Here is a 71,032-nt window from a genome sequence, read left to right on the forward strand (position 1 = left end):
GCTTGCTCAAAATTTAAGTTTAACTGGGCCAACCCTCACCTGCAGGATGTGTCCTCACTCTGGGCTCTCCTGATGTTTGTGGGGAGACTTGTGTGCCAGGGGTTCCTGAGATCATCCCTGGGTGTGATGATTCACTGGGAGGACCCACAGGACTCAGCAAATAGGCACACTCACGGCCACGATGCATGACGGTGAAAGGACACAAAGGCAAAACAGCAGAGGGAAAAGGGACATGGGGCGGAGTCCAGAGGAGACTAGGCACAAGCTTCCAAGAGGAGTCACACAGAACACCCTTAATTCCTCCAGCATCTAGTTGTGACAATATTTGTGAAGAGTTGCCCACCAGGAGAGCACACTAGGGACTCAGTGCCTTAAATTCTTACTGGGGGCCACAACGGTAATGACTGGATTTCTTTTTCTGTTTACTTGGATCTCTTTCTTTCTTTCTTCTTCTTGTCTGATTCCCCATTGTCCTTGGGATAAAATTAAAGCTTCTCAGCATCATTTAAGACCCTCAGCAACTTGTTACCGCCAGACTCTGTCACTACTTTGCCTAAATCCTGTGATGATTTCCAGCCACACTTAGGGTAAATGTTGTGCTCCCCAACACAGCCTAAAAGCTCCATGAGGCAGAGATTTTGTATCAGTGGTGCCTAGTACAGTGTCTGGCACGTAAGAAATGCTTAATTCAATATTTGTGAAGTGAATAATGAATGAAGCTTCTGCCCAGCTCCTGGAAAAATTGAGTCATAATATCGATCACATCCTAGCTGCCTGGCATGGGTCCAAGGGGCTGCCTTTTGGAATTCAGCGTGGCTGGTGTTTCCTTCCCTAGCTTTCAAGGCAAAGAAGCATGGCAAGAAGAGCAAGGGAGAGAGTTTCGAGAGCTACGAGGTGGCCCACCTCCGGCTGATGAAGCTGATTGACAGCGGGAACCTGAACCAGCTCATTGAGGAATTTCTGGCCAAGGAAGAGAAGAACTTTGCTCGGTTCACGTACGTCACGGAGCTCAACAATGACATGGAGATGATGCAAAAGAAGACCCAGAGTATCCAGGTGGGGGCGGCTCTTGTTTCCCTAGGCCTGGGACCCCCTGTGCCCACAGCAGCCTTCCCCAAAACAGGCTTCTCGGAAGGCTCCATGAGACACTCTGCAGAAAAAAGGGTCTCAAGGTCAAATCCACTTGGCAAACACTGCTATATTCCCCCAGCCTTCCCCTTGCATGTTTCCTTTTCAACTGATATGTGTATTTAATGTGTTCATGTCTCCCCCACCCCCAACAGTGACATTTATAATCCATAGCATGTTTTATAATCCAGGGTTCAGTAAACTACAGCCCCAGGCTGTTTTTGTACAGCCCATGAATTAAGAATGATTTTTACATTTTTAAAGTGATAGAGGAAAAAAAAAGAAAAATATGCAAGAGACCTACAAAGCAGAAAATATTTATATCTGGCCCTTTGCCTTAAAAGTTTGACCCCCTGGTAATTGATAGCTTCCTAGAATTGAGGAGAGATGGGGAATTCTCATCTTGGAGAGACTTGATGTATATGACGAGCACAGTGAAGGCTCTGACAAGTCCTGCAGTAAAGAAACCTGTTTATCTTTGTTGAACCCATAATTTCCCAAACCTAATTGGCTCCCTGGGCTACATACTGCCCAGAACATAAACAAACATCCTTTGGAACTGTCTGCACAGAAAAGAGTCTAAACCTCTTAGTGTGACACTCAAAACCCCTTCAAAATTTGGCTTCAACCTGCCTTTGAAGGCTCAGGTCCCATTATAACCCCCTGGGCACCCTCTGGCCAAGGCACCAGCTGCCAGTCCCAGCTGTCCCAGGCCTTTCCCTCCTCCAGTGCTCTCCTGCTGCTGTTACCTCTCCCTCCTCCACCCTTCCCTCCTGATGAAATCCTGCTCATTAGTCCTGACCCAGCACAAATGTCACCCCCTCTGGGGATTCATTATTCCTTCCTCTGAGGTCCCTGTCCTCTGTTTATATGACAAGGGGAGCTCTGCTTTGCAATATGTCACTGTTTTCCAAATGGGGGGGGGGATGCTGGCCATGTGCAAATAGATTGCAGCTAGAATATAGGTGAAAGCATTTTCATTTACTAATGATGAACTAATCTCAGTATTACGAAAAATACAGCTTGCAGAGCAAACTTGTGATTTGATGGGTGCTACTTAGGGTAACAAGTAGTAACAGTAAACACAGAATAATAAACATAATAAAATAAAACTGGTTGATTTCAAGAGAACTCGTAATAAATAATCCTGGATTTTTATAGATAATCATAGTCCAGGTGGGAGGTGACCATGGCAGCAGTTAAGTTGGTTCTATCAGTTAGGGTTGTCACAGGAAACAGATGGCACAGTCGAAATGAGGAAATGAAGGAGAGTTTTTTTAAAAAAGGACTGTTTATCAAGGTCCAAGGAAATTAAGACGGAAGCGTCTAGGACTAGCAAGAGCGGGCTCCACAAAGGGTGAGGGGGTGGGAGAAGTTTCTGGAAACAGGAGAGAGGTGTGTGGAGAAGGCTGCAGGCTCCTTGCTGCAGTGCCCTTCTGGAAGGTTCGCGGCTACACTAAGGACCTGCGGGGGTGGGGGGGAGGGCAAAGACCCCCAGCCGCCCTCTCCGTCCGCCCTTTAATCTGGTCCCCCCCATTGGCTGTGCCCAACGGAACCGGAGCTCCAGGGGCCCTGCAGGTCCCGCGGTGATGAGGGGGGAGGTGGACCCGGAAGCAAAGGGAGGAGCCGCACTCGGTGTGTAGCGGGTGGGGTAGAGAGCTGCTGTCTGTCCCCGTCATGGAGGGGCATGTTCCAGGGGACAGGCCCCACGGTGGCTCCCTGTGCCCACGGTGCGCCCTGCACCCTGTGGGAGGCACCGGAAGTGGTTCCTCCGGAGGGCTGACCTTGACCTCCCCTTCACCGTGCGAGTGCTCTTTCCTCCCTCAGCCTCGCAGCCGTCCCCCTGCGGTAGGGCCGGTGTGTCCGCCCCGGGCCTCAGTCTCCCCATCTGTAGAATGACACACGTGTTTGGCCTAGAGGATTAGCTTCCAAATTTTTCTATAAAAGCTACAAAACATTTTTGTTTGAACGACGTTAGTAGGAAACTCTAATATAGAGCAGATTAAATGGAGCAGCCTTGGACGAAAGGGTGACGGGAAGGGCGCCTGGGACCGTATCTTTCTGCCCTCTTGTGGAACCTCTGCTCATACTGCGTTCAGGTCCTAAAAAAGCCTTTTTTTTTTTTTTTTTTAAATTAAAAACGATTAGGATTCTAACATCTGACTTCACCCCACCTGATGGCTGGGGTCAGAGGTCATAGCTGAATCCAGCCTTCTTTCTTCTTTTGTTTGGTCTCCTGCATCCCCGTCCCCACCCCTCATTTATTAATTTATTTGTTGCCAACATTTAAATATCAGGAAATTCTATATGAAAATGTGAATTTCTGGTTTCTCTTGGAAAATCAGATCCGCCAACCCCGGCCCATATTCCCGCGGGCATCTGAGTCCCTGCGAACGGGCCAGGCCGTCGCCCCCGTTTACCGCCACCCGCGGGGGCTGATGTGCCGGAGGCGGCGGAGCCGGGTGGGGCCTTGGGTTTGCGACGGCGGGTTTGGGCGGCCCACCACTGCCCTCTGATGGCCATTTGCGGCATTGCAGGGGAGGCCTTGGCGCAAAAGCGCTGAGCCCTGAATGCTCATTTTCCAGGAGGCGGCGCGTTACTAGTCCCGGTGGGATGACGAGGACGAGCCTCGGCACAGGGCTGTGAGGACGCCAGTTGAACACTCCGACCTGATCAGGAAATGTTCCTGAACCAGAATCGGCCTTGATTTTTCCCATTCCCCGTAAGGGGACCCTCTCCCTCAGCTACACGACCTGTCCCCTTCATTAGGACAAATGTCTGATGAAGGACGGCCAGGTCCGTGCCCTTTTTGGGGATTCAGTTTCCCAATCTGTGGAATTATGTTTGGGCCAGAACAGCAGCTTCCAAGCTCTGTTCAAATTACAGAACTGCACCGTTTTGGGTCTTAAATAGAACCACAAGTGCCTATTGAGTAAGTCTGGAAAGCACTGATTTCCAATGGGAAGATCTAATTAAAAAAAAAAAGTTATAAGAGAAATTCATTATAGAAAAATTGGAAACTATGTAAGGATAGAAGGAATTTTATCCCATTGCCTAGAGACAATCACGGGTGACATTTTGAAATATTTCCTTCTAACCTCTTCTTTGGTTGTGCTTTTAAATTAACATATAGTGCTCATCATATATAGTATATATAAAGTTGTACATTCTGACTGAAAGAACATTCTTTTGGTTATTTGTTCATCCAGCAAGTACTTATTGGGAACCTACCATATATATGCCAGGCACTGTTCTAGACACTGGTGATGTGCAGTGAACAAAATGACAAAAAGCTCAGCCCCCGTGGGGTTTCTATTAATACCCTGGCAGGGAGAAACAGTAAACAACAAGCCTAATAATTACATAAATTATAAAGTAGATTATAAAGTGAGAAGTGGTGCAGATACAAAGATGAAGTAGAACAGTATATGATGGGTTTGGAGCTGTTTGAGGACACGATTTAAGCAAACTTGCAGGTGGAGGAGTGAGCTGCCCGGATCTCTGGAGGAATAATGTTCCAGGCAGAGGAAACAGCATGTGCAAAGGTCCCGAGACAGGAGAATGCACGCAGGTCAAGGAGTGGAGAGAGAGACGTGGGAGGGGGCAGGAGATGAAGTCCGAGAGGCGAGGGATGCCGTGCACATTTCCAGAGGGGTTTTTGGCAGTTACCCTGAGAGACAGGGGCCATGGGACAGTTCTGGGAAGAGAAGCAGCACCATCTGAATCCGTTATTTACACAATTTGGGAAATACTAAAGAGTATAAGTATGAACCTCAAATCAGGAAGAATCCCATCACCTGGAGATAGCATTGCTTAATCTTTTTGATAGGGTTCTTTCTTGCTTCCTGGCCCCCCCCCAAAAGATTGGAAGACTCACTTCCCTTAATGATTTTCCAAAATAAAATGATTTTATTCTAATTAGAAAGATAACATATACACACCTGTGGGAAAATGTAGGCAATTCAGAAAAATATAAAGAAAAACTAAAAGTCACCAAGACATCACCACTGGGAGATAATTAACATTTTGGTGACATTGCTTGTTGGAGGCAGCATGCACTTAGACATGTGCTCACTGATGCATGCACACACACACACAACACACACACACACACACACACACACACCCCTAGATGCTTATTCATAGTCCTAGGATCGTACTAGACAGTTCATGCTGTTTTGTAAATTGTTTTTCCTGGTTTACCATGGATACCTCCCAGCATTTTCCATGTTCCTTTTAATGGCTTCTGGGGACCCCAGATGCCCTGTAGTAGAATCACAAGATGCTTCTTAAAAACACAGATTCCCCGGGCCCTGTCTCATACCTGCAGGCCTAGATTCTCTGCGGATGGGCCAGGAATCTGCATTTTAGCCACATTTTTATCTGAGATCTTTCCCCCCTGTTGTATGAATGTACCATCATCGGTTTAACTGATCTATCAGTAGACATTCGGATTGTCCCTAACTGGGGCCCTTATGAACGTAACACAACGGGCAGCATGGAGACATCTGTCCCCACTTGTCCTCCTGTTTCCATGGGACAGATCCCTGGGGATGGACTTGCGCAAAGGGCGTGTGCCTTTTATATTAGGACACGTCGTTCAAGCCCAGTGACCCCAAAAGCCAGTCTCCAGAGCAGCAAAATCGGGGTCACCTGGGAACTAGTTAGAAACTCGCGTCCTCAGGCCCCACCCCAGACTTTCTGAATCACAACCCGGGGCGTGGGGCCCAGCGATCCGTGCTGTTACAGTTTTCCAGGTGATTCTGATGCCTGCTAGAGTTCGAGAGCTCTTCTCTAGAGCCGCATTGGCCAGTGCGGTAGCCACTCTCCACCTGTGGGTATTTAAGTTAAATTAATTGAAATTTAATACAATTTCAAGTGTTCAATACCCACGTGTGGCTAGTGACTACAGTATTAGCAGGTAGGACATTGTCACCACTGAAGTAAAACTATTGCCTGCACTGTTCAGGACAGTTGTCCAGGAAGGAAACCAGCCCCTGCCACACCCTCACCAGAAAGAACCTCCACGGGCACGACAGGGGCCCAGGGTCTGGGGCTCCTTGACACGGAGAATTGAAATCCTCGGCGCCTTGGGGCGCAGGCTTTTTTTAGGCATGGCAGAGAAGGGGCACCCCCACTTTTCCTCATGTTCTGACTCTCTCCCCGGCAGAACGAGATCATCGACTTGCGATCCCAGCAGAAATCGTCCCATGATGACAACCACTCTGTCCTGAGACAGCTGGAGGTAAGACCAGGATGCAGAGGGAGGGACACGGGAGCCTCCTTTGCCCGTCTGTCTGTCTGTCTGTCAGCCGATTCTCGGGGGCAGTAGGGTGTCTCCCCCATGACTTGAGTCTGGCCTGAGTCACATCCAGACGTGTCCCGACCCTTTGTCACAGGCAGCCTCTGCTACAGGTATTGCTGCAGTATTTTGTCCCTGGACCCATGGCCCCATTTCAAGGAGTCTAGCCCAGGCCGTTGGGCCCATAATTTCATCCCCGACAGGCTCCTTCCAGACAGATCTCTGCCTCAGCCTCTCTTTCTCTCGCCCCTGTGTCCCAGCTGTGTCCTGTTCTCAATCAGTAAGGGCAGGAGCAAACATTTCTTGAGCAATCACTACGTACTAGGCCCTGGGCTAAGTGCTTTGCTTGCAGCATCTCGTGGAATCCTCACAACCACCCTGCGAGGCAGGTGGATTGATCTATCCACTTTACAGCTGAGAAAACTAAGTTCGCAGAGGTGAAGTCATGGGACCAACATCAAGGAGCTGGGATTTTATATGAGCTTTGAATTGTATTCAGCTGCTAATAACAGGGACCCAAAATGACAGTAGCCTGAGCAAGACAGAATTTTATTTAAGAAATAAGCCTGAAAATAGACACTTCAGGGCTGGTGTGGTGCCTTCATGACGATGTCATCAGTGGCCCAGGTGTCGTCTATTTTTCTGTTTTGCCACCCTTAGTGCGTGGCTTATATTCCACGGGTGCCTGATTGTTGCACTGTAGCTGCCCCTGGGACCACGTGGGACCCCAAGCACGTGCCCAACTTCAGCAGGGTCTCCTTGGACCTGGACCCTGCAAGTCCCCACACCGGATTCCTGGGAGCTGGAGCCCTCAACGGGCAGCATTGCCATGGTGCTTTGCTGCCACCCAGTGGCCAAACAGAGAATGACACTGCCAGCCCTGTCTACCAGGTGCATGCCAAGGACAGAAATAAGCCACAAACAGGGGAAGAGAAATGACCCAGGAGCGCAGTTCTGGGTCATAAGGGAATTTGTCTTACTAGCAGTGGGCTCACAGATGGTCCAGACATCATATATACATGCCAGACAGGAACAAAGGGGGGTAGGGAAAAAAGATCTTGCTAGCTAAGTCAGCCAGCTTAAAAGGTGTTTCCCAGAAGTTTCAGCCAATGACTTCTGTATTTATATCTTATTGGCCATCCCTGCTGCAAGAGAAGTTTGGAAATGTAACTTTCAGCTGGACTGTCTCCTGGCTGGTCACATTGCCACCCTGAATAAAATCAGGGTTTATTAAGACATAAGGGGAATATGGATGGCAAATATCTGACAAAGATATGAACTCAGAGGGTTTGACGGCAAAGCCCTGTTCTAATCCGGTAGTTCCTGGCCCAGGAACTGCGCTCCCGGGTCATTTCTCTTCCCCTGTTTGTGGCTTATTTCTGTCCTTGGCAGGCACCTGGGTAGACAGGGATGGCTGTGTCATTCTCTGTTTGGCCACTGGATGGCAGCAAAGCACCATGGCAATGCTGCCCGTTGAGGGCTCCGGCTCGGACATCTCCCAGGAATCGGGTGTGGGGGCTTCCAGACTTTCAGGCAGGGGCCAGGTCCAAGGAGACCCTCCCGAAGTTGGGTACATGCTTGGGGTGCCACATGGTCCCAGGGGACCGCCCAGAGTCCAGACTCTTGTTGGGGTTGAGACTGGTGCTGCCCTCTCTACATCTTGGGGTGTGGGAGAGGCTGCCCAGGCAACCTCAAACATCCCCCAAACCTCTGCCTGAAGGCCCCCCATTAACTTTTTGTTTCTTTGGCTTCGCTTGACTTTTGGGAACTTCTTTCCAAATGCAAATACTCTAAGCAGGAGAATTTGTCTTACTAGCAGTGGGCTCATAGATGTTTCTTACCTGCTGTTAAAGATTGCTTCTACCTGTTCTATCCTGGAAGCCTCTCCTATACCTCCCATTTCATCACCCTCTGGGCCGAGTGGTGGGACCGCTCCCATGATGGGAGGGGTTTGCATAGGCGTTAAGCAGCCAGGCCCTGGGAGCCTGGGTATGACTCTCACAAAAGTCACTTCCTAGCTGTGTGACTTTGAGATACTAACTTAGCCTCTCTGAGCCTCGGTTTCCTCACATATAAAATAGGGATATAATTGTACCTACTTCCTAGGGCTGTGAAGGTTGAATAAAATCGTGCACGTACACGCTTGGCACGCTGTAGCACAGAGAGCAATAAATGGTAACAAAATTATCATTTATCTTGTAAGTCAGAAAAACTCAAATCACCGTCATTTTGTTATTAAATCATTGCTCAAGTAAAGAGCTGAGCTCTAGGTCAGGTCCTTAGATGAGCTCAGTACAGAGAAGCTAAACACAAATTCTTTTCTTCTCTGGCCTCAATATTCCTCATCTGAGGACTGGGCCAGTGGTGAGGCTGAGATGAGATGATTTGTGTAAAGTGCCTGGAATATTCTGGGAGCTGGACATGTATCACCACATCAGGTTGACACTGACTTTTTTTGTTTTTAAATTAATACCGTGACTGAAAAGAAAAACCTATGTGATCTTTTGATGCACCTTACAGAGGGCAGCTCTGGGAAGAGAATATTCCAGCAGCGGGGCAGAGGAAGGCTCCTGGTGTGGCTGAGAGACTGAGTTCAAACCCTAGTTTCTGTCTCCTGGCTGTGTGCCTCGGAGCCTGGGTTTCTTCATCTGCGAGATGGGGGTGTGGGCAGGGCTGGCCGCTTGGGATCGTTACTTGGGATGGCGGATGTCGTATCTGGCCTCGGGAGCCGGGCTGGGTCCTGAGAAGTCGGGGGGAGGAAGGAATGGGGTGAAGAGCACAGGCCAGCACAGCTTCCCAGCCCCGGCTGCGCGTCGGAACCGCCTGGGGGGCTTCAACACTCCCTGATGTCCCCGCGGCCTCTCGGGCTAAGTCTGAACCCCTGCGGGTGGGGTGTGGGCAGCAAACAGTTTTGAGGCTCCCAGGTGATCCGAGTGTGGAGCCAAGGTTGAGATCCAACAGCCTGGTGGAGGTTCTCGACTTCTCCGTGCCTCGGTGCCACCCGGGGCTTGTTAAAGCGTTTGATTCAGCGGGCCGGGGCGGGGGTGGGGGGGCAAGAATGTCTTTCCAACAAGTTCCCAGGTGAAGCTGGTGCTGCCTGTCCTGGGACTACACTTTGAGGACCGCTGGGCCAGGGCAGTGTGTTTTAAACTGGGAATGGTGAAATCCGTTAATGGGATGGCAGCCAGCATTCGAAAGTAGTGAGCTAACAGGCAGGCGCAGGGGCTCGTGCTCGTAATCCCAGCACTTTGGGAGGCCGAGGCAGGTGGAGCGCTTGAGGCGGGGTGTTCAAGATCAGCCTGGGCAAGATAGCGGGATACCGCCCCACCCCATCTCCATAAAAAATAAAAAAACTAGCTGGTGCGGTGGTGGCACCTGTAGTCCCAGCTACTTGGGGGGCTGAGGCAGGAGGCGCTCCCTGAACCCAGGAGTTCAAGGCCGCAGTGAGCTGTAACACCATTGCACGCCAGCCTGGGCAGCAGAGTGAGACTCTCTCTAAAAAAAATACACACACACATATGTATAAAGAATATTGATTTGTGAAACTTTCATTTCATTTGATGATATAAATATGCATACACATGTATATGTTTGTATGTAGTGGGTTGCAATGTATCTCTTCCTGTGGGCTTTTAAAAAATGAGTCAACAGCTTTTTAAAAATATTATGACCCAGGACACATGTAGACACACATACATCTATGTAAGTGAAACAAAACTCACATTCAACAGTATTCATCCTTATGACCCTAATGCACACTAGCATTTCTCTTCCTTTCTTCACTGTTCTATTTTATTTCATTGTTTAAAAAATGTGATGGAAGCTCACGAAGTTGGTCTCATGGCCCCTGAGAGGTTTGAAAACCTGCGGCTTGGAGACCCTGGCCCTGAGGGTTCCCCAAGCCTCTTTCCCCCGATGTCCTCCCGGGAGGCTGACCCGTGGTGGGAACTGGGTTCTGCCACCAGGAGAAACTGAGGAAGACCACGGAAGAGGCAGATATGTATGAGAGCAAATGCAGGGAGACCAACAACACCCTGGAGCGTCTCAAGAACTCAGTGGAGAATCTGTTCAAGAAGATAAACTGTGACGCCACCAAGATCCTGGTGCAGTTGGGGGAGACGGGGAAGATCACCGACCTCAACCTTCCTCAGTATTTTGGTGAGTCACGCTGGGGCCTGCTGGACTCCTAGGAACCATTTCTAGAGCTTTCTGTGATCAGGCATGAGGACTTGATCTTTTGGAGGTGGTGATTTGCCCTCCCACCACATTCAGTGATTTGCTAGGAGGACTCAGCACACAGCCATACCATGGCTGGGATTCACTACCGTGAAAGCAACATCAGAAAAGGGAAGGGGGAACGAGGTGTTTTGCATTAAACACATCGTTTGTGCAAGCGGTTTCGGCATGGTGAGCCACTTCTTATCAGTTGGTGGTGGGAACGCTCCTGAAATCCAGTCCCAGATGCCAGCCAAGGGCCAGCCTGGTCAGTGACCTTTCAGAGGAGACAGAGAGAGCCGCAGCCCCGCCGTGTTAACTCTTTCTGCACACAGCCCGGCAGGTTCTTCGTCGCCTGGACACTGCTAACATTTCTCATCTCCTCTCGCCCTGCTCTCCCCTCCCTGCTTACCACCTCTAGCCACACTGTTGTCCTGTCTGTCTTCCCTGCTGCTGCTGCGTCTCATTCCCGCCTCAGGGCCTTTGCACGGGCTGTTCTTGGAAGACTTGTCTCATGCCCATTTCCTCCTTGTTCTCAGATCTCAGTTTCATCGTCCTCTCTCCAACCAGGCCTCTTTCCTCTGCCCCAGCTGAAGCTGCCTCTCACGGCTGTCCTACTGTTTGTCTCTTTGCTGACAGCTTTCACTGTCTGAATCTATGAGGTTCCTGAGATCCAATAGCCAGTTTCAGTTGCAAATATTCGTGGTCTCTGATTTTTAGATAGAATGGCAACAGTTGGACAGCATGAGATTTATTTTTTTTTTTTTTAGAAAATCCAAATCCAGTAGTTGTAGAATTCAGAAATGAACATCAGGGTAGTGAAGGATGCCTGTATTTGTCTGCTCACTGGTTTAACTTGTCTTTCTCCCTCCGTACACACTGAAGCTTCATTAGGGCCAGGACTGCGTCTTTGTTGCTGTTATTGTTATAGTTTTGTTTTTCTTGCATTGCACCCCCGGTATCTAGCACAGTGCGTGGCTGATCATTTGTGCATGCAGAATGAATGAATGACTAAGTCTCGTGACTGCGTGGGGCCATGGAAACACAGTGCGAAGGGCAGCCCTCCCGAAGACGGCAGATCAGGGCAACATTCCTGCAGGCGTGAGGCCTGACTTAAGGCCTAAAATACCAATAGGGGTTACGGCAGCAAGGATGTAGGGAAGGGCGTTCTAGGACTAAGGAACAGCATGAACAAAGACCTGGAGGCCTGAGACAGAGAGCGCTAGGGAAAAGCCAGCACAGTAGTGTAGGGCTGGGCTGTCCCCAGCTCTCAATTTTCAGTGTCACCCAGTGTTTCTCAAGCTTCTTTTCATTATCACCCTCCTCCTGCAGGAAGCCTCTATTCTTTTCCTGATTGTCCCTTTTCATGACACTTTAATCCCATGGATATACCGTGTGTCTGTTTATGTCCTGTATGCATACCCGTGCTGGATACATTAAGGGCTCGATTTCTGCCTCCCAAGAACCACATTCCACCCTCTAAGGGGATGTCCCCATGAGAATGTCTGGCACAAGCCAGGAGAAAGCCCGTGTCCTTGCAGGAGACTGTGACCTTCGCCCTGTACTTCCTGTCCTTCCCTTCCTGTCCAGCGGGGGCAGCACCCCCAGGAACAGTCTCTGGGCGGCCATCCTGGTCCTGCTTCTTGTTTTCCAGCCATCATTGAGAAGAAGACCAACGACCTGCTGGTGTTAGAGTCCTACAGGCGGATCCTGGACATGGACGGGGCCGAGACCGATATCCTGACGCCCTTTGTCAACCCTTTCTGGGGGGGCTCTGCCCTCCTCAAGCCCCCAGAACCCATCAAGGTTGTCCCGCCGGTGCTTGGGGCAGATCCCTTCAGCGACAGGTTGGATGATGGTGAGTTCTCTCTGTCTGTCCCCATCGGTGCAGGTCGCTGGGTTGAGGTTCCTCGAACACTTGTGCCTTCAGGGCCGAGGATGCTGTGTCCAGGTGCCTGGAGGGCCGCAGGGCTGGGCCTCAGTTTCCCTGTCTTGATGAGCCCTCATGGGCCTGTCATTTCCCTTGGGTACCGTCTTGGCTGTGGCCACTTGACATCCTTCGCTTGTGGATCTCTGCTTCCTACGGTGCAAAGGTGACCTGGCCACAGATCCCAGAGTTTAGTTATCCTGTGTATTTTTTTAAAGATCAAGGCCGGGCGTGGTGGCTCACGCCTGTAATCCTGGCACTCTGGGAGGCCGAGGAGGGCGGATCGTTTGAGCTCAGTAGTTTGAGACCAGCCTGAGCAAGAGTGAGACCCCGTCTCTACTAAAAATAGAAAAATTAGCCAGGCGTGGTGGCGCATGCCTGTAGTCTCAGCTACTTGGGAGGCTGAGGCGGGAGGATCACTTGAGCCCAGGAGTTGGAGGTTGCTGTGAGCGGTGATGACGCCACTGTGGCATTTCAGGGGTGCTCGGATGGAGGGAGCGGACCCCCACCACACAGACACACGCACACAGCTCCCCTTTGTTTTAGCGGGTATGAGAGGTAAGTCAGATGTCCCACACCTTAGCACAACTCTCTTGGCCCTTTGGAGTTTCCTAAAATGGGAGGGCTGGGGCTAGGGCGGGACACAGCTGCTGGGAAAGCTGTCCTCACAAGATCAGGAACTTACGGATAATGTCTTCACTTCCGTTCAAGGGAAAGTTGGTAAACATTGTGTTCTCCTAGCCCCCCAGCCCCTGTGGCCTGTGGGTTGAATGAGAAGAGGTGCCACTTCTGGGTAGATTAATTAGGAAAAGGAGCCTCCTCTGGGTAGACGTGGCTTCACAGTCACGTGGGGGCCAGATTTCAGCCCATCCGTTCACCTCTAGGTGTCGGTGTCCTTGTGCAGTGCACACCCTAAATAACTGCACATGGTGGCCCTGTGTCCTTGATATTAAACCAAACATCCTTCACATCCTTGTCTGGGAGGAAAAAAGCAGTCATTTCCTGGACATCCCTGAGACGCTCGTGCCCATCCTCCCTCCCTGAGACCTGAGAATGTTCGCACTGCGCTCTGGAGCGCGGTAGAGGGCCATCAAACCAGGCTCGGGCGTCCTCGCCTTGGGCAGCCACGAACAGGACGAGGAGGCCCAGTCCCCGGGAGGGCGGCCCCGGGGCCAGGTCGAGCTCCAGACGCCTCACGCCCACCTTGCCTCGGTGCAGTGGAGCAGCCCCTGGACCACAGCAGCCTCCGGCAGCTCGTGCTGGACAGCTTCGTCCAGAGGGAGGCTCGGAGTAAGGACGCGCACTCGGACAGTCTGCCGGAGAAGGCGGACGAGCCCAGGCCCAGGAAGAAGCTGACGTCGTGAGGTGACGGGGCCGCGTTTGTACCATAACCGGAAAGAATAAATGTTTTGTTCCGCGAGCGCAGCGCCTTTCCACGCTCGCTGCCGAGAGCCGTGGGGTGCGGGAGCCGCTCGGGGGTGGCCGCGGGGGGCGGGCGGGGGCGGGCGGGGGCGGGCTGGAAAGCGGGCATGGGCGACAGGAATTGCGTGGGGTCCACGCGGGCCCTGAGAACCTCTGGGGCGGTGACGGGCACAGGCCACCCCTCCCCGGGGGCCACCCGGCGAAACAGGGGCCAGCAGGGTGCAGGGCCACGTGGGAGCCACAGTGTGGCCCCGAGACCCCAGGACCACGTGGGGCGCGGCAGGCTCCGCGTGTGTCTGGGTGTTGTGTGTCTCTGTGTCCCCTGTGGGCGAGCGTGTCATGAAGTGTCCCCTGAACCACAGGCGGCCCTCGGAGAGCGTCCTGACCCAGCCTCCCCAGGAGCCCCAGGGATCGGGTTCGCGGCCCGGCCGTCCCCGGAGCTAACGGAGGCTGCGGGGCCGCGGGTCACTGAGGGGTGGGGGTCACCCTGGGTCGTGGGGGTGGGGGCGCTGACTCCCCCGGGTCCCTGCCCACCCAGGGCCCCAGTCCGCGACAGCCAGGGGGCGACTTCATCAGTTGCACAGGTGGCCTGGCCCCGAGCGCCTCCGGGGGTGGCGCCACCGTCATTCCCGAGCCGTGAAGACCCTCCGGGTTCTGGCTCCTCCGCCCCCGCCCTTCCTCCCTCCCACGTGACCCCAGCTCCACTCCCACCCCCACTTCCGGCTCTTTCTTCCCAGCAAGGTGTTAACTGCGGCCGTGTCCTGAGTTCTTGGGATTCTCCTGAAAGCTCAGAGCGCCCGACGCCCCCTTTCGGCTTCCTCTCGGTTTTCCTTTGGGGGATCCCCGCTCCCACCTGCCGGCGTGTGGTCGGGAGGGGGCTGATCCTGTGACCCAGGCCTGCCCGGCAGAGCGCGGCACCTCCCAGTCCCCGGTGATTGGCGGGGGCGGCTCAGGTCCCGGAGAGACCCCAGGGGCTGCTGTTCTGATGCTTGTGTGGAGCTGGGGGGCAGGGGGTGCCCCCTTTGCCCTGGGACTGCCGAGGGGATAGGAGGCAGCCGGGGGCAGTTGTAGCTGTTCTGCCACCGCGGAGAGAGAGCAGCATGAACGGAAGCAGGGCAGTGGAGGGGCCTGCTCAGGTTCTGACCTCGGTGTTTGAGCTCCTGGATGCAGCTGTGCCTGAAGCCCTTGGACTTCTTAGTTGTGTGAACCCATTGGTTTCTTAAGTTGGGATTCTCGCAGCCATGTAGACCTGAATGCTTCAGCCATGACTTTGGTCACTCAAAATCAAAGGTCCACTCACACCCAGGCCTGGACCCCAGAGAGGGTCAGAAATCAGTACCCCTCCCACAGTTTGCCAGGAGAGGAGTACAGACAGCTTCTACTTTATCTGAAACTAGAAATCAACCTCTTATGATTAGCAGATGTCATTTTTGTCAAATAAGCCACATTCTTAGCATGTGTGTGAGGCCACCTCCTTTCATTGTCATGGGGCCCGTGTTAACATACCTATGGGAGAAGCGTCCTGGTGTCCCAAAGGAAAGGATGTCATGGAAGCTAGGCCTGTACATGGAAGGGACAGCTGTGGAAGGGAGGGCTGTGTTCATCCAGGTGACATTCCATTAAAATGTGGCCCTTGAGAGAAACAGTCCTGAGTGGCTGCAAAGGTCTAGATTAAATAAAGAGTCACTAAGATTCAATAATGATAGTAATGCCAGCAGGGTCATCACTGGCTTATATGCCGCCTTTGCTGTTCTTACCCAAGGTGCTTCTAGCTGGCAGAGAAGCACCATGACCATATGCACGACCTCCTGTTTATTTGAACTTGGGCTCTGGGGGATTTCCAGCTGCAGTACGTGTTGCCATGTGGTATCTATAAGCCACCCAGGCTGCAGAGACGATGGGGGTGGATAAATGGGGGCAGCTGCGGGGCTAACAGGCCAGGGCTGGGGCGTAGAGAGGAGGGCCGAGCCCACCCTGTAAAGGTGAGCCCTGGCGGGGCGGCGAGCCCCTTTTAGTCCTTCTCTTCTCCGTGGGTGATGATGTGCACCAGGTTCTTGTAGTCCAAGTTGCCGGTCACGTCGGGGGGGAAGGCGTTGAACATCTGGTCAACCTGCAATCAACCAGCAAGATGTGCTGGGGACGAGGGGAGGGGAACCAGGAGGTCGGGGCCGAGTGCAGAGGCAGCTGGGGCGTGGGGGTGGGGGGATGGCCACTCGGAGCCCCTCCAGGGAAGGACTTGTTGCCCGGCTGCTGCAGAGAGACCCTCTCCCGAGATCACGCCCTTCTAGGGGCAGCCCACAGCCAGGGGTGAACAGGCCCGGCCACCTCGCCCAACCTGGGACTTCTCAGAAGGGCTCTGCTAGCCCCCGGGCTCCAGGGCGCGTCAGCCGTGGCTGTCTTCAAGCCTGAACCTTGGCTCAACGTCTCCCTCCATGCACTCCTTCTTCCCTGCCCTTCTTTCCCCAGGCACTGACCCCAAGTCCCCTCCCAGGTAAACATCCTGCAGGGATGTTCTGGAAACCCAGCCTTCGACCAGGGTAAAGCGGGATCGAGAACTCGAGTGTTCCAAGGGCAGTTTATGTAAGCGACAAAGATGGGCCTGTGGGTGCTGCGGCTAAATGGAGACATGTGGCCCATCGTCAGAGGTGACAGCTGCTCACAGCCAGCTGCATGTGGTCACATGGGCAGGGAGGTCAGAAATCTAGATTTTTTGTTTTTATATGCAGTTTTCCCATTTAAAAAGTATTGGCTAGTTATTTTTTTAAAAAAACGCATTGGCTGTTGCTAGTTAACACTTATATTGCCCTTACAGATGTCAGCACTTTAACACAGGTTAGCTTGTTGAATCCTCGAAATATACTGTGAGGTAGTTCTATTATTATCCCCACTTCACAGATGAGGAAATTGAGGCACAGAGAGGTCAAGGAGCTTGTCCAAAGTCACACAGCTGGGGGAAAGTGAAGGGAGCTCTTTTAACTGCTTGAGTTTTGGGAAGGAGTAAATCTAAATACAATGTTTAGTAAAATGGGGAACTTGGAAACAGGCCTGAGAAGCTACACAGGGACTATTTTAAATAAACTCATTTAAGGTTCACTAACAAGGCTGGCAGGACCATCGCTTACAGATGTAGAACCTTGGCAAATTAGCAAAATGCCCCTTCTTCCAGACACGTTACTGCACGTGCCAGAAAAAGTTCATATATACTGATTTTTAAAAAAATTATAACAAGACACTTTACTGCCACCTGCTGGAAAAACTATTGCAAAACCAAATATATAGTCTATGATGAATTTTATGAGACTGGCATCCCAGAGGGTTGTGCAGTGCACAACTTACACAACTGTATGTGGCGGCCCTTCACACCATAGTAAACTGATTCTCTATCCAGGTCTCTATGCATTGTGAGGAAGGCAGAACCTGGAGTCAGACAGACCTGGGTTTGAATCCAGTCTCTGGCATTTAGCATTGGTGTTGATATTTTTGGCAAGTGACTTTACTTCCATGGGCCTCAGTTTCCCTATCTGAATAACATGACAATAATATTAGTCTCTACCTCATAGGGTGATTGAAAGAATGCAATGAGGCAAGTGTTCAGTAAATGATAGCTAGTTCTCTCCCACTGGGGGATCAGTGGTGATCTAAACAAGAGAGGGAGGCAGAGCCCCTGGAGGGTGAGCCCAGGAACTGGGGTGTAGGGAGTGGCCAAAGGACCCCATTACCTCATCCTTGGAAAATCTGTCCGCCTGCGTGGTCAGCATCTCCCGAACGCTGCAGAGGGAGAGCAGGTGTCGGTGTCAGGTGTATGTGTGGGGGGAGGCAGGACCCCCCCTCCCCACAGACCCCACTCCACTCACTAATCAGCCTTCAGCACCCCCTTGCCTTCGGGGTCAAACACCTTGAACGCGTTGAGAATGGTCTCCTCAGGGTCCGCCCCTGAAACAGAAAACAGAGCTTACGTGTGGCACGGGTGGCTGGGAACCCGGGGCCCCCCAAGTGGCAGGGCCCAAGTCCCCCCAGAGAGGAAGGGGCCAGCGCAAGGCTGCTTTGCTTGGAGGAAAGAGGTCGCCTTCCCCTGAGCACTGGGTCTCAGTGTGTTGAAAGAGAAGGCTGAGGACCCGGTTATTTCTGAGCAAACCCAAAGTCAAACATGATCTAGAGTCGGAAAGACTAAGATCTGAATCCTGACCCCGGCACTGCCTGGCTGTGTGGCCTCAGACCAGTGACTTTCTGTCTCTGAGCCTCAGTTCCCCATCTGTATACTGGGAATCAGAACAGAACCTGCCTCCCGCGTGCTGTTAAATGAGTCATGCGTATAAAGTGCTTAGCCTGAGGCCTGGCTTAGGGTCCACCTTGGGGTAATGTTAGTTGCTGCTTTTAGGGTTTGTTTGTTGTTTTTGAGACAGGGTCTTGCTCTGTTGCCTGGGCATCATCACAGCTCACTGCAACCTCAAACTCCTGGGCTCAAGCGATCCTCCTGCCTCAGCCTCCCAAGTAGCTGGGACTACAGGCAGGTGCCACCATGCCCAGCTAATTTTTCTATTATTATTTTTTTTTTTTTTGTAGAGACGGGAGTCTTGTTCTTACTCAGGCTGGTCTCAAACTCCTGGCCTCAAGCGATCCTCCCGTCTTGGCCTCCCAAAGTGCCAGGATTACAGGTGCGAGCCACCGTGCCGTACCCTGTTTATATTCTTTTTTTCCAATGGTACTTTGTCTCCTTGAAAGTGATCCATCTTTTGCCAACCCCAGTCTGTTCTCTTAGTGCCTTAATTCATGCCCAAAGGTGAAGACACACAGGTACACACACACTCACACACACGTGCGAGCTTACCCTTAAGTTTCTCCCCGAACATGGTCAGGAACACAGTGAAGTTAATTGGACCTGGAGCTTCCTTGAGCATATCCTCAATTTCTTCATTTTTCACATTCACACGCCCTAGGGCAGGAAACACACACCCAGGGACTCTGAGCTGGGGCAGAAACAGCCATTAGGACCCTGGCATTTGCCCCTGTACTTCCACTTCAAGGAATCTAGCGCAGGAGTCATCAGAGATAGGGTGGATACACTCAACGATCATGTGAGATGTTCTCAACAGTGTTATTTATAATAACCAGGCGACTGGAAGCAACCCAAACATCTGAAGTGCGGAGAGGTTAGTTATTTTTTAAAACAGTGTCTTCAGAACCTGGAACATTTTATACAGATACGTTAATTTTTTACTCCAATGGAAAACGCTCCTGTTGTAAACTAGCCCTTCTCAGATCAGCATCCCCTGAGGGAAATGCTTCAAGCAATACCTGCTGTAACCTACAGCCTCAGAGATCCTGATATACCCGTTCTAGTCCTACCACAAGCCCCCTTTTGGGCAAGTTAGAAAAAGCCACCCCTTCTTAAGACAATTTATGTTTTAAATATAAAAAGCTACAGTAGCTACAAATGTGAGTAGTGCTGTGCCCTGTAGAATTGTGCAGTGCACAACCTGCACAGCTGTGTATGGTGGCCCCTGAGTTCTAAGGATGGGAGTCGGTAGTGGTGGTGGGTGGCAGATTGGACATGTTTATCTTGAAAAAGCTCCATGCTCACCCTGTCAAGATGATAAATTTTAAAAGGTGAATTCAAAGTGGAATGATTCTAATTATTTAAAAAAAACAAAACCCAACGGATGTGCCTAGAAAATCGCAGAGGAAAGAGACCGAAATGTTAACAGAGGAATGTGACCATGCAGGTAATGTCGTTTTCCCCTTTATACTTTCCCAAATTTTCTACTGAGAGCTGGCGTTGCCCTCAAAATCACACGGAAAAAGTCACTTCAAGAGACAAAAGATACGTGAGGACACTCAAAGGCCAAACATTTCTTTCCCATCCTCTAAAGTTCATCTTACAGGCCAGTTAGGGTTGAGCTGCTCTTTTGTAAATTGACATTCTCTTGACCTTTTCGGATGGTCCCGCCTCGTGCTCCTCGTGGCTGTGGGATAAGGAAACCCTTGTGCGGGGGGACGGGGGCTCGAGGGGGCGACGTACCGAGAGCAGCAAAGGTGTCCCTCAGATCGTTCTTGTCGATGAAGCCGTCCCTGTTCTGGTCCATGATGGTGAAGGCCTGTGGGAGGCAGGCATTTGCGGGTCAACGCGGGAGAAACTGGGCACAGTTGCCCGAGAGGTGGGGCCAAGGACTAGGAGTGACATTCTGGGATCTTCAAGGGGCATCGTAGGACATCAGATGAAGGGTCAACACTTGAAAAGAGCCCGGGAGTTCCTCCGCACGACAGGCGGAGTGTTACTGGGAGCCCCAGCAATGCCCCTGCCAGGTGTGTACCGAGGCGCTTTGGAGACATATGTCCACGTCCGAGCTGTGTCATTCACAATAGCCCCCGGCCGGAAACCGCCCCAGGCCATCAGCTCCGGCATGGACGCACAGAATGCGGCCGGGCGCACGATGGACCGCCATCCGGCCATACAAAGGGAGGAAAGTCCCACACATGCCACAACCCGGACGGACCCCGAAACGGGACACTCAGCGGAAGAAGCCAGACACACGAGGCCACACATTGTACGATTCCATTTCTATGAAATGTCCAGAAAAGGCAAATCTATAGAGACAGAAAGTGGATCAGTGGTTGCCAGGGGCGGGCGAGGGGCAATGGGAAGTAACTGCTAATGCGTGTGGGGTCTTTTCCTTTTTTTTCTTCTGTCACCTTTAGAGGTGACAGAAATGTTCTCAAATTAGATAGTGGTGATGGTTATAAAACTTTGTGGCTATACTAGAAACCACTGAATTGTACACTTTAAAAAAAGTGAATTTTAGTGTATGTGAATTATATCTCTAAAAAGCTGGGGGTTTTCTTAAGTGAGGAACTGGAGTCTCATCTGGCCTCTCCACTCCCAAGCCTGGGCTGTCTGTAAAGTGGGGCCAGTAATCATTCCCGCTCCCGGGGACGCTCCCAGAGCTTTGTAAACGCCCGAGTATTTTACAAACGGGGTACCCTGGCTACATTCTTTTGCGGTCTTTGCTGCAGCTGGTTCCTGAAAGTCTTTGCACGCCCTGGGCCCACACCCCAGCAGCTGGTCTCATTCCAGAGGTTGGGGCAGAGTGAGGAGAAGAGGTGGGTGTCGCTTTCTCCCTGGAAAGTGACTATTTCAAGTTCAGATATGACACTTGTCCCAGGAATTTCTCTTTCCCTGGTGGCTTAGCGGATGTGGCATTCCGGCACTCTGAATGCTGAGGGGGACAAAAGGTGCAAGTGTTCCCGTCCTGTTTGGTGGCCCCGAATGGTTGCCCCTTTGATAGCAAACACACTGGCGTCTCTAGCGTAGCTGGGGCACACTTGCCTCCGGAGGCCAAGTGCGAGCGCGGGTGACCCAGTGTGAGCCCTCACGACTGCCGGATAATTAATTCAGAACCTGTCCTTCCAAGTTCATGGGCAGTGGCTTAATTTTCCCTGCTTGGTACTTAGGTTTGCTTAATAAGGCACATTCCCTTAGAATGTGGGGTCAGGGTTTCAACCCGGCTGTTGTTCAATAAAAGAAAACTGTAAACTTTGAAATCCAGGAGATACTGCCTTACACCGCTAGATTGCAAAAAAAAAAAAAAATTATTTTAACTATTAATACTCAATGTTGTTGAAAATGTAGGAAAAAGATACTCTCTTCTTGGGGCTGATGGGAGGAGGAATTAGTGCAGTAATACTAGAGAGCAATTTGGACCAGCAGTTTTGCATGGTTTTAGTTCTTTTTGTTTGTTTGTTTTTTAAGTTCCTTTGGCCCAGCGGTTCTGCTTTTAGGAAGTTACCACGAGGAAATACCCAGAGATATGAGCAAAGATGTGTTATTTACAATAGGAAGACTTTAGTTACAAATGTAACATCCAACCATAGGAAATGGTTTAAATAAATGACAGAAATTTTGATGCTGAATTTCTTAAAAAAATGCAGGTACTAATCAGTGGGCAGAGAAGATTGTAACTTTGGTTAGTAAGGGTATAAATAGATAACAAAAATAACTTGAAGGGTATATACTGAAATGTGAACTGATTCTCTCTTGGTGGTAGAATTGTAGGTAGTTTTTATTTTCTTCTTTGTGCTTTTCTGGAAAATTTTCCTACATTTTCAACAAGGAATATGTTTTACTTTGATAATCAGCAAAAGTAATTAAAAAATAATTTCCTTAAAAGGTTCACACATATACTCACACTGAATTAGGGATTGTTGGGAGGATAAAGACGTCTAATCAAAAGGCCCCTGCTGGGAATCTGAACAAAAGAAGGTCCCTCTAGCAGGTGGGCTTTCCATGCAGGCGGGTGAGGGGACAGCACCCACCTCCTTAAATTCCTGGATTTGGGTCTGTTCAAACATGGAGAACACATTGGAGTTGGCGGTGCCCTCGGCTCTCTTCTTAGCTTTCTTAGGTGCCTGGGGAGGAAAGAGCATTGATTAAAAGAGTCAGAGGCTGGGAATTAGAAAACTAGGTCAGGCCCCCTCTCTGGGTGGGTCAGTCCATCTTGCAGGGGCCCGGCGGCTCATCTGTGAAATGGGTTATGGTGCTCACATCATTATCTCAAAACAACGATGCCGGAGGGATAAAAGGACACAACGTAAAATTCCTCCAGATCACCCGGGTCCTGGTGAGTCATAGGAGATCGTGGCTCCTGCGGCGGCTCCGTTGCAAATGGGAAGGTACAGGTGCGTCTCCGGGGATGGAGGCCACACCTCCGGATCAGCTCCCGGCAGGGACCAGCCGCTTTTGTTCCAGGGCATTGCACAAAAAGCTTAGTAATGCACAGAAGGAGAATTGATTGGAGGGAAAGAAAAAGTCAGGCTCGCTACGCCGTGATGCACACCAGATGAGATGACGGTTTTTCAGGATGTTAAAATCCAACTGCTCCCCCCACCCCACAACTTTCCCTTGACCCAAATGGCAGTGAAATCTCCTCTGTAAATGTTGTGTCCTTGCACCGTGCCAACAGTGCAGAGAAGGGTGAGGTAACCTTTCTCCCCGGACCCACTTCTCTCCGAGCTTGAATAACAGCAAACGCTTGTGCACTCGACAGAGGTCATTATTATTTCATTTAATTTTTGTAACTGCTCTGTCCCATAAATGCTATTATGATCATCCCCATTTTATGGGGGGTGGCGGCAACCGAGGCTCAGAGAGGTTGGGTCCCTTGCCCAAGGTCTCACAGCCACAAAAAGGCAGAGCTGGAGTTGAACTTGGGCATTCTGACTCCAAAGTTCGTGCCCCTGACCTCCCTCCTGTGCTGACCCTGGTTTGGGGGCTGCCTGCTTTGGGGCGGGGTCGGCGGGGGACACCCTAACCACACATCACAGGAAGAAAGGTTTTGAAACTTGCAAGTTCAAAAGGTGAAAACAAAAAGATTCTTTTCCCCAGCTGCCTGAACAAGAGAAAAGAATTACAATTTGATCCTTAAAAGCGTTCAATCCCATTTTGCAAGCCCCGGGAGTTATTGATTCCCCGAGAGGTCAGTAGACAAGCCATAAAAAAGCCAACTCTCTTATTTTGTTTTTGTGAGTCCCCAGGAGCTGCTGCTATTTGTGGCCTATCGGGGCATTGATTGGGGTGCCTCTGAGCGCACTCAGCCAGCAGCACTTCTTCCACGAGGGGCTGGGGTCCTGGAAAGCCGCCTTCTAACCCCTCCACTTTGGTCCTTTGCTTGTGGGTGGCTTCCCCTTGTCACCCACCCGGCATCACCGCTTCTCGGAGCCCTTGCTACTCACCATGGTGGAAGGGACCCAGCGCTGCTTCCCGAGAAGAATTCAACACGCTGCCCAGCCGTCCTCGGCCCAGAACAATAAATACTTCCTCCTCGCGTTTAAAAATAACCCCATGACCACTTTTGGCAGTAATAGGTGAGGTGGACGCCACCTAAGGCCCCCCCATCCCATGCCGTTCTTCTGAAGTAAGGGCCGCTCACTCGCCACCGGGTGACACGTGAGCCCCGAAAAGGCATTCAAGGTCAAAGAGACAGCGGCTGGGTCACGGTCACGGGGACAGATACTGTGCGCTTTCTGCAGCGCTTGGGCTGGAGACATTTGTGCCTGTCAGTTTTGAGAAAGACAATGGCAGGGAGAGGAAACGGCGAAAATTCTCTACTTCTCCACCCGGGTCCCACCGCAGGGCCTTGGCATCTGCAGGGCCCCCTGCCTGGGACACCTTTCCTCCAGTCAGCGGAGCGGCTCTCTCCCTCCTCACCTGACACCCCTGTGCTCCAGTGTCACCTGCGTGAGGCCTGCCCAGCCACGGTATTGAAAATAGCCACTCACCCCTGCCTCCCGTCTCCCTTCTTTGTTCTGTTTTTCTCCACGGCATTTCTCACTTCCCGACACATCATGCAATGTGCTTGTTTATTTTGTTCGGTGTCAGGGGACAGTCAGCTCTGCAGGGCAGGGTCCTCTTCAGTTTTCCTCACTGCCATCTCCCCACTCCTACAGCAGCAGCTCACCTGTAAATATTCGCTGAATGAGTGAAGGAACGACAACTTTCATTGGCTGAGCACTTGCTACGTGCCAGGCACTGTGTCCTTGGGCTCATGTCCACGTTTAATTTTCCAACCACCCTATGGGGTAGGGACCACATTATCTTCTGTGCCCCCATTTTGCAGATGAGGGAATGAAGGCTCAGAGAGGTGACATGAGCTGCTCAGGGTCACACGGTGGTGGAGCTGGAGGTGGCCCCATCTTGAGGCCCATTTGTGTGCGGAGTCCAGATTCTTAAAGGGCCTTGGAAATAGCAGCTCACTTTCCGAGCACAAGGCCCTCTTATTTAATGCTCTTTCCCAGGACGGTTTTTGGAAAACCAAAGACAGCTTGGGATTCAGGGAGCAAAAACTTAGCGCTTGGAATCGTCGTGGAAGGAGAACATCCCCTCGCCCCTCCCTGCTGGTGGGGACACTAGGCTGATGCTGGAACAGTGTTCGGTCCCCTTTCTGGAGCCCTGCTGGGTGCAGGGTGCTGTGCTAGCTGGGGGAGACAGCCGCAAAGTGACAAACTCCCTGCCCTCCTGGAGCTCACGTGCAAGGGGCAGATGGAAAAAAAGAAAGTAAAAAGTGCATAACCCAGATAATTGCAGGCGGTAACAAACAGGACATGGGCATGAGATCCGGGGGCAGGTGTCAGCTGCCTCAGAGGGGCTCAGGGTGGGTCCATCTGAGCAGAAACTGCAGAGGGGGCTCCTGGCGGCGGGGACTGCAAAAGCCTCAAAGGAGGATGGATTTGGAGGCTTTGAGGAACAGAAGGACCCATGGGGCTGGAGTTTTCTGGAACATAAAAAAAGAAATAAGTTTTCTTATTAGGTTTTCTGGAGGGTGAAAGGAGGTGAGGCCCAGGTAAGCCCCGAGCCCTCAGTAAATGGTGGCTATCACTCACTTCCCTTCTCGGGTGGAGAGAAAAGTCTCAGTTTGCGGGCACACAAACCCAGGGGCTATTGATTGCTGTGACAAAAAAAGGCATGGGCTTTTTTTTTTCTTCTTTCTGGTCACACGTGGGTTAGAATTGCCCAGGAGCCTCTTCTAATGGAATCTTTAATGACAGAAGAAGTGTTTTCACGTGTGTGCCCACACCAGTGTGCACACACACACATGTGGGCGCACACACAGGCATGTGCGCACGTGCACACTCGTTCATGCACGCACAGACTGAGACACACCCATGCACGCACGCGCACACACGCATAGAGGCGCGCGTACACACACACACACACACACACACGCATGTGCACAAGTCAAGAGGAGCTTTTCTGTCCCAGATTCTCTGACAACACCAGAATAAATGTTTCCCCAGCTAATAGGCACACCATGGATTTTCGTTAAAACACCATGTGAGCAGTCAGGAGCTATAAATGGCCAAGCGCAAAGGCTGCTGCGGCCACAGCAGACGTGGAGAAGGTGTGGCGGGGTTGGGGAGCCCTGGTGAGGGGTCAGGATGGGTCAGGCCGCACAGAGGCCGGGGGGTGTGTGTTTCCCTGAGGGCCCCTGCACAGCTGGGCCTGTGGAAGGGGCGCCAGGAGGACAGTTCTGCCTGGAGAGCGAGAGGGGTGGGTGTCCAACAGGGCACTAACCCTCGAGGGCCTCAGTTTCCTCATCTGCAAATGGAGACCATAATGGCACACACTCCCGCAAGGCCGTCGGGAGGGTTGCGATCGTCTCGGGGGATTCTGGGAACGTGGCAGCCGGCCCAGGGCGCAGAGTCCCCGCGCTGCTGGGTCTTGGCGCCCGCAGGCCGTGGGTTAGGCCTTGGGCTCCGGTGGAAGAACTGGAGACCCAAAGTCTCCCTCCACCCCTCAATGGGTCGGGCTGCCCGTGGGGAGCTCCCAACACCGAGGACGAGGCCCTCGGAGTGGAGAATCCAGGGAAGACGTGGGGTTTGTTTTACGTGGACTTCAGGGGTCCGTTTCAGGGTCCACCTCAAGAGCGCGTGGGGAGGAGGTGAGTGGCGGCTGGAGCTCCTGTCCCCTGGATGCCGGGAGGCGAAGGCATCTTGCCTGAGAACCGCAGGCCTGTGGGCCCGAGACCCCTGCCTTTCTGCCGCCTGTAGGATTCCTGGAGCTAATGTTTCCAGCAACCAGACTCGAGTCCCACTGCACCAAAGAGAAAAATAGCTGCTCACCTGAGGCTCTCAGAGGCCAGAGAGAAGCACACTGGGACGATCATTCAGAATAGCAGCTTCTAGAACCGTCAGAAAGCAAACCAAGTGTATTTGTTTCCCATTGCTGCTATAAAAATATTACCATAAATTTGGTGGCTTAAAACCGCACATATTCCTTATCTTGCAGTTCTGAGGTCGGACAGAAAATGGGTTGGCAGGATGGCATTCCTCCTGGGGGTCTAGGAGAGAATCTATTCCCTGCCTTTGCGGCTTCTGGAGGTGCCCGCGTTCCTCGGTTCATGGTCCTCATCACTCCGACCTCTGGAGCCAGCCTCTCCGACTAGCTGCTTCCTCTCCATCTTTTGAGGACCTTTGGATAATCAGGATATTTCCCCTCTCAAGATCCTTAATTTAACGACATCTTCCAAGTTCCTTTTGTCGCGTAAGTCACGTATTCCTGGACTCCAGGGATTAGGAGGTGGGCATCTTTGGTGCCCAGGCCGGAGGCAGCAAAGCAACAGCTGAGTAATAGTCATTGCGACAATAAAACTTCTGTGTGTTAGAATTCATGGAACTATTCACCAAAAAAAAAAAAAAAAAAAAGAAGAAGAAGAAGAAAGAAAGAAAAAAGGTCAGTTTTATTGAACAGTAATTTAAAAAATTACTCATTGGCAATTTTGTGAGCAATCCTTCTGTATATAGACTGCTTTTAAGCAAGAATGATTTTGACCCCCAATTCAAAGGAAATTAACTCAAGTGTAGCTATCTGTTGGAGCCCTACTATGTGCAGGGCCTCGTGTACATCCGTAAAGCTTCATTCAGAGGAAGGGGAGATACATACGTGTTAAGCTTCAATTTGAGGAAAGTGGGAATTTATGTTCAACTGTAACATGTACAACAATCTTCAATTTTGAAAGCAGAGCAGTGTATTAATTTCGTTATATTTTAAAGCCCAAGTGTTGCTTTACTCCGTAAAACAAAACAAAACAAAAAGAATGCCTAAGGGAAATTCAAGTGAAACCCCACAATGACTTTCTGGACCTTTAAAACCTGGTTTCTTTTCTTTTCTTTTCTTTTTTTTTTTTTAAGTGCGGCCCCGGGAGGAACCGGGGCCGCAAGTGCGTTCAAAGTGTCCACGATCAATGTGTTCTGCAAAACCTGATTTCTGAACTAAAAATTAAGCAGGTGACCTGCAGAAAATGTTAGTTCCTGTTGAAAGTTGAATCGTGGCCTAGAAGATGATATCTCGGGAATATCTTGAAGCAAAATAAGGGAGAAATGCAAATAGCAAACGTTCCAGAAACCCAAACCTAAAGTAAGCAAGTAATTCAAGGAAATGTTCTTTGGCTGAGAAGAGAACAGAAGCTGTAGATTGAAAGGATTCCCAACCTCCAAGCTGGAAGGATGGGGAAAAAACACACACCAAGGTATATCCTGGCAAAATTCACAAACTCCAAGGATTAAGAAAAAAATCGTGACATTCTTCTGGCCAGAGAGAACATAACTCTAGTGGAAAAATTCGGACTGGGGCTTCTCAGAGCCACTGTCTCCATCTGAACTTGGATCTGACTCCTTTGCTGGGTGGACGCGGGGCTTGGAACGCAGGGATACAGGTAAGGAAACGTCGGGTTCCTATAAACCTTCCATCCCTGCTTTCGTGACCATGGCTGGTGACATTTTTTAAAGGAAACATTTTGTTTTTAATTTCAAAATGATATATGCACGAACAGGCAAAACGAATCTGTGCTGTGAGAGGCCAGGATGGAGCGGGGCAGTGACTGAGGGAGGGGGTTGCCAGGTTTAGCAAAACACAACAAATACCGCAAACATCGAGTTAAAGCAGAATTTGAGGTAAACAAATAATTAGGGGGTCTTTAAGGGGGCGGGGCGGTCTGTATTTCGAGCTGGGTGCTGGTTACACAGGTGTGTTATGCTTACGAAGATGTTTGCCCTTGCCTGTGTGTGCTACGCGTCCAGAAAACATCAAATTAACACTACGTGAATGAGCACATTCTTATCATAAAGCAGTTCAAAATGTTACAGCTAAAGGCTCCTTTTTTGTCATTATGGTCAAATCCTCCCCACAGGGAACCGTTCGCGGTTTGGCGTGAAGCCTTGCCGACTGTTTTTTATTCTTTGCTTTTGAAATTTGCCACACCTGTAGCAAAGCGCACGACTCTTAAGCATCCAGCCGCCTTGAGCTTTTACATATGCCCATGGACTGTGTGACCACCACCCAGCTCAGGACACAGAACATTCCAGACCCCTCGCAGGCAACCCTCCCCAAAGTAACCACCTGTTCACCTCCAGCCCCATAGATTCATTTTTGCCATTCTAGAACTTCTTCAGATTCCTTCCAGACTTTTTTAAAATAAAATTTTTATGTTAGAATTTACAGAAAAGCGGCCAAGTTCTCCTTCACCCGGGCCCAGCTTCCCCTGGTGTTAGCGTCTTGCATGACCATGACACATTGGTCACAACGAGGAAACTGACATTGGTAGATTACTATTGACTAAACTCCTGGCTTGACTTGGATTTCACTGGTTTGTCCAGTATTGTCCTTTTTGTGTTCCAGGATCTAATCTAGGAGATCACATTGCACTCAGCCTTCCAGACTTCCTCTCTCTCTCTCTCTCTCTCTCTCACACACACACACACACACACACACACACACACACGCCGGCTGCCTGGATTTTTCCACTGCACCATGGGCCTTGGAGACCTTCCTCGAAGTCCCCAGCCCCCACCTCCCTGACAGTGGCCCCGTGTGGTGTCCCCTCTGTGGCCGAGCTGGGCTGTGCGGCTGGCATGTTTAATGCACGCTCGGAGCACCAGCTGAGCAGGCGAGCCCAGAACAACAACAACAAAAAACCCAACAAACTTTTTTGGGAAAAAGTTGATATATTTTTTTAAAGGGTCCAAATAGTGACCGTGTAGAAAAATCAGAACGCTGTGGGATGCTGTAATGCTAGCTGGACCATTTGGCACTGTTTTTATCTTTCATTCAATACGAGGCAATGAGAACCAGCATCTCTTTAGTCTTTGGGGCTTTTAAAGGTTTTAATCCAGGCCTGGCTGGGGGCATGGTTTAATTCATTTCTTTTGCAGGGGCTTTTTCTGCGTTAGCTCCCGGAATTCAAGTCTAAGCTATCTTGTCCCACATTGTAAGGGGAAACAATGTGGGTCTTTTCTGTGTGGGTCTTTTATAAAACTCGTCAGCAGGTCACATGAGCACATACGTTAATATCAGTAGATGACGGAGTTCATCTAGGACTGATACTTACTACAGAGTCTGGCGCAGAAAAGTGCCGCATGAAGTGTTCGCTGTGATTTCTGGTGGAAGCAAAGCAGGACGAGGGGGCAACCTGCCGTGGGGCGTAAGGCCCCTTTAAGGAGGGGATGAAGTCAGCCACCTCCTGATAGAACAAAGGCATACTCGGCTCTGCCAGCCCAAAGCCAGGTGGCTGGTGGACGTTGTCACCAAGTGATAGGGCCTATCTCCTCGTGTCAGGGCCCCCAGGCGTCAGTGAGAGCCGCCAAGCAGGGAAGGCGGCTTCTCTGGCAAGTCAGACCTGGGTGGACCAGGCATTGTGCCTCGAGATGAGTCAGTCACATTGATGGGGCGCCCACTATGTACAGGGTACAAGTGACATCAGCGCTCTGTGCCTCAGTTTCCCTCTCTGTGAAATGGGAATATATAATAGTGGCCCTTACTGCAAAGAGCTATTGTGAGGTTTGAACGAGTTAACTGATACTTATAAAGTTCTAGAATGCTGCCGGACCTGGTGATGTTCAGTGAATGCCAGCTCTTGTTCCAGACCACTAGCTGGGTCCCCCTGTCAAGGGAGACAGAGGTCAAAGAAATAACATGTTCAAATATGAAGTTATTTTCTCTCTTCTCCCTCTCCCAAACCTTTTTTTTTTTTTTTTATCATTGACTTCACCCCTCTTTCAAGTTCCCAGATCAAAATCCTCAGCCATCTTTATTCTGCCCTGTTGGTGACAAAGTCTATCTATTCTGCCTCTAAAATGTCTTGCAAACATTTCCCCTCAGTCCTGCTCCAATTCAGGCTTTTGGTAGTCGGTCCCCATTGGTTTGGGGCCTCCTCTCTCTTGACTTTCCACTCCTGCCCTCCACCCACCCCAGCTCCAAATCCTTTCCCCAGGGCCCCACTCTCATGATGACCTGCATATGGTCTAGAACTCTCAGTGGCTGCCTACTACCTCAGGCGGAAGTCTCTCCTCCTTGGCCTGACAGTTAAGATCTTTTACCACTTGACCCTGACCTACCAGAATGGTGCAATGATTTGAAGGCTGGGTTCCAGGTCAGCTCCTCCACTTCCTTGACTGTGGGGCCCCGGACAAGTGACCGAGCCACCCTGAACCTCAGTTTTCATTTGGTACACGGGGGAAAAAATAATGCTTGCCTTAGAAGAGTGCTGGTAGCGTAAAACTAGATAACTGTGACCCTCATGATAGCAGCGAACACGGATCGTGTGCGTATTCCGTGCCAGGCACTGTCCAAGCGTGTCCACACGGTTACTCGCACGATGAGTATGAGTGGCCTTGCACGTGCCAGCCACAGAGCACACGCACCATGGGAGAGGGCGTGTGCGTGTGCGTGTGCGGTTATCACTGGTCACCTTCCCAGCCTCCTTTGCTATTCCAGCCCCCACCTCGCCCTCCAGGCCCGTCACAGAGCTCTTGGGGACAGATGCACTGAGCTGGCAGAGTACAAGTGCGCATGTACTGGGTCCTCGAGGGGATTTTTTTTTTAAGTTAGGGTATCCTTTATTTTTTATTTGTGTGTATTCATGGGGTACAAGGGCAGTTTTGCTACATTGATATTAATATATCGCAGGGTGGTGAAGGCGGGGCCTTCAGAGCATCCATCACTGGAGCCGTGCACATGGTACCCACCGAGCACCTCCCACCATCCGCCTGCCCCCTTCCTCGAGGGGACGTTAAGGCCCGATCCTTAGGAGTGGGTAAGGACTAGGGAAGGCCGGCCTGCCCGCCACGGCCACCGTCCAGCCACTGCGCTGCGCGCTCATCAGACTGAGGTCCCAAAAGAAATCACATCATCATTGTCTCACCTGCAGCTCCCTGTGTGCCAGGCACAGTGCTAAGTGCTGTAGCCATCATCTTACTTAGTCCTCACCACACTGTGAGGAAGACACTAACATGAGGCACATTTTCCAGATGAAGAAACTGATGGTCAGAGAGGAGTTGTCACTCCCCAAGGCCCCACTGGTAGCACCTGGTGGCTCTGGGCTTCGAACCCAGATTGTCACACTCTACCACCCACGCTCCCTCCCCTGCCCCCCGTGGCATTCTGATTTTGAAGCTTGGGGATCCCAGAACTCGGGGCAGCCTCAGGCAGCCAGGCAACCCTTCAGTGGCTTTCTCTTCCCTGGTATTTTTAGCCCTCGGTCATCTGCCTTGCCTGAGTGGGGGACAGAGACACCCAGACAAGCCCATTTTTACTGGTGCCCTTCAGATGCCCGCAGGCTCAGCTGTCTTGGTGGCATGCCTGGCGTTCCTGGGCCATTGTTTCTCTTGAGAGGCCCAGATTCCAGCAACAGCTGCTGCCCCGACCTCCCCCGCCGGCTTCTCCCGGCTCTCCCCTGCCCGCCTGCCGGAGCCCCTCTGCTGAAGAAATGGCACGGTGACAGCCGAACCTGGTCCTTCATGCCCAGGTCTGGAGCTATATAAAGGTCACACTCCCGGCTCATTAGTCATCGGACCTGAGATTGTCGGGTGAAGGATCTTTCAACATGTCTTCAGCTAACATGCAGCAGAGTTCCGCAGGGACAGGGCCCGCCCCTGCCTGGGAACAAACACGGGCATCTGTGGGGCTTTGACGCTGTAGTGGTGTTCTCAGCCGGGGTTCTATTGCCATTCGGGCTGTGGGGGTGTCCCATGCATTACAGGGCACTGAGCAGCTTCGTGGGCCTCCACCAGGGCTCCAGTAGCAACTCCCCCTTTTCCAAATTGTGACAATCAAAATGCCTCCAGGCATTGCCAGCTATCCCTGGTGGGGAACAGGAGCAGAGAGCAAAATTGGCCCCATTTGAGAAGCACTGGTCTAGTTATCTTTTGTCCGTTCTTCCCCAAGTCCCCAGACCAGGGCCCCCAGCACTGTGTTCCTCTCTCCCCTAATGTTCAGCCTTAGCTGCAGTCTACATTGGTTCCTCTAATTTTCTGATGAACATCGGACTCCCTGCTTGGACTCCCTGCTCTACGATGGGGCAGGGACCAAACCTATCTTGCTCACCGTGGCGTCCCCCGGCACCCCGCACATGCTTGTTGAATGACTGAATGATGCTCTCTTGTAGCATTCACTTGTTTTGTTAGTCAGTCTCTTCTGGTAGAATCTTCCAGGACAGGGGCCAGGATTCATTCATCTTTCCAGGGCCCTCAGTCCTGGCACATAGTAGGTGATCATGGTAGGCTTGTTCCATGGAACTGAATTCAACAGGGACTGAAGATGGTTCTGGAGTGGGTCCAGGACACCTGTGGGAAGGGCCTATGCCGAGTCTCGGGGCTGAAGTCACCGATTCTTTCACACCCACCCCTGCCTGTCTGAGGCTCTCCAGGCCAGCTGGGTCCCCCTCTGGCTAAGAGAGCACCAGGGTGACAGGCCCCAGGGGAATCTTCTTGAGTTGAGTGTAGACTTTACTCTTTATCCCCTGCCCCCAACCATGTTGAAGAGCTCAAGGATGTCAACTTTCTTCCCTGCCAACTCCAACTAAGCTCACTAAGAAAGAGTGCTGTGATTGATTAGCAATGTCTGCCATGGACCCTAGATGTAGGAGAGGTGGTGTGCATGCCATGTGCTGTGTATCTGCCGTCCCTCCCTTGTAAGTATCCTCTGAGACAGAAATTCATTCTAGGGCCATGCATGGTGAAGAGAATGGAGAGAATTTGGGGGTTGGGACACACAACGAAGCACTTCCATTTCCCCCAGGAAAAGCCAGGCAAAAAAAGCTAAGTTGGCTTTGTTCTCTTGGGTGACTTTGGACAAGGGAACAGGAGCCTGAAGGATTAGGGGGGAGGGTATACTAATACCTCCATATCCTAGTTGTGGCCAAAGGACAAAAATAGACAGGAGAGGAGAGAAAGACAAAGAGGGATGGATTATGGAATCCTCTCTGGAATGAAGGTGTGAGGCCAGCAAGGGCCTGTGAAGTGAGTCATGGTTTTACAAAGGAAACAGGCCCCAGGGAGGCCTGGTACCATGCCCGGAGGCTGTCCTCAAGGTGAACCAGAGAGTATTAAGACAAACGGAGAAAACCAAGATGATTTTAATTCTGAACAGAGAGCTGGAACCCTGGATCAGTGAGGGATGCTCTGGGCTGCAAGTAACAGTAAACCATTAGCATCAGCTTAAACCCCGTGGGGGGTGAGTTTTCTCGCATGGAGTTTGGGAATAGGTGGTTCCAGGCTTGTTCAGCAGCTGGACATGGCTGGGAATCCTGGTGTTGTTTCTGTGATTCCGTTGGCCTTTCCCAGGTCTTCCCAAGATGGTGACCCCAGATCCAAGTGTCCTGTTCCCACATCAGCACATCCAAAGCAGGAGCTGCGGTTGGTGGGGGTGGGGGGGATGTTTCTTTACTTGCCTGTCTACTTCTTATCAGGGAGGAAAACATCTTCCTGGGGAAGCCCGCAGGGAACTTTCCATACATTTCACTGGCCCGAACAGAGTAAGGTGCCCACATCTAGACCAAGCCTGGCCTGCCTTCTTTGACACCAAAGGCTCTTTGGCCTAATCCTGAACATAATCAGGGTTCTGTTAGTAAGAAAAAAAGATGGCAGATGGATTTAGGATAAGCAATAAATAATGTCTGCTCAACCCCTCCCAAAACTGAAGTAATATTTCCCAACTATATAGGGTGGAGCACAAAATACTCAGCAACAAAAAGTTTCTATAGCCAAACAGGGAACCTAGTTAAATAGGTTCCTCAGTTTCAGACCTTCTCAAGCCTTTAACATTAATGTTTATTGTTTATTGAATAGTTACTACTTGCCAGGCACTGTATCAATAGTTACATTTCTATTATCTCATTAAGTCCTTATAACAACTTGGGACAAAGGAGGTAAAAACTAAAGAAGGCGGCAGAGCTGAGATTTGAACCCAGGACTCTGATTCTAGACCCCTATGCTGTACTTTTTCTGCAGAGCAAGCATTTACTAAAATGGACAAATGACTCTTATTGGTAGGGATATCTTGCTAAGACTGAAAGCCTGAAACTTCCAGCTTCTCTCTTGCTCCTCCTTCCTCCCTCACCAGACTGCCCCTGGCTATTGGGAGAATTCAGATTAAATCTCATGTCTCCAGGGTAGATTCCTCAAACTGAAGTCTGCTCCTAGTTACTCTTTTTCATAACACCCTGTTCTTCTCTTTCCAAGCACTTACCTCGATTTTTAGTTAGATATTTACATCTGTGTGTGTGTCTCACACTAGAACATCAGCTCCACGCAGGCTGAGATTTTTGTCTTTGTCACTGTCACGTCCCCAGCACCTAGAATCATGCCCGGCACGTAGTAAACACACAGTGAAAACGCTGAGTCCATGAACAATCTTGGCCAACACATTTCCTCTTTCTGAAAGTGAACTTGCACATTCATATGAAGGTGTGGGTAAAAACTAAATTTGAAATTCTGGTTATGTGGGGTGGGTTGGATAAAAGAATACACGCTAAACATAAAACTGGAAAGAAACCTAGGGAAGCCAGAAGTTCCAAAAAGGATCCCTGGGGAGTTAGCCTTGAATTGCAACTGATTTCCTTCAAGGTTAGTCTGGGCCTCAACGGGAGAAATCCCCCCTTTTGCGGGAGTGGACTCCGCTGAAATCCGGATCCTGCAGCTGAGAGAATGGGCTCCATTTTCTTCCCGGCTCCTCTTCCCGCTTGAAAAGACTCCCACAGACCCATGTGGCTACTCAGAGAAAAACATGAGGGCCTCGCCTCCGATAACCTTTCCACTCCTTTCCCTTCCCAAATTTCCAGGTTTGATGGTTTGAAACGTGTCTGGTCCAGCAGCTGAGCGCCTGCGCTGCAGTTCCCCACACTTCCCAGCAGGGGGCGCTGCTACTTTAGGGCCCAGCGCGCTTCGTTTTGTCGCCGGCAAAGGAGGGGAGCGAAATCCGGAAGGCGAGAGGGACATCTTTTCTCCCACCTGTCCCCCGCCGGGCCTGCCAGACCCGTCTCATCCATGCCGCTTCTTCTGGAAATCAGAAGGGCGAGGATGAAATAGTCTTCGTAAAGGAAAACCGTTTGCTTGCTTATATTTCATTCATTCCTTCGTCCCTTAAATATTTATTGGGCTCCTGCGATGCGCCAAGCCCTGCTCGAGACCCTGGGTGTCAACGGGAGGCACAGCGGACAAAGGTTCCCGCCTTTCTGGAGCTGCCCTTCCGCTTGGGGGGACGGGGGTGTTGGGGGGGCGGTTGGGAGATCAGAGGTGATAAACAAAATGAATAAGCGAACCGCACGGTAGGGTAGAGGTTGGTGAGTTCTTCAGTGGAATAGAAGAGGAAAATAGGACAGGGTGACAGTCAAGAGAGACGCAGACAAAGGGAGGGGGGAGGGGGAGAGAGAGGGGTGGGCAATTTTAAATCCGGCAGAGTCAGAAAAGCCCCCTGGATAAAATGACACTTGAACAAAGGCTTGAAGCAAGTGCAGAATATGTGGGGAAAAGCATTCCTGGCAGAAGCAACTGCCAGGGCAAAGGTGACACTGTGCTGTGAGCGTGTTCGTTTTTAGCTTTAAAAAGTGCAGAGTAATATCCATATTGTGGGAAAATTAGATATCGAGGAAGATAAATATCATTTGTAATCCGTCTATCTGGAAACAATCACTGTTAACATAGTGGTGTATATTTTTGTGATCTACTTTTTTTTTTTTTTAAGACAGAGTCTCGCTCTGTCACCTAGGCTGGAGTGCAGTGGCGTCATCATAGCTCACTGTAAACTCCAACTCTCGGGCTCAAGCGATCCTCTTGCCTCAACCTCCTGAGTAGCTGGGAGTGTAGATGCACACCACCACCCCAGCTAATTTTTCTGTTTTTGGTAGAGACTGAGTCTCACTCTTGCTCAGGCCGGTCTCAAACTCCTGACCTCAAGCGATCCGCTCACATCAGCCTCCCAGAGTGCTAGGATTACAGCCACGAGCCACTTTGCCCAGGTTTTGTGGTCTATTTTTAAGCATACACACATACAAATACACACATACACATATACTTTTCTTCCTTTTACAAAAGTGGCCACACATACAGTTTCATAACCACTTATTTGCTTAATAATATAACCGGGTGATCATACCATGTCAATAAATATTGATCCACATCATTATTGGAACTGCTGTAACATGTCCCATTGTATGGATGTCCCATGTTTTATTCCACTGTTCCCCTACTAATGGGTATTTAGGCTGCTCTCCATTTTTACCAATTATAAATGGCCACGCAGCCCCCATTCTTGTAACATTTCTGCACTGAGTATCCAATTAGTTTCTTAGGCTGCGCTTCTAGAAGTGGAAATGCTGGGCTGAAGGCTGTGCACTCTCTAAAGGCCTGCGAGGCCTGGATGATTCTCAAGTGGGCCTTTGGGAGAGCGTCAGGGGTGCCTGCCGCAGCCTGAGAACATTCTCCTTGGCAGGAAATCACCTTTCCTGAAGAGAAACGAGTATCCTACCACATTTGCAGGCCTTGTCTCTGGGAGCTGGCCGTATGGGTAATTTTAATTCTCTTCTTTATTCATTTTTATGTTAAATTTTTTTCTACGTTGGACATGCATTGCTTTTTATATTAATTTTTCTCACCAAAGTGATATGAGCTTGTTATATAAACCCGACACAAGGCAAGTTTGGACCAGCATCCGGATCTGAGGCTCTCCCTGCCCCCTCCCGCCCCTTTGCACTTCACAGGTGTCCCCCTCCCCGCCTCACCCCATATATCTCTTGCATGGCCAATTCTATCTTGGCATCTGTTTCCTAGAGAGCTGAAATGGAACATCAGGAGAACTAGGAGCTGAATGCAGACCTTCCTGAGACCATGGTCTGCACTCTTCACAGCTGTGCTATTTGTTAAGCCTAAAGCACAGGCCTAGGTTTGAGGACATTCCATAGGCCCAAGAAATGACCTGGTGAACAAGAGCAAGAAACCGTTAGCACAGATGCTTGTCCTCTCCCTTGTCACATCCTCTGATGTCATAGGAAAAACACTTAATTAGGAACCAAGAGTCCTGCGATTAGAGTAAGCTTAGATAAGTCTTCTTGGAGCCTCGATTTCCCAGCTTTCAAATGGGGATGACAATTGTACCTCTCTTGAGGGTTGTTAGGAAGATTAAATGAGATGAGCATAGACAAGAATTGCAGCAGAGAGAACAATAGTGCTACTAGCAGTTGAAAAAGAGCCCCCCTATCTCCAGCCAAGTCATCTACACTCAGGGCCAAGTTCAGGTGTTGGGGCATGATAGAAATGCCAAGGGATCAGTTAGGATCATGTTTTCCTGTAAGCCTCGGAAAATCTGGCTTAAACATATGAGAGTTAATTTATGTCCCATAATAAAGAGTTTGGGGCAGGCAGCCCAAATCTATACAGAGCATCAGCGAAGCTACCAGAGACATGAATTCCTTCTGATTTCCTGCTCCATTCTCATAGCATATGGGGTTTCCTCATGCCCACAAAATAGCTGCTGAAGCTCCATACCACACATCCACATTCCAGGTAGTTAGAAGTCACTGGGAAGGGCAAAAATAAAAGTGTTCTCTCCTAATGAGAACCTCTCCAGAGACTTCTACCTCTAGCTTGATCAGTTGCAGCTTTCCTAGGGGGCAGCATTCAGTATCCAGAGAAGGTTGTTTCTGGGAGCATCGTTTGATCATCTCTACTCTCCCTTGAGGTGACTTCCAAGCAGACTTAGACAGGGACTTCCTTAGGGTCTGCCAAGCCCTCAGCAGATGTTTGTGATGTGCTTTGAGATCCCCAAATGAGAACAGCAGTGGGATTCTTCATTCTCCAGCCAGAACCACATCTGTGCTTTTCTGCAGTTGTGAAAAAAAAAAAGGTCTTCCTCAAATTTTCTGATAGAAGTAATATGTACTCATAGCCAAAAGAGAAAACAAGAAAAAGAAAAGAAAATGCAGGCAAATTCAAGGGAGAAAAAAATTATCTGGCGTTCCACCACCCAGAAATGAGCGTGGTTAACATTTCTTCTAGACTTCTAATGTATTCCGACACATGCACTTTCCACCCCCATACTGTACATATTGCCTCTTAATCTGCATTTTTTTCACTTAAAATATGGCATGCACACCTCGGCATGCCAATAAATATAGAAGAATGTCATCCCTTTTAAAGTTTGCACAGTAGTCTACGAATGTACCAGCATTTATTTACAGACTCCTTCTTAATGGACTTGTAAGTTGATTCAAATTTTTATCTGATTATAAACCATCCTCTCTTGCTACCCTTGCATCTTATTTGACTACTTTGGAATTAATTCCTAATGGTGCGATTGCGGGGTCATGGAACTTTAAAAAAAGATTTGATGCATAGAACTAAAGATGCTGCCTTCCAGAAAGATGCTAATTTACACACTCACCAGCTATATATGAGATTGTCCCCCACACACTAAAACTGCTCACTAGAGAGATTGGATATATTTCCAAATTGCTTTTTAGCCATTTTTATTTCGCCTTCTCATCCTAATTCTCATTTTGCATTGCATGTTTCTATCTTTGTCCATGTTTTTAAAAACTGGCAATCTATTGCAGTTATTTTTGCAAATACACAGCAAATATTTTTCCAGTTTTTCATTTGTCTTTAAATTATTTTATTTTTTATCATGGTAAAATGTACACAACATAAAATTTATGCTTTTAACCATTTCTAAGTGGATGGTTCAGTGGCATTAAGTACATCCCATCTTTGTGCAACCATGACCACCATCCATCTCCAGAACTTTCTCAACATCCAAACTGAAACTGTGTACCCATTAAACAACTTCCCATTCTCCTCCCCACCAGCACCTGATAACCTCTGTGCTACTTTCTGTCTCTATAAATATGACTATTCAAGAAACCTCAAATAAGTGGAATCATACAGTATTTGTCTTTTTTGTGTCTGGCTTAGCACAATGTCTTCAAGTTGCATCCATGTTGTAGCATGTGTCAGAATTTCCTTCCCTTTTAAGGCTTAATAATAATATGCCATTGTGTGTACATACTACATTTTGTTTATCCATTTATCCATTGATGGACATTTGCATTGTTTCTACCTTTTGACTATTGTGAATAACACTGCTATGAACATGGTTGTTCCTTTAATCCCTACTGTCAATCCTTATGTGTGTACATATATCCAGAAGTGGATGTCTTTAACTTTTAATGTTGTCTATGACTCTTTCTGGCATGCAGAAACTTCACATTTTAAAGCACTTTATCAATCTTTTTCTTATTGCTTTGGATTTGGGTTCATTTCTATATCACTTTTAAAGGCCTCTAGGTAAGGGTTCTATTTATTCATTGCTGTGTAATAATCCAACCCATCATTTAGTGGCTTGAAAAAATAATCGTAATTTATTTTGCTCACGAATCAACAATTTGGACAGGACTCAGCGGGATCAGCCTCTCTCTGCTCCTACAGGGTTTCAGGTGAGGCAGCTCAACTAGGGGTGGGAAGAACCACTTCTGAGATGGCTCACTCTCATGGCTGGTATCTTGGTGCTAATTGTTGGTCACGAGCTCAACCAAGGCACTTGACTGAGAACTTCGGTTCTTTTCTGTGACAGTCCCTTCAAGGGCTGCTTGGGCTTCCTCACAGCATGACAGCTGAGTTTCAAGAGTGAGCATCTCAAGTGATGAAGGCGGAAATATATGGTGTTTTTGTGACCTGCTTCAGAAGTCACACAGTGTCATTTTTGCTGTACTATTGGTCAAGCAAGTCATAAAATCCAACCCATGTTCAAGGGGATGAGACATAGATTTCACCTGCTGATGGAGGAATTACAAAGTTCTAGAAGAGCATATGGGGTGGGAAATATTGTTGCAGATATTTCTAGAAAATATAATCTGCCCAGTCTGCTCTTTGGCCACAACAATTCACATCCCTCCCACATGCAAAATACACCCCTCTGAGACCTCCCAAAAATTCCCTCCCATTATAAGATCAGGCTCAGTATCAAGGCCTAGGATCTTATTACTTAAACCAGGTCCAGGTGCACATGAGGTTCCTCAAATGTGATGCCCTGGGGACAGCTCCTTGAATATCATTCCTGGGTTTGTATACACATCACTCCAGTCACTGTCCCTGTCTTCACATGGCATTCTCCCTTCTGTGTGTCTCTGCATCTTCACGTGGCCTTCTTAAGGACACCAGTCACTGGATTTAGGGCCTACCCTAACCCAGAGTGAGCTTACTTTAGCTAATTACATCTGCAAAGACCCTACTTCCACATAAGGTCACATTTTGAAGTTCCAGTGACATGTATCTAACCTAGTACTGTCAGTCTTTTTAATTTAACCTGTCTAATATGTATGTAGTGGTGTCTAATTATGGTTTTAATTTGCATGTTCCTAATGCCCAGTGATGCTGAACATCTGTTCATGTGCTTATTTGCCATCTGTATACCTTCTTTTGTGAAATGTCTGTTCAAATCTTTTGCTCTCGATAAAAAACTGGGTTGTTTATTTTCTTATTATTGAATTTTGAAGAGTTCTTTATGGGTTGTGGATACAAGTTTGTTTTTTTTTTTAAATCAGATATATGACTTGCAAATATTTTCCCTTTACGTCTAATTTTAAAAATCTCTCATTTCCCATAATTATTTAATGCATTTCCTTAATTTGTTTTTCTTGAAGCTTCCTCTGGGATTTAGGTGTCAAAACCAGTGGTATGCTGGAGGTAGCTTACACTGGCTCAGGAAAGCCAACTGTTACATTTTGAGGAATTTTGCAAGCTAGTTGTTAAATACAGCAATTATTTTAGATTAAGTTATATAATCTCATATTGAGTAGATTAAAAATAGGTTATAAATAATAATACTCATTACTTCCTGATTATTTTATAAATCTTGCTATTTTCTGTGCTTTCAAGGTTAAAGTCTATTGTATCTGCATGGTGGAAATAGTAATATATATTAATACTATTAATATATAATGAATAGTGTGTCATTGTGTATCTCTTCCCAACTTCACACTGAGTGACTCTATTGGTAGCTTTAATTTGGCCATAGAGTGAATATTTACACCATGGAAATTGGCAGATGCTACCAATCATGGCTTTATTTGGTTGATTGTCTAGAAAGAGATAGAGAAAATGCTAATAATACAGACTAAATTTTAAAGTGTGTTGTTTATATATGCATCATATTGTGAATAGCACTCAAAATTGGAGGAAATAAATTCTTCCAGTATTCAAAAACCATTACCCAACTTAGTGAAGCAGCTGATGGCTGAGTGAAGTTCCAACATATGTCTTCATTGTTTCACTTTCATCTTATTCATTGATGCAAATGAAAAAATCAACGCACATTCATGTCAAAACTACACTCCTGGTTGGGGTGCAACTCCATTTGTCAAATCATGATTAAATTGCAATCACAGATAGATCATGGGCAAAAATCAATGAAATTTTATTATTATTTGTAAATTTTGTGCAATACATCCTTTATATCAGTAAAATTCATCATACAAAGTACATATGTACATACACATTTGTTTTATTATGACATGTACATGCATGCATACATTGTTTTATTATGACTTATGTACATACATACATGTGTGCATACATGCATTCATTGATCAGTTGTTACTAGCCCACTACAGAAACCCACTATGGAAACCCACTACAGAAAGAATGATAGTTTTCATTTACTGAGAAGTTAGTTAAGTGTTGGAAAATAGTAAGAGCTAACATTATGTGCTGTTCTAATCCCTCTACATGTCGTCTTATTTTATCCTCAAAACAACTTGTGAGGTGGGTACCATTATTATTACCATTTTCAAGATCAAGTAACCGAGGCACAGAGGGGTAGAGTAACTTGCCCAAGGTCACACAGCTGAGAAATGAGAGAGCCAGGATTTGAAGTCATGAAGACTGGATGCAGAGCCTGTGTTCTTAGCTTGTACTCTATGCTGCTTCTCCAAGGGCAGTGTGCTAAGTGTCTTGGGGAGTCATAAAATAGTTGTAATGATTCCAACAACAGTCATAAAAACAATGGCTAATTTCAAAAAATTATCTGGGCACAAAGTAGGTCATGCCTGTAATCCCAGCACTTTGGGAGGCTGAGGCAGGAGGATCGCTTGAGGCTAGGAGCTTGCGGCTGCAGTGAGCTATGATTGCACGACTGCTTCCAGCCTGGGCAACAGAGCAAGACCCTGTCTCAAAATGAATGAATGAATGAATAAATAAATAAATAAAAATTTAAAAAATCAAGTGGTTCCTCTGTGTCAGGCTCTGAGCTAAGCAAATTCTATGTCTTGTCATATAACTCCCAAACCATTTCTGCTATTGTCCCCATTTTACAGGACAGGAAACTGAGACCCACAGAGGCTAAAGTCACTTGGCTAGGAATTGGTGGGTTGGGACTTGAAGCTAGGTCTGTCTGAATTTAGGGCCTCGGGTCTTTCTCACTCATTTTTAGCCCAGAATCAGGCTGCTTATAAATGATATGCCCCCAAACAGGAAGGTACAGAGAATGGGCCCTTCCAGAGAGCTCTGAACCCCATCTTCCACCTTGATCCCGTCCTTGGACTGTACCTCTCTTTCCAAGGTCTGCCCATTTGGGTTAATCAGGAACAGAGGCCAGGCTCAGCATCAGGACTTTACAAAATTGAGATTCGATGAGGCAGAGCCCTCATTCTAAGGGCTGTACAGATCCAGCTGGAGCCTTCTGTTCCTTCTCTCTCTCCCTCTCTCTCTTTCTCTTCCTCTCCAACCGCCTCCATTTGAGGAGCAACTGCAGAGGCTGAGAGAACGGAGCGGGCTGGGCCAAAGGGAGGAAAGACAGGATCTCAGCGGAGATGGGGAGGGAGGGAAGCAGCCAGGCAGAGAGAGACGCGGGGCTTCATTAATTAATTGAAGGAGGGATGTAATGCGGGTAGAACCCACAGAGGGAAGCCGGCGCTCTGTCTCCAGTTTATGGGTCATTTTTCTGGTGACGGTTCAGTTACCCCAAAGAGGATAGCACCTCGGTCTGTCGCCTCCTGACAAGCACTGCGGGCCCTCAAGGCAAAGTGTGACGTGCCCCCTCCTGGCTTACAATCGAAAGAACTCCCTTCCTGGATTCCAGGGACTGGGCTTGGCAACACGGAGTGGACATGGTCGGTTGCTCTGGAGGCACACTGCAGGTTCGAATTCCGACTGCGCTGTGTAGCAGCTGCGTGACCTTGAGGGAGGTAGTTGACCCCTCTAGCCTCAACAGCCTCCCTGTGAAGTGGGAATAATAGTCCCTTCCTCACAGAGCTGGAATAAAGATGAAATGCTTGAAATGGTGGCAGTCACATAGTAAGCATCTGACAACTGACGTTTGTGATGTACTAATAAAGGGGGGGATTCTTGGACCTGGGAAGGAGAAAGAAGGTGCCTCAGTTTACCAAGGAGTCCATATTTGACCCAAATGCCAGAGCGGGGCAGAGGAGGTGTCCCCTGTCCCTTGAGCCTGGACAGTAGTGTCCATTCCATCAATTCCACAGCCTGCCAATTTCTGGCAAATTCCTGGGTTCCTCTTCTCCTCCGCAGCCTCCTGGGCTCAGTCTTTTCCATACGCCACCTCTGTTCCTCCTTGCATCCCTACGCAGAGCCTAAGCCCTTCCCAAACCACACGGACGCCTGCAGTTCCCGGTTTCCCAGCATGCAGTGCACTGCTCTTGGTAACAGGGCCCCGTGGGCTTCTGGGAAGTGACATCCTCTTCTAGGTGGCTGGGTCAGAGCCAATCAGGATAAGCCCCACCCCTTGGCTACAGTGATTGGTCCAAAGATGGGCATGTGATTCCAGCTGGTTCAATTAGAGTAAAAACGAATATTTTCTACAAGTGGAGAGAAGAGACTCCTTTTCTTGCTGGACTGAAAAAAAGGAATGATCTTTCTCCAGGTGCCTCTGACTGCCATCATGTGCTGCAGAGGAAGACTGTCTGAGAATGAAGCCATTAAGGAGGAAATGGGGCAGAGAAATAGATAGAAATCAAATCCCATCTTTTCAGCCCTGGATAAAGCTGCCTCCCTATATCACGCTTCCACTCTCCCTGGAAGACTATTTAATTGTGCTTTTAAAGTTTTATTCTGTATTTGTTTTTTGCTTAAAACAGTTTAGGTTGTTTGTTTTTCTGTTGCTTGCAATCACAACGTTCTAGTGGATATTATGAATTTACTAGACTTTATACAAGTTTTGTTAAGGGAGGAGTCGGAATGGACAGAGACTTTCTACTGGCACACTATCTTTCTACTAGCACACTCTCTCACCTCTGTCTCCACCTTTTTTCTCCCATTTTGTCCCCAGAAGGGACATACAACCCAGTTTGGCCAGCAAGGTGCAAAAGCCCATCTTTGGAGCATTCTGGGGATGTTCTTCTTCCCTGATAAGAGGAAAGCATTATAGGAGAATCTCTCTGGTATAAGCCTCTGGTTACTTCCTTCTCCAAATGCAGTTGTGTGAGGGTGTGATGCCTGGAGCTGTGGCAGCTATTTTGTGACCATGAGAAGAAAGCCAAGTAAATAACAGAGACACTAACCCAGTACATTGAGTATTGTTCAGCTATTAAACCAACCCTGGTGACCACCTCCTTCAGACTTCTTGTTATATGAGAAAAATCAATGCCTGTTCATTAGGGCCAAGTTTTGGCAAATATTTTCTATAAAGGGATACACAATAGCTATTTTAAGTTTGGCAAGCCATAGATTTCTGTCATGACTACTAAACTCTGCATTTGTGTCATGAAAGCAGCCTTAGACAATATATTAACAAATGGGTGTGACTATGTTCCAGTAAAACTTCATTTTCAAAAATGGACAAAGGACCAAATTTGTCCTGTGGGCCATAGTTTGCTAACCCCTATTTTTGGCCAAGTGACTGGATTGACTGTTACTTGCACCCAAAAAATTATTAACAGAGCAACACAGCTGTGCTTACAGGCCCTCCTGCCACTTGCAGGCAGCATCAGCTTATTTTTTTCTGTCTACCAATATTCATTTATTCAACAAACATCTATTGAGCACCTACTATGTATCAGAAACTGTTCTGATGCTGGGCCTATAATAGAGAATATTGAACCCTGTCCTTGGGAAGCTGTCATTATATAACAGTGGGAACCAAGGAAGGCTTCCGGGAGGAGATGATAACTGAGTTATTGCGAAAGGATAAGTAGGAGTTGGGAGAGTGAAGGGCAAGCATGTGTGGTTGGGTGAGTAGGAAGGCATTCCAGGCAAAGATCCTAAAGTAAGAGGGGACATGGCACACACGTGGGCAGAACAGGGAAAGTGAGGGAACTCTTGGAGGCTGGAGAGGTCATGTGAAACCAGATCATATATGACCTTGTAGGCCATCAGCTTTCACGCTGAGTGAGATGGAGCTACTGGAGGACTTTGAACAGAGGAGGACATAAGCTATCGATGGCTGTTTGAGCTACGGTGGTAGCTGGGGAGATGAAGAGGAGATGGCCTTGAGAGATTTTGAGGAGGTAAAATAGGTAGGACTCAAGGATAGGTCAGATGAAGGAGGTGTCAAGGATGACATGCAGTGTTCTGATTTTTGACTATTTGGTTACATCTCTATTTACAGAAACAGAGATAGGACAAAGGAGAATTCAGAAAGTATTTGTGAGGCCTTTGTGCAGTAGCTTTGTCAGAAAGAAAAGAGCAAGCAATAGACAGGAGCCCAGGCTTCAACCCCCAGCACCCCCACCTCCCGCCCCGCAGCCATATTCAAGCTTTGCTGTGTGTTTGTCCCGGAAAATTCACTGGATTAATTTGACTTCAGCACAATTAATTTATAGCATTAGGTAAAATCTTTAAATGTCAAAACGCAAAGCATAGGCATATAAAAGGAATTGTCATACAGGCCACTACATTTGCAGTGTTCTTTTCTCTCTCTCTTTTTTTTTTCAGCTCATTATGGGGGTACAAAATTTCAGGTTATATATATTGCCCATGCTCCCCCATCCCCCCGAGTCTGAGCTTCAAGAGTGTCCATTCCCTAGACAGTGCACATCGCACTCATCATGTAGGTATGCACCATCCCTACAGTGTTCTTTTCTAACTGCCTAAGGGGTGTTTGTCTGAAGACTGTGGGAGGCCTTGGCCCAGGAGCTATGCAGGAACTAGACAGGTAACTGGGCCTCAACCAAAATATGATGAGAACCCTGTGTGTGCCAGGTAGTCTCTGAGGCAGGGTCCAGACATGCTACTAACCTATTTTAAAATCTAATTTTAATGTTTATCAAATATTGCACATACATTGATTTTTTAAAAAGCCAAATAGTCCTTTCATCTGCTATGGACTGCACTTTATCAGGCAGAGCATCCATCCACAAGGTCCCATACCTCTGACATCTTTCCTCTCATGCATTTCCATCCAGCCATGGCCTGGCTGCCTGTGGCCAGTGTAAAATGCCATTCCATAGCAAGCCATACACTTTTAGTGAGCACCTACTATATGCCAGGTGTCAGGCATTATCTCAGTGTTTCTCAAACTTCAGTCATTTGAGTTCTGCTTCACAGTAATAACTATTACAGGCCGGGCGCGGTGGCTCACACCTGTAATCCTAGCACTCTGGGAGGCCGAGGTGGGAGAATCGCTTGAGGTCAGGAGTTTGAGACCAGCCTGAGCAAGAGCAAGAGCTCCATCCTAGCTCTGCGGTGGCTCGAGGCCTTTCTGCCCAGATACCTGGGCGTCTGGCACATGGACTCTTGATTGGTTGACCCAGAGAGTTTGACCAGGTTCCTTCTATGTCACCACAAACCTCAGCCAAGGAATAGCCCTCGGGCAAGGAGAATAATTTAGACACAGGGGCAGGAGGGGCGCCAGCGCTCAGGACATAAGGACAGAAAAGAGGCTTGACAAAGGGCTGGGGACTCCTCCTCCCACCCCATTCTCCAGCCCAAATTTTCTCCCTTCCCACAAACAAGGTCCCCAAACGGCCTCATTTTTAGGTCCCAGCACAGCCTGAGAAGCGCCTCCGAAGCTGAATTCCTAGAGAGCATCTGGCCCAGCGGGAGCCCGGCGCTCACCTGAGCCAATCAGCTCCGGCCAGGGTGGGGTCACGTGATTTCCGGCCTGCCCCGGAAAAGGAGCTCGGGTCTCCAGAAGCGGGTGGTGCAGACCAGGCCACCATCCAACGGGAAGCTGCTGACATCCACCGGCATCAAACTTAAATTTAGTGACTTTTAACATTTTCTGTGTAAATCAGGCCTCTCTCAGGGCATGTGTGGCGGGGAAGGTGCGAGGTCTCCATTCCGAGCGGCAGAAAAGAGATTTAATAGTAACACTGTAAAAATTTCAAAAACATGACACAGCAGCCGACCTTCTGAGAAGACAAGCCTGCCGGAGCCACCCTGCTCCTCTGCTCCGAACTCCTGGGCCTGAGATAGCATTTATCTGGGCGCTTGCATCACACATGTGCCACATGACGGATTGCTGGGCGTTGACAGCATGGCTCCGGTACTAAAAACATATGACTCCATATGGAACGCCGTGGTGTGGGGTGGGAATCCTGGCCTGCTCGAGGCTGCAGATGGCCATGTATAATTCACGGGATTTGTAAGACTCTGCATCTGCTCCGTTGCTCATTCTTCAGTTGTCAGACAGACATAATCCCGAGCCTCTTATTTTATAACACAGATCTGCCAACGGGAATGGGGAGGGGAGCCGGGAGAGGCAAAGCCGCTGCCAGGAGAACTCAGAAATAATTTGGGGGAGAACATTCGGCATGTCAGCGAGGACAGAAGCACGCACCGCAGGAAGCCCAAGCGAAGTTGCAAACAAGCTGCTGGTTCCCCGGTCCCTCCTGGGAGGCAGGATTCCTGAGGAGGCTTCTGGAAGGGGTATGTTTTGATCTTTCCTCTGCCCTGGGCCTTGCTATGGCATGTTGGTTCAAGCTGGATTAGTCTTGGGGATGAGCCAGCAGGTCAAATGTCAGGATATTTGGGCATTTTCTACGAGGAATCAGCCTTTCTTACAGATTGTAGCATTATGAGGCAAAAAGAGGTTGGAGTTTGCGTCACTACCTTAGAAGGCTTTTCCTGACCCTTCTTCACTAGGTTAGGTACCTGTGGCAGTCATTGCTTGCACCTGGTACGTTCCCCACCGACGCTGGAGTCATCTGCAGTGTTTGGTACAAACCAAGGGTTTCTTCCACCTGCCTGGGGCTTTCTTTCTTTCTTTCTCTCTTTCTTTTCTTTTCTTTTCTTTTCTTTTTTTTTTCCTGGATGCCAGAGGTGGCCATGCCATGTGTGGGGACAGGCCAGCATGCCAGGGAGTTGATGACACTGGGAGCAAATCTCAAACAAGCGACGGAGGTGGTGGCTACACACCCCAGCTTCTCACCTCTTACGGGATACTCTTGAGATGTGTTCTGCAGTTTCCCAGAGGGACATAAAGCCTGATTATTAACATGCCCTTTAATACATATTCTCGTCCCTGTTTACCTTCCTCACTCCTCTACCACCACTTCTGGGAATTACCTCCCTAAAATCTATTTGCCCTCAAATTCTTGCCTTAAGGTTTGCTTTTGGGGAACCAAAATAAAGATAGAGACCCTCTTGCATGTTTCCTCAGACCCCTAGATTTCCTCTGTCATAGCGCTGATCAAGTTTGGTTGCCATTACTTGTTTAAATTTCTGTCTCTCTGTTACTCCATAGAGACAGAGACTGTGTTTGTATCTCTTATTTCCCTTTGTATCCACAGAGCACATAGTAGGTTCTTAATAAACATTTGTTGAGAGTCTCCTGGCTTCCCCACTTACCAGCTATAAGATCTTTAGCAAGTTAATTAAAAACTCTCAGCCCCATCCATTCCTGGGTTTGTAACAAGTGGCCAATAATATTTACCTCACTACTTTGTGGAATTGTAGTGAAGATTAAATAAAAGGATGATGGAGGAAAATTTTAGTAAATTCTGAAATGCTCAACCCAAGTAAGGACCCTACTAGGTCAGAATTTCAAGAGTGTCACACTACACTGGTTTATGTGAGCCAATTTCAGATGGTGCACAGAAGCAATTTTATTTGAATAATTGCATACTTATTTGAATTAAACTAGGAAAAAAAGCATAAACAGCTCATCAAACTCAAATGTGGTAGGGATGCATTTGGCTTCAAATAACTAAAAACTTGACTAACAGTGGCTTAAACAAGTAAGGGTTAAATTTTTCCAGTTCACAAGATTTTCACACATCAGCGGTCCAAGGCTGGTGCAACTATCCAAGGACATTGCCAAAGACCTAGTCTTCTAGCTTTCTGCTCTCATCTATAGCATGAGGCTTTTATCCTTATGGCCTCAAAATGGTTGCTCTACCTCCAGGCATTGCATTTTCATGCCAGGGAGGAAGAATGGAAAGGGGGGAGGAAAATGGATATACCATTTGAGTCTGTCTACCACCATCACCCCCACCACCATAATCAATTTCTTTGTTAGGAAAACAAAGAGTTGCCTGGGAACTCTACCCAACAGACTTCTGTTTACATTTCGCTGACCAAAACTATGTTCCCTGACCATTCCTAACTACATGGGACTCTGAGAACGTATTTTTAGCTGGGCATATTGCTTCCCTGAGCAATATTAGTAAGGGTACTGTGACTTCAGAAAAAGCTCAGTAAAAATAAAAAGAATAGGTTTAAAGAAAAGTATCAAATATATAATACTGCTGGTACCAAGTTTGAAAAACTTCCACCCCTTTTCCCCATTCCTCTGTTCTTATCTTGATTATTCAGAATTATGCTTTTGATTTTTGACTCTTTCATTTCGTTCTGGCTATTACACATTGAACTTCCTGAGGCCAGGGCTGTGCCTTTTTTAACACTGTATCTCAAACACCTGACACTGTGCCTGGCACTGAGCAGGTGGAACCAAGAATACTACCATATTTATCATATTGTTTATCTATTATTCATTCTTTTCAGCAAGGTGGCAACCAAGTCTTATAGCTTTCTTAAAATAAGAATGAATCAAAGATATTATTTTGGGTGAAAGAAGGCTTACACAAAAGATTACATACTGCACGATTCTGTCTATATGGATAGAATAAGCTAGACTAACCTATTGAGGAAAAAAAAGGACAGTGGTGCCCCCTTGGGAGAGGAGTGGTAAGTATTGAGTGGCAAAAGGCACAAGGGATCTTTCTGGGTTTTGGTGATGCTCTGTACTGTGACAGAGTTTTGGGTTACAGGGTTTATAGATTTACCAAAACTCATGCAATGACATATGAAAGATTTGTTCATTTCGCTGTATTTCAATTTCACCTAAAAAAAAGGAAAACAAATATTGAACTGTAGCTGATACACAAGATGAAGTATGTGAGGATGAAGTGTATGATGTCTCCAACTCATTTTGAAATGCAAAAAGGAGAATAAAAGATGGATCGATAGATGGGGAGAAGGATGCAGAGCTTGATAGCCACATAGTCATACAATATAATTAACCTTATAACATAAAGTTAATTGTAGAATGCAGGAGGTGGTGGGTACATGGGTGTTCACAGCCCTTTATATTTTTCTATATGTTTGGAATTTTTCATAATAAGATATTGGAGAAAAGATCAAAAACAAACCCAACAACAACAAAGTAAGATTGAAGAAGGGGCTGTATTAGTTTGCTAGGGCTGCCATAACAAAGTACCACAAACTGAGTGGCTTTTAAACAACAGAAATGTATTGTCTCACAGTTCTAGAGGCCAGAAATCTGAGATCGAAGTGTTGGCAGGTTTGGTTCCCTCTGAGGGCTGTGAGGGAGAATCCGTTCCAGGCCTCTTCCCTGGCTTCTGGTGGTGAGCTGGCAATCCTTGGTGTTCCTTGGCTTGTAGAAGCATCACCCCATCTCTGTCTTCATCTTCAGTTGGCCTTCTCCTTGTGTGCATTTATCTTTGTGTCCAAATTTCCCCTTTTTATAAGGACAGCAATAATACTGGATTAGGGCTTATGTTAATGACCTCATCTTAACTTGATTACCTTTGTAAAGGCTCTGTCTCCAAACACAGTCACATTCTGAGGTCCTGGGGGTTAGGGCTTCAAGATATCTTTTTTGGGAGGACACAATGTAACCTATAACAGGTACATTTGCAGCCTGAACTCAATTTAGGTAAAAAGGGACTATAAGGACCTGTTAAGTGATTAGCTTTGTTCTTGGCAAAAACTTCTCTCAAAGTCACCTGCCTGAACAATCCCCATTTTGTTAGGTTTAAGGAGTACTCTGATGGTGCTTTTATACAGAGAAGGATGAAGACTGTCATTGGGACCTCTCCTGAGGCCCTTCTCTGTGCCTAGCACAGTGCTGGACACTGTGTGTGCAGAGAACTAGTCAGGATTATCATCAGCTTGCAGTAGACACCCATTCAGGCTGATTTAAACAGATGAGGAATTGATGAAAGGTTGTAGACTAGCCACAGAAGTGCCTGGAACCAGAAGCGGCCTCAGAAGGGAAGAGACCAAGGGTACCAGGCACCCACAAGCACAGCCAAAGCCACACCCCAGAGCCAGCCTGTCAATGTTGGCTGCTGCCTCTGCCCCTGTCCTTGGGAGCTGAAGGTGGCTGCTGTTGCTGAGGCCCCAGAAAATATTGCCCTTCCCCTATCCTGGTTTCTTCCTACTTCAGCTCCCAGTTCAAAGTCTGTGACCAGAGCACTTGATTAGCTGAGCCCAGGTCCTGTGACCTCTGACATAGGACATCCCCACTGCCAGGGAGCCTGGGAGAGCAAAGACCAGGCTTCCAACTTCAAAGGAGGGATGAAGGTTCTGTCTTACCACCCTCCATGACAGATGCAGGCAGGGAGTCCCAAAATGTAGAAAAGGACTCCAGATACCAAGTGACAAAAGAAATGGCAAATGCCTACTGTATAAATTCTTGTTTAACCCTCACAGTATTTCAGTGAAGTAAGCATCATCATGACACCCATGTTATAGCCAAGAAAACTGAAGCTAATAGCAGTTAAGTCACCTGTTCTGGGTCAAACAGTGCAACAGTTCTAACCAGGATTGCAACCTGGGCAGTCTGACAACAGTCTATACATTTTCCATGACATCACTCAAAGCTACCACATTGCACAACTCTGAGGGGAGGAGGGGACACTCACATTGATGCTGGGGTTATGCAACTTGGCAGCTCCAATCCATCTCCTAGCCCTAGGGGCCTGAATGTTTTTGTTCATCAACCTGACGTTATACAGTCAAAACACCTTGAAATTAAAGCAGGAGGTATTCCCGAATAGTCACCATATTCAAAGTATTCCCTGACCCCGCCTTTGTGGATGGTGTCAGGTGCCTTCAGATAAACAGAAGAACCCATATACATTATTTTCCTATTGTTTTGTATCTTCTTACTGTGTGAAACAGGACCTCAAGGTTTAGTGGTCGAATATAGCAACTACTGTATTATATCACACGATTTTCTGGGTTAGAGACTTAGGCAGGGCTTAGCTGGGTGATTCTTCTGTTCTACGTGATACTGACAGAGATCACTGGGGAGTATTCAGCTAGTGAGTGGGTTGGTCCGGAGGGTCCACTCCCATGTCTGGTGCCTTGCTAGGGATGCCTGGAAGGCTGGACTCTTCTGGGGTCCCCAAGTGAAGCTCCAACATGTGGCTTCTCCAGCATGGTGACAATCACAAGCCTATGCAGATTCAAGTGACAGAGAGACCCCACCTCTCAATGGCAAGCTGTCAAAGAGTTTGCAGTCATATTTTAAAACCAGCACTCCCATCTAGAGAGATGTTATTTGCCACCTAGCTTGCCCCTGTAAGCAGGGAAAAGAAGAAACATGTTTCTCATCTCCGTGTCAACAAAGAGATAAAATGAAATCAATGAACACATTACTCTGTAACCTACTTTGACCCCAGACAGCTAGGTCTTCTTTGGCCAAAACATGGAGATAGGACAGCCAGCAGACACCAGATCATCACACTGGACAATTGCTACAACTGACTGTCCCCCTCAAGCCCCATCCTAGTCCCTGACCTTTTGACTTTGCCCCACTCACCCTTTCACACTGTTCCTCCTATCCCTGCTCAGCCCAAGGCTCCCACCCTCTGTCTTGGGGCTGAACAAACTATCTTATTTGGGGACAATGGAAGCCTTTGTCATCTTTTCCTTCCTCATGTGGGCCACTGTCTGTATGAGAATCCAGATTACCCTTGCGGGCTGCACTGGCGATTACCTCTGAGAATCTCTTCATACCAACCTCTCCTGGAAGTAAATCAGGGCTGCACAAAGGGAAGAATGTTATCACAGTAAACCAGGACGAGCCTGGCTTGGCTCGGTTGCAGAAAACACACTTCACTCATGCAGAACACGCCAAATTGAAAAGATCGTGGGTTAATCAAATCCTTTTCTCCTCTGTTTTTATCAAACTCAAGAGGGGCTGGCCTATTAATTAGAAACGCTTTTTCATGTAAAACACGAGCACTTTGGAGATAAGGAGGGAAGACCCTTGATTCTACAGTCACAATGATGTTTCAGTTATTTCATTACAAGGCGCCACATTCATCGCTGGCCCCATGGACACAGCACAGACCTCCCATCACTCTCTTAGAAAAACTCCCCGAGATTCAGAAAGTTTCCCTGCCAGCAGACAAGGGCAAGAGAGTTTCTTTTACTGGAGTCCATATGCATTGAAGATCTCACATTTCTATATAATGCTAATAGGAAAACTTAGCAGGCTTTTATTCTGTGTTGTCGGATAAAGGAGCTGCCAGCCTTGTGTGGCTATTTAAATTTAAATTAATTAAAATGAAAAATACAGTTTTTCAGTCCCTCTAGCTACATTTTAAGCATTCAATAGCAACATTGTAGCTGGTGGCTTCTATACTGGACAGCACAGATATAGAACACTTACATCATTCCAGCAAATTCTATTGGACCTCTCTCAATAAGCTCATAAAACCTCCTATTTGTCATTTGACAAAAATAAGAACAGAAAATCAGAATGGCTCAATATGATCCATCTCCTCTACTAGAAAAAGGAAAAAACCTGCCGTATTTCTGTAGTGACACTTGGTGTTCTTTGCCTGGCATCCATTTCCCTTCTTTTGGCAAAAGCACCCTGATTTTCTTCTGAGAGTCACCCCTCTCCTACTCTCTGTCCCGGTGGTTCAGGTGGGGCCACCCCACTGCCCGGCCCCAGACGCAGGCCCAGGACCGCTGCCTGACCAGTCAGACTGTGGTTTTCTCTAGCGATTGGTTCAGCGATGTTGCCAGATAGGAGTGAACCCTTGGACTTTTGCTGGGAAGAGGTGCCCTCTTCCTGCTGGGCTTGCCAAAGTGGTAGGACACAAGTCAGGAGGAGCTGCAGGGGCCATGATACCTTACTCTGGAGAGAGTCGGCCTGTGAATGACTCCATGACTCTATGATTCTTTCTTCTTGCAGAAGAAAGTGGAGCAGGGGAGTGGGGAAGAAAGAGTCCTGGCGACATTGTAGGCCTCTGGCTGTAGCTGTGTTTCATAACAGATATATCCCTGAACATCCCAGTCACATGAGCCAATAAATACCCCTGTGCTTAGGCCTGTTTGAATTGGGTTTGTGTCACTTACAACCAAAAGAGTTCTGAGTATATGTTCTGAGAATAGTGATCCATTTGCAAGGGAAAAAGAGGTGATTTTTTTTTCTCTTCTGCCACATTATTATTCTCAAACTATTAAGATCCACTTCATGTGATAGAAGGTTATCAGTTCCAGATGGGTCCCTCTGCTCCTGTCTGGCTGCCCATGATTAGATCAAGGAACCATCTGACCCAGGCGAGCCAGTTCCGTAGGCGGAGGCTCCACCTACCAGCTTCTCTCTCAAGACTTTGGATAAAGATGAAATAAAGACTGATTGAGTTGATAGCGGATTCCTGTCAATGGGGGCATTAGATTGGGGGTCCATATGCTTTGGCTGCTCAGAACCCTGAAGTCGCTCTGTTCTCACCCTTCCCAAGGTCTGTGTCCTCTTTATAAACCACCTTGAACTTGAGGTGGTTCAAGTAAGCGTCTGTTCCTCAGACCAAACAAATGTGCCTGGTTCCTAGAGTATTAAAAGGCTGAAATGTGTTTTATTTGGGCCAACCACTTCTTCTAGGAATTTATTTCCAGAGAATAATCAAAGTATAAGTTCAAAGATTTAGTTATGAGGATATTTAATATAGTCCTCTTTATCCTAGTAAGACGTTGGGGAGAACCTATGTGTGATAATAGAGGCTCAGTTAAATACATTCTGTGACACAGTGTTAGGCATTCAGTAAATACTTGCTGAGTAAATGAATGAAATATTAAATGACCATAAAATTATTTTAGGGAAATATATTAAAATAGAATATAGCTATGATACATTAAATGAAAAAATGTTGAGGAATTGTATACTGTGTATGATCTCATTTAAAAAAGGAATCACCATATATTTGCATATGCATACGAGAAGGTTTAGAAGAATCATTAGCACCAAGGTGTTAATAGTTGTAGCTTCTTAGTAGGTGCAATGGCACTTTTTTTTTTTTTTAAAACATTTTCTTCTTTTTGCTTGTTTGCTTAGATTTCATGTTGTTTTTTTGGTAATGATCATTGCTCTTACCATAAGGTAGTATGAGCTTCCACTTCCCGTCTATAAAATAGAAAAGAACATTGTGATTTCCCCCATGTTCCCCATACTTTTTTTGGAGAAAGATGAGCATTTAAATTATTTCAAACATTTGGGGCATCTGCTTTACTGTTGCGTAAGTGGAATCTTTTTGCAGTGGTTGGAAGAGTGTTCCAGACAGAGGGAACAGCAAGTGCAAAGGCTCAGAGGCAGAATGGGCTTGGCTTCTCCTAGGAATTTTCCATCCTTGAGTGGTGAGATCACAGGAGGGAAGAGAGAATGGCCAAATGTGAAGCTGGATAGGTAAGCACAACCCAGTCATGAAGGGCCTTGTGGATCAGTTGAAGAGTTTCAACTTGACCTTCAAGGCAATAGGAAGTCATTGAAAGGGTTTAAACTGGGAAATGACATGCTACAGTTATTTTTAAAAAGATCTTCTTTGAGAGTTAACAAAATGAGATATTATTAGCCATAATGGCTAGGGAAATTGCTTTTAAAAAAACCCTGCAGGCACGATTTTTAACTTGACAGTGTTTCACAGACATTCTGGAGTTGTTTTTTTCTTTTAATTCATTATGCTGACACTAACTATCAAACCCCGTTCCCTGGAGCTCAGCTGTGTTGTAGCTGAAAACTTGCTCAGTGTGTTTACTCCACACAGTACCCAATTTTCCAAATCTCTGCAAATTTGCCCTTAACAGTAAAATACTGGGTACAGAGCATCTTCCCACTCCACCCAAATTATCCCCCTTGGTGTGTGCTAACAGTCTGATGCTATGATTGTTGTTATGATGGAAAAGATTGGAGCCATGTCTTTGTAAGCCTTTCTGGAGGAACCTGTGGGAGGTTTCTGCTTTAACCTTGTTGATATCACAGATTAGGGTCATTGGGCAATTCATTCACCCTCTGTAACAGTCAGGTGAGGCTGGATTATGCTATAGTAAGAAACATCTCCTAAATCACCTTGGCTTACAAACACACAGGCTTATTTCTCTCCCAGGTTACATATCAATCTTGGGTAGGTTGAGGCTCTGTCCCGTGACATCTTCTGGTTGGGATCCAGGCCAACTGAGTGGCCTCCATCTGGGACATCATGGTCTTGTGGCAGAAGGAAAAGAGAACATGACAACCCACATGTTGGCTCTTAAATCTTCTTCTGAGAAGAAAACTGAAGTCATCATTTTCCTACCCCTTCACTCTGCCTCTATTGGCTGCCTTTTAAGCATTCTTAGTAATATCCTGAATAATTATAATGATAATGAAAATAATTATACTGTCTCATTCACTGAGGATCTGGTATGTCCCAGACATTATGATAGTTCCTTATGTGCCACATCTTATTTAATCCTATGCAACAGGTGTTTTTAATATCAAGAAGACGGAACCTTTCGAATTTTGCAAATCTTTCATCTTCTTGTGTTTGAATTGTAGACAATAATGTTAAGAGACTTGCCTAAAATCAATAGCTAGTACGTGGGGAGAGCTGGGATTCAAGGCCAGGCAGTATCAGTCCAGAGCCTGTGCTCCCAGCCTTCATGTCTTTGCTTTCTCCACCAATTCCTCTCTCCCCCTTGCTTTCTGTACCCATTGGTCACAGTATTTATGTCATCTGTTACACCCTCTCTAGTTCTACAGCTATCTCAAGCCTTATTACTTTGTGCTCGGACTATTGCAGCATCCTCTTGCCTGGTTGTCCATCCTTCAGGCGTTGCCTCATCTTGGACACACTGCCGTATTTCTCTTTGGGAAGCATGGGCTTGATCACGCTCCTCTTCTGCTCAAGAAACTCTCATGGCTTCCCATTGTCTACCAAAACAAATTGTGGCTTGGCATCCAAGCCCTCCATGATCTGGCCCCAGCCTGGTAGAACCCCAATTCGTTCTTTCAATGCTCTCATTAGGTTGGACTCATTGTGCCGAGATCACTCTCTACACACTTGCGTTCATTCTTAGAGATTCTCACACTCCCCTCCAAATTCCCATCAGAACTCGCCGTTATTGTTACTTGAGCATGCACCTTAGCTCCCCTTCTACATTGTGAGTTCTAATGAACGGTTCCATAATGGTGGGAGAGCAACACATAAAAGTAATGTAACCAGGCTCCTCAAAAATAAGTTGACAGAGGCAAAGAACAGCACTTTTCTGGTAACAAAGCAAAGCCAATAGTACAAAGGACAGCAAAAAATAGAGAAATTTTAGCACTAACTTGCATATGCATGTGTGGAAAGAAACTAGCTTGCATGTATTTTTTTAAATTAAGGTGTAACATGTATAAAGAGCACATCTTCTGAAGTGTTCAATTCAGCAAATGTTGACAAATGTATACACCTACAAGACCGCCACTCGGACCAAGAGAGAGAGCATGTCCAGCACCCCAGAAGGTTTTCTCATGTCCCTTGCCCATCAATACCCACCCCACTTCCCCAGAGGGAACCATAATTTTGACCTTGATTTATTTTGCATGTTCCTACCCTTCACATAAATGAATTCATACAATGTCTGGCTTCTTTCACTCAACATAATGTCTGTCTCACATAGTTTTGATTACAGCATAAAGCATAAAATAATTTGCACAAACTTAAGAGAAAAACAGTTATTATTAAAATGATTTTCATAAAGAAAGAATGTGGCAGACCCAAACAAGCCTAGGACATTTCAGCCCTCCCCAGAGCATGATGGTGCAGATGGAGGGAACCAGAAATTTGGGCTTAATTTAATCCCAGGGCAAACAGCACGTTAAGACTTTTTCAAAGGAGGTTAAGGGTAGGAACCAGGTGGAGAGAAGAGAAGGGATGAAAGAATGAGGGGCTTGTAGTTTTGTGTAAAAGTACAAATCCAAGCATGGCCCAAGGTCCTGGGGTGAGGCATTTCCTCCATTGGAGTTCCCAACTCCTGCGGCTTCAGCAGAGGAATAAAACTGTAACCTGTAGCTAGAGTCAGGGGTGAGCTCTGGGGCACAGACAGGCCGGCCTTTGCAAAGGAGCTGGCCTCCGAAGCGAGCGTCTGACCCTGGCCCGCCAGAGCCTGCGGAGTGGTGCGGACCCGTCAGAGAGCCTTGTCTCCGCGCCTGCTCCCCAACTCTTTCTTGGAAGTAATGACAGTATTTCAGAGTTGAAATTATGGAGGAGGCATACAGTTCAAGGATCACGTTAGTTTTCCGGCTACTTTCATGTGATTGTGTCTGGAGGGTAATTACCACTGGCCTCGCAGGAATTTGCTGTGCGCCTTTGCTGTGCAGCCCTGTCCCGGCAGGTGGGGATGCGGGGAGGGGAGACAGATGAGCCGACAGCCAGATGGGCAAGTTGTGTGTCACACTCAGGACCTGTCCCAGGAATATGCACGCAGTAGGTGCTTACTAAGAACTTGCTGTGTGGAAGAGAGAGAAAGGGAAAGGGAGAAATAGACAGAAGGGAGGAGGGAAGTCAGGTGCGAAGGGAGAGAAAATGGAGGGACAGACACAAGGAAGGAGTGAGGCAGAGGGAGGTGTCGCCCAGCTGCCCCCGTGCACCCACAGAACCGTGAGAGAATAATAAATCGATGGGGTTTGTCACAAAGCAAAAGATAATGAGAAAAATGTGTGCCTCTTCTCATTAATTTTGCCTGAATTGTGATCAGTTCCTTTTCCTGTATACTTAGGCTATTTTTTCTCACCCAGAATGCTCTCAGTGGTTTTTGTCCATGCTTGCTGTTTTGTTTTAGTTCTTCTTTTTCCTTGTGAGTACCCATTTTCCTTAAGCTGGTAACGTCCCTCATAAGTAATCTTTCTGTCAGCGATGTTTACCATTTGTCCTTCTCAATTCTGCAAGAGCTTCTCAAGTTTCTCTTCCACATTTCTGATCTTGATTTTCTGCAAGGTTAGTTCTGCACTTTAGCCACCTCCACTGGGGATTTAAATTCTATCATTGCAACTTTAATTTTCCCTTTGTTTTTTAAATCTCTGTCTATACTGTTCTTAGAAATTTTTGTTCCTGTTTTATTGAAGTTATGCTTTTTTTAAACATTCTATTTAGTATACAAAACAAATTTTCATTTTTTTCTTCTGAGACATATAGCAAAAACGAAAATTTTTTTTTTTTTTTTCTTTTGAGACAGAGTCTCGCTCTGTTGCCCCAGCTAGAGTGCAATGGTGCCATCATAGCTCACAGCAACCTCAAATTCCTGGGCTCGAACAGTCCTCCTGCCTCAGCCTCCCGAGTAGCTGGGACTACAGGTGTGCACCACCACACCCAACTAATTTTTCTGTTTTTAGCAGAGATGGGGTCTTGGCTCTTGCTCAGGTTGGTCTCAAACCCCTGAGCTCAAGCAATCCTCCCACCTCGGCCTCCTCCAGTGCTAGGATTACAGGTGTGAGCCACTGTGCCCGGCCTATAGCAAATTTTTTTTTTTTAGAGTTTGTTTCTTCCTTTTAGGAAGACATTTCCTTTCCCTTATTACGTAGTTATTTTTTCATACTCTCCTTTGATTTACTTTTGTTTATTCATCTTTGCATAAGCTGGTTATTATCCAGGTTTTGTGTTTGCCAATGGGCAATGTGTGTGAATTGTCCTCTACCTCTCATTGTACCGATAGTGTGGTCAGCCTCTCCCCCTCCCCACCACCACTTTATAATCTAAACCTGGAGCGAGAAGGCTGGCTGGTTTGCATAGCAACTGGAGCCAGTGTCAACCAGGCATTCATGTATTACACCATGTTGAGCTGAGAAGGGGTCCTCTTCGATCCCACTGCAGAATTGGCTCCTTCGCATAATGAACTAGATGAAGTATATTAAAAACTGCAGGCCGGACGCGGTGGCTCACGCCTGTAATCCTAGCACTCTGGGAGGCCAAGGTGGGCGGATCGTTTGAGCTCAGGAGTTCGAGACCAGCCTGAGCAAGAGCGAGACCCCATCTCTACTAAAAATAGAAAGAAATTATACGGACAGCTAAAAATATATATAGAAAAAATTAGCCGGGCATGGTGGTGCATGCCTGTAGTCCCAGCTACTCGGGAGGCTGAGACAGGAGGATCCCTTGAGCCCAGGAGTTTGAGGTTGCTGTGAGCTAGGCTGATGCCACGGCACTTACTCTAGCCTGGGCAACAAAGTGAGACTCTGTCTCAAAAAAAAAAAAAAAAAAAAACTGCAATCCCCAGCGTGCACTCTGTCTCAGTATCTTCCCTGGCCTATAGAGCTTCTGAGAGCTGTTCCTCTCAAGATACAAAATAACATTGATGTTCTTCCCTTTATTCCAATTCCTCTGACCTATTGTCTTCTGGAAACTTCGGTCTCTAAATGGTAGATCTATGGGCCAGTAAGAAGAAGAGTACTTTGCCTACACACCCCTCCCTGCTTCCCCCACATAGTGGAGAAAACTTCCTCCCTTCCCCCGACCCCAATTGTCTGGTTGGCACAGATTCGGGGCTCAGAGACTGGGGTTGCAAGTGGGGGAGGGGTTGACTATTTTCCCACCTCCTTTTGGCCTGGAGGGGTGCCCTGTTACAGGAAATAAAACTTGAATAGTCTCCTGACTGTTTATCTCAACCCAGCTCCATCTGCCTTGTATTTATGGAAATTCCTCCCAGATTCTGGCAACAGGCACTTGTCAGTCTCGGGTGTCTGCGCTGAGTTTTCAATTCTTTCTGCCTTCTTAGATATTTTAGTGTAAAACTGAGACAATGCATCTCATGGGCTGCGACTCTGGTGCCAGTTTAATTCAACCACACTCAACCTCTTCCTTTTATAGCTTCACCTACTTTTTCACTCATTCATTCAATCAACAAACATTTATGGAGCATCCAAAGTGTGCTGAGTATGATACCAAGCTCTGGCAGTGAGAAGGTGAATCAGAGCTTCTCCTTGTCCTTGGGAGGGGCTATAACCTGGAGCAAGCAGATTCAAAACTATAGTATGAGAGTAGTGTGTGATGCTGAGACCTGTGTAAACCAGAGAGGTTAGGTGACCTGTGCAAGGCTGCACAGTAAATTGGAGCAAGGTCCAGAGAAAAGGCCAGTTCTTCCCACTGTGCTACCGAACCCTGTACTTTCCATCTTCCTGACTTTCCTTCTCTAGCTCTCCCGTTGCCGGGATAACCCACAGCCTTTGCTCGCTACCAGGCACGTATTTACATGCAGAGTCAGATCTTCTCCCTAGTTTTCACCCAGCTCCTGGTCCTTCTCACCCTAGAGCCCTTTCCAGTCTATAAACACCTCATACCACAGACTAGAGAGGTGTCTGGAGGTCCCTGCTGTCCTCTTCTTCAGTTGGTGGCCTCTGACTTAGAGCACATGGGATGCTTTGCTTTTCTCCTTGGACCAGGGAGTCCTTAGAGCACATGGGGCGAAGCCTGTGGCCTTAAGATTCAGAGAATCTTACTCAAACCCTACTGGGCTCTTTGCTGTGTGCCCTTGGTCAAGTTGCTTCCTGTCTCTGAACCTCTTGCCTTCACCTATAAAATGGGAATAACAGTGTTCTCCCTATGAGTATGTTTAAATGAGCTTATTTAAGCATACATTTAGCATGGTGCCAGCCATATAGTAAATGCTCAATAAATGATGCCCGCCATTATTATTGCTATTATTTTTATTATCACTAGTATTCTCCCCTGTTAGATTGTGTCCTCAAGGACAGGGACTATGTCTTTTTGAGACTGCCTCCGCATCACCAACACATATAAGTCTTTGGTAAGTGTTCTTCTAGTGTTTTGACAGGTACATTTAAGCCCAGTCAAGACGATCAGGCTGCACCCTCAATTTTAAGAAAGTAAACTTGAAAAGGAAATTGTAACTCAGTGATTCCCAAAGTAAAATCCCTGGAACCCCAATTCTTTAGATTGTTCTGGGGGAAAAGGGGTCCCTTGTGCAAATCTATTTGGGAAACACTGAATCCTCTATCCCTTTATGGGAAAGTCAAATGAGCCATAGGATGTTAAAGGCTCTGACAATTCCTGCATGGAATAAACCTGTGGAACTTTGCTGATCCCTTTTTGCCCATACTTAATTGCCCAAGGAACCTTTTCTTAGGGAACATCTCTTATCAGCCCGCTAACTTTGTATTCTAGAGAACACATTTGAAGAGCCCCTGGTACACACCATTCCTGAATCCCATCCTGTAACTGCCACTCTGGAGGAATATACCGCCAATCTGACTGGCTTCCAGAATACCTGACAGGGGCCAGGTGCACAGTCACTATATCCGCCATGGGGCACTGCTACCAAAAACTGCCAACACCCCTCATGAGGCCGGAAGCCAGTGGGGAAGCCAACAGTACAGTGACTTCTTTTTTAACAACAGAACAGTCATCGGTGTATATATTTTTTAAATCCTAAGTTTATTGTACAAACTGATGTATAATTGGTTTTCTATATGAACAGAATAGAGTTTGTGTGCCCTTGCCAAGGGTTATTTTGAACAATGATACCTTTGCAACTGACCTGAAACCTTGTTCTTGTTATAGTCCCTTTAAAAAAATCACACATATTCAGGTTCCTGGCAGAACGTCTGTTTTCCTTGTCTGATAAGAAACATAACATGGAAACTGCGTATTTATGCTTTGCAATAAATGTTATGGTCAGATGAGATCGGAGGAGTCCTGAGTTCTGTCCCAGCATGTTAAGTTGGATCTGGGGAGAGGCTGGTTTTTCTCCCCTTCTCCTCCTCACACCCACGGGAGTCTTCTAGCCCAGACACCTTGCAGTTAACAGCCCGGGCTATCTCCTGCCTACCTCTGCCTTTGCCATTGCTGGTCCCCTTGCTTTGAGCACCTTTTTCTTTACCTATAATGATAATAATAGCTGCCATTTGTTGATCACTTACTTTGGACCAGGCTCTGCTACAAGCTTTACCCGATTTAATTGCCCGATTTAACTATTACCCGATTTAGTTCTTCTGGCAACTCTACGAGGTGGGAGTTTATCGTCCCCAGTTGGCAGATGGGGAAGCTGAGGCACTGGGCGCTTAAGCAGTGTGCCCACACGTAGCAGTCCTCTCTCCTGTCCACATGGCTCTGCTCGGCGGCAGGGGAGCTGCATTTCCCCTTTAGCACCTCCAGTTTTTGTTTTTATTGAGGTGCAATTCACATAACATAAAATGAACCATTTTAAAGTGTACGGTTCAGTGGCATTTAGTAAGTATGTTCACAGTGCTGTGCAACCACCCCTCTATCTAGTTCCGAAACATTGTCATCACACCAAAAGGAAGCCTTGTACCCCTCAAGCAGTCACTCCCATTCTCCCTTTCCCCCAGCCCTGGTCACCTCCATTCTATTCCTTCCAGTTGGTTCTGCCTGTCCGGTATCCAGTTCCCTTTCTGGATAACATCTTCCTTTCCTCTGGGAAACCATCCCTTCCTTGCACAAAAACAGTTAGCACTTGTGTTCCTGGAGGACAGAGCTAGGTCCTGCTCTCTTCTGCAGCCCCAGCCATCCGCATGGGCGCGACCTGTGTTTGTTGAAATAACACAAGCTTGAAGCTCCACCTCATTTTTAGTTGTTCTTTAACGCCTATTGAGCTTATTGAGGCCCTACTATGTGCCATAAGGTGACTCCTCAGAATAACCCTAGGAAGAGCCAGGAAAGGTGATCAGTACCATACAGAAGAGGAAACTGAGGCTCAGACAGTTCAAGCCATTTACCCAAGTGTCAGTTTCTCTGTACCTTTGTAACTGCTGTTCTCTTGCCTTGAGCACCCTTCCACCCCTGGAACCTTCCGCTTCCAATACCCTTACCATCCCTCCCCTCTCTGTCTGGAGTCTGGGTTTAGTCCTATGTTAAAAAATCAAAAACCCAGCACACAGGCCAGGCGCGGTGGCTCACGCTTGTAATCCTAGCACCCTGGGAGGCCGAGATGGGTGGATCGTTTGAGCTCAGGAGTTCGAGACCAGCCTGAGCAAGAGTGAGACCCCCCCCATCTCTACTAAAAGTAGAAAGAAATTAGCTGGACAATTAAAAATATATAGAAAAAATTAGCCAGGCGTGATGGCACATGCCTGTAGTCCCAGCTACTCGGGAGGCTGAGGCAGAAGGATTGCATGAGCCCAGGAGTTTGAGGTTGCTGTGAGCTAGGCTGACACCACGGCACTCTAGCCCGGGCAACAGAGCGAGACTCTGTCTCAAAAAAATAAACAAACAAACAAAAACCAGCACACAAAGGGAATCCATACCTTTGCCTTCCATGAGGCCACCCAAGCTCCTTCAGGCACCCCGCTTCTTTGCTCTTGGCTACGATTCTCTCAGCTTCGGGAGCTTCCTGCTAATTGGAAGTCCTGGTCTGCAGTTCGTATGTCTTTGATGAATAAGAAATGGGGAAACAAGTTAATTATTACTTTATGGATTTGGTTTGGTTGACAAAAATCTTTCAAACTATAAGCTTCCAAGTTGGAGCCAGCCCATCAGCAGGTGGCTAGTGACATGGACAGTGACACCTTCACGCCACAGCATGCCAAGGAGGGGAGCTATGGGCAGTGACATGGCAAGATGGTGGGACATCATGTCAAAAGGCAAAAGAAAAGTGCAGAGGAGTGTGGAAGGCCAAACTCATTCTTGTGCATAGAAAACAAATACACATGCCTGTGGATGCAAATATGTATTCACAGAGAAAGTTCTAAAAGAACATCAAATTTTAACAGAACTGATCTCTGGGTAAGAGGGTAGAATTATGGGAAATTCTTGCTTCCTTTTCCTTACTGCAGATAAATTTTAATTACCAAATGATATAGGATTAATGTGAAAACCTTTAAATGTTATAAAAATGTATAAAATCTAGGGAAATATAACCACAGTTTGAAGTATATTCTTTCACGTCACACATAAGCATACAATATGCATCTAAGTACTTTTGGCAAGTGAAAACTGGATTGTAAAATTATGTAGCTTGCTCTGTCCGTGGAACACTGTATCGTGGGCATGATACCAGGTCAGTTCATGTGGATCCACTTCATTCTTTTTTTTTTTTTTTTTTTTGAGACAGAGTCTCTCTCTGTTGCCTCGGCTAGAGTGTTGTGGCATCAGCCTAGCTCACAGCAACCTCAAACTCCTGGGCTCAAGCAATCCTTCTGCCTCAGCCTCCCGAGTAGCCCGGACTACAGGCATGTGCCACCATTCCCGGCTAATTTTTTCTATATATTTTTGGTTTTCCAACTAATTTCTTTCTATTTTTAGTAGAGATGGGTGTCTCATTCTTGGTCAGGCTGGTCTTGAACGCCTAAACTCAAGCAATCCTTCCGCCTCGACCTCTCAGAGTGCTAGGATTACAGTACTTCATTCTTTTTAACTGCTTCATAATATTCCATTGCTTATGTGCTCCAAGTGTATTTAAACAATCCTCTATCATGAACATTTAACATTTAGGTTGTCTCTAGTTTTTTGCTGTCATATATAAACTGTGGTGCAGTGAAAATCCTTGACCATTTATCTTTGCACCAGCTAAATATAAGTAGTCGCAAGATAAATTCCCAGAAATGGAATCACTGGGCCAAAAGGTATACAGTTTTAAAACGTGGATGGGTATTGCCAAATTGCCTCCCCAAAAAGTTGTTCAAATTTACCCCCATCATCTGTGTGAATGGGTGTACCTTCCCACCACATCCTCACCAACAACAGATATTCCCCACTTTTTAATCTGATAAAGATGAAACTTATGGTTTCAATCTGCCATCTTCAATTGCAAGTACTGTTGAATTCTTTCTCAGTTTAGTGGCCAGCTGTTTTTTCTGTGAATGTTTATATGCTTTGCCCACTTTTATTTAAGGGAGAGAGTTTTGTGTTTCCTGAAGGCTTTCACGTTCTACATTCTGTTGTTTGACTTTCTTACTGCAACTAGCCAGTTCAAGTCTACAGTCCCTTATCTGAAACCTCTGGGGAAGATACGTTTCAAATTCAGAATCTGCTGGGCTTTTGGAAGTGCATCGGGTCCATGTGCCTTATCTACCACTCCCAGCGAGGTCTGGGGCAGCGCCTTGTAATCAAACACATTAATATTTCTGCAGTGAGAGGTGTGAACATTCCCACAAAGTGGGATGAGTAAGGAGTGTAAGTAGCCTCATAACAGTTCAGATCAGGTTAGCCACCAAATGTGTAACTGATAATGAATTTCAGTTTTCAGAGCCTTTTTGGACTTTAGAATTTTGGCTAATGAATTATGGCCTTGCGTCACTTTTGTTTACAGAAAAGAAACCCAATAAAGATAACTTTAAAATTAAATGTTAATAAATAATGCCTGGCCAGGCGCGGTGGCTCACGCCTGTAATCCTAGCACTCTGGGAGGCCGAGGCGGGTGGATCGCTCAAGGTCAGGAGTTCGAGACCAGCCTGAGCAAGAGCGAGACCCCGTCTCTACTAAAAATAGAAAGAAATTATATGGACAACTAAAAATATATATATAGAAAAATTAGCCGGGCATAGTGGCGCATGCCTGTAGTCCCAGCTACTCGGGAGGCTGAGGCAGGAGGATCGCTTGAGCCCAGGAGTTTGAGGTTGCTGTGAGCTAGGCTGACACCACGGCACTCTAGCCTGGGCAACAAAGTGAGACTCTGTCTCAAAAAAAAAAAAAATAAAATAAATAAATAAATAATGCCCATGTGTGGAAATTAACGGCAAGTGACAAGGTCGGGATTCCTTCCTTCCTCTGCAGACTTTGAGAGGCTACACGCAGGTGGGAGGAGGTGGGGATGTCTGTGCTCAGCCTGGCTCTCAGGGATACGCCCCATCATGGTCAGCTTTGGCTAACTAGCTTCAGCCCTCTCCCCAGCTCACTTTTTCCTTTTCCAGCCCAGCAGCCCTAAACCCACCCCCAGCCCCATTCCCGATGCCTGCCTCCTGTGTGTTGGGGCCCACCTGTACCTTGGGACTCACCGATGCATCAGAGCCCACCTGTGCATGGGAGCTAGCGAGGACCACCTTCCCAGCAGCTCCCTCTCTCCTGGCTGCTATGTGTCATCCCCTTTGCTCTGTGCCGGAAGGCAGATGAAATTAATTCAGTCCCGTGGAGTACCCCAGCACGAGAGCCTCTCACCTCCCTGCCGTCCGAGAGTGTAAGTTAGTGATTTCCACGAGGAGGCTCTGATGCTAATTCCTCCCCCAATATATAAAACCCAGGTGCTTCCAGGAACTGTAAATATGAATCTACTTTAGGCTTTTAGAGCTACTGTGGAATTGAATAATCATAAAAGATACTTCTTTCATGGAGATTTATGCCTTCCTTACACCCCCACCCCTAGTTCCCAACTGATAAAAAACCCATATTTTACCAAAATATATCTCCCATCAGCGGTCCTGGAACACCTCACTAACTGACTATATTTATTGGGAAATGATTCACATTAATTTCAGGCATCATCTTAATATTATATTTATGACAGACTGTGTGAGCGCAGGCAAGGGCCCTGGCTCATCTCTGGCATACATTCTCTGTTTCTGCAAGTACATATTGTAAACACTGCCTGGAGAGATAGAATCGTAAAACCAAAATAGGTTATCTTTGGAAAATCTGTTAATCCTAATCAAATAAGACAACTGCTTGCCTGATTGAGAAGCTGAGAGGCTTCACCCAAGGTCTGTGCGAGTATTTCTCTCGGAATTTTCTTATTCCAATCAACCCCCTGCCCTGTTCCTATTCTCTGATGTGATGCAACTTTTTCCTGTTGGGGAGGCCCTCATAGTGAATGAGGCTTGGCTTACAAATCCTGCCAAGTGAGTAGCTGCTCACTGAGTGGAGGGAGAAGCTAAAGGGAGAGAAGGACCCCACGTGGAAAGATAAGACTGAGGCAGGTTTGTTCCATGAATCCATTTGTGCGGCCTGATGCAGTGAGACGCGGGTATGGACCCAGACAGAGAAACCACAAAACGGCTGCCCCTCGGATAGGACACAGCCAGAGGCTTGCCAGGGACAATTCCCTAAAGCTGGGAAGGAAAGGCCCAAGGGTTTTTAAGAATAGAGGGATGTACTATTTAGTCTTAAATTGTGTGTGCTGTGGGATGTAGACACACACACACACACACACACACACACCCCATTGCAGCTGTCACATCCAGTAAAACCACCATCCAACACAACCTTGAGTGGGGGGTGTTCTAGGAAAGAGACAAAGGGCTTTGCTCCACTTTGGGTTTGCTGTCCCCTGAGACTGCTGTTTCTGCCTGCCATCTATTCATTCCGGCCTCTGGGAAAAGCATCCCTCACTCCTCCCTCACCACATCCCAAGAGCTTGGGCTAAGTTTACCTCAATCCTTGGCTCCAAGGATGGGCTTGCTACTCAGCCAATCAGAGCCCTGGCCAATCAGAATATCTTATCCCCTCAGGCACAGTCACAGAGCGTGCCATCCTTCTGGATACAGTGGTTGGTTCTGGGCTTGGCATGTACCTAAGACTGGCTGATAAGAGTGGCCCATTTCCCTGGCTCCAAGTGTTGGTACAGGCAATGGCAGGGCTCAGAGCCCAGCTGAAGAAAGCCACTCCAGGATTTCTGCTGGAACTTTGAGGAAGAAAAGCACAAGCTCTCTTTAGGTTGAGATTTTTGAGGGATGGGATATAAGCTTGAGTGCCTGGCAGCTATTTTGCCACCATGAGGGAAGACCTTCCCAAGAATAAAGGCTGCAGGCAAAAACTGAGCAGAGCAGTAAGGAAAGCTAGATTCCTAATGATGATGAAGATAATGGCAGTACTACTAGTATTCATAACTCATATATTGTGCTTACCACCGTCAAACTCTACTCTAGACGCTATCCCTATGGAGATTCATGTGTTCGTTCCACCAGCCCTAGGAGCTGAGACTCTTTATTACTGCCGTTTCACACATGAGGCAATGGAGGCACAGAGAGGTCACCCAGTACGTGGTAGAGCCAGAACTGGAACCCCGGAAGTCTGGTTCCATAATCCCTGTTCATAACTACGATGCCTGATTCAACAAACTTTTATGCAGCTCTACTGTGTGTCGGGCTCTGTGAGGAATTGGAGATACCCAGCCCTGATCCCCGTGTATTAGTTTGCCAGGGTTGCCGTAGCAAAACACTACGCGCTGGGTGGCTTAAAGAACAGAAATGTATTTTCTCATGGCTCTGGAGGCCGGAAGTCCAGGATCAAGGTGCCGTCAGGGTTGGTTTCTAGTGTGCCTTCTCTTCCTTGCTTGTAGATGATCACTTTCTTGCTGTGTCCTTGAATGGCCTCTTTGTGTGTGTGCAGAGAGAGAAAGAGAGAGCTCTAGTGTCTCTTCTTGTAACGATATGAGTCCTGTTGGATCAGGGCCCCACTCTTATGACCATGTTTGACCTTAATTATGTCCCTAAAGGCCCCATCTGCAAATACAGTCACACGGGGGGCTAGAGCTTCAGCATGTGAACTTGGAATGGGGGACACAGTTCAGTCCATAACACCTGATCCCAGGGACTCACAGTCCAGGCTTTCTGCTGGAAATCTTTCAGAAGCAGGTGGCCAGCCACAGGGTGGGACTGAGCTGTGAGTGTGGTGGGTGCCCTCGGCCTGACTGTGCCACCACATGCTTTGATTTGCAAAGACACTCACACTCACTCATCCCCGTCAGGAGAGCAGCTCTGGCCCTAACAGGGCTTCAGAAATGTCAGGGGTATTTTTAGCCTAGAGCGTTGGTACGTCCAGTGACAGATCAGAGAAATGAGACTGCTCTAGGGAGACAAAATGTGAAGCCACAAGAAACTCTATTTCAGGAGAGCAGCTGGGCTTAGGGAGGCCTGGGAGCTTCAGGGGCCT

At 47.6% G+C, this 71,032-nt stretch overlaps 2 protein-coding genes across 3 annotated transcripts in view; one reads left to right on the plus strand and one right to left on the minus strand.

The window, feature by feature from the left end:
- The window catches only part of CCDC63 (coiled-coil domain containing 63), a 27,028-nt gene extending 13,041 nt beyond the window's left edge, over positions 1 to 13,987 (plus strand). Inside the window, exons 7-11 of the mRNA XM_069497236.1 lie at positions 836 to 1,056; positions 6,299 to 6,373; positions 10,396 to 10,588; positions 12,300 to 12,503; positions 13,791 to 13,987. Of these exons, the coding sequence (XP_069353337.1) occupies positions 836 to 1,056; positions 6,299 to 6,373; positions 10,396 to 10,588; positions 12,300 to 12,503; positions 13,791 to 13,936 (839 nt within the window). The 3' untranslated portion in view covers positions 13,937 to 13,987. The remainder of the gene's footprint in view (positions 1 to 835; positions 1,057 to 6,298; positions 6,374 to 10,395; positions 10,589 to 12,299; positions 12,504 to 13,790) is intronic.
- A 1,806-nt stretch (positions 13,988 to 15,793) lies between these two features.
- On the minus strand, positions 15,794 to 23,773 carry MYL2 (myosin light chain 2). Of its 2 annotated transcripts, XM_069497259.1 has the most exons (7): positions 23,721 to 23,773; positions 22,305 to 22,397; positions 20,014 to 20,089; positions 18,823 to 18,927; positions 17,849 to 17,927; positions 17,714 to 17,762; positions 15,794 to 16,104 (listed from the first exon to the last, which is right to left on the minus strand). In XM_069497259.1, the coding sequence occupies exons 1-7, from the start codon at positions 23,721 to 23,723 to the stop codon at positions 16,006 to 16,008; spliced, it is 504 nt and encodes a 167-aa protein (XP_069353360.1). In that variant the 5' UTR covers positions 23,724 to 23,773; the 3' UTR covers positions 15,794 to 16,005. The 2 variants fall into 2 exon arrangements, with proteins under 2 accessions (XP_069353360.1, XP_069353361.1); XM_069497260.1 differs by lacking the exon at positions 20,014 to 20,089 and having other exon boundaries at positions 18,823 to 18,961.
- Between the last annotated feature and the right edge of the window lie 47,259 nt (positions 23,774 to 71,032).

This window comes from Eulemur rufifrons, chromosome 21 (assembly GCF_041146395.1).
Source record: "Eulemur rufifrons isolate Redbay chromosome 21, OSU_ERuf_1, whole genome shotgun sequence".
NCBI classification, from domain to species: Eukaryota; Metazoa; Chordata; class Mammalia; order Primates; family Lemuridae; genus Eulemur; species Eulemur rufifrons.

Excerpts from the sequence above, each read along its gene's own strand:
- MYL2 (XM_069497259.1), bottom strand. Across the intron at positions 18,928-20,013 it reads GGACACCTTTGCTGCTCTCG|GGCGTGTGAATGTGAAAAAT; the intron begins GTACGTCGCCCC and ends TTCCTGCCCTAG. Across the intron at positions 17,763-17,848 it reads GGGGTGCTGAAGGCTGATTA|CGTTCGGGAGATGCTGACCA; the intron begins GTGAGTGGAGTG and ends CTCCCTCTGCAG.